This window comes from Zingiber officinale, chromosome 1A, assembly GCF_018446385.1.
Source record: "Zingiber officinale cultivar Zhangliang chromosome 1A, Zo_v1.1, whole genome shotgun sequence".
Classification (NCBI taxonomy): Eukaryota; Viridiplantae; Streptophyta; class Magnoliopsida; order Zingiberales; family Zingiberaceae; genus Zingiber; species Zingiber officinale.
The window spans coordinates 10,598,074-10,659,021 of record NC_055987.1 but is presented as its reverse complement, the minus strand read 5'-3'; the positions used below and the strand labels follow the sequence as shown (position 1 = coordinate 10,659,021).

The following is a 60,948-nucleotide window of genomic DNA, read 5'->3' as shown; positions in this document are numbered from 1 at the left end:
TTTTATTCAATAAATATCAATATTTTTTTACTAATAGAAGTGGGGCCCTACCTGAGGTGGGGCCCTGTGCACCAGCCCCACCATGACCACCCTAAGGTCGGTCCTGACTCCTAGCATTGCAGAAACCTACATGAGTTAGAATGCGTCTGATCGGAGCTCTCTAGGTCAATCAATAAATTTTGACCCAAACCTATTAATAGACTTAGGGGACTCGGATTTCTAAAACTTTACAATAAGATGGAAATGTGGAGTACGTAGAAGACATATATAGTGAAAAATCCTAGTTCTCAATCTCCTACACGAAGTTATAGGTATGTGCTAATTGATACAAAGTATGTAACTTTTTATACCTTTTGACTAATTTTGAGAATCCTTTAAGATGATAATGGAAGACATATTTAGACTTCTAGTCACTAAAAAAACTTACATGAGTTGGAATGAGTCTGATCGAAGCTCTCTAAGTTCATCAATGGATTTTGACCGAAATCCATTAATCGACCTACGAGACTTGGATTTTTGAAAACTTACAATGAGATGGTAGTGTGGAGTATGTAAAAGGGATATATGGTGATAAATCCTAGTCCTGAGTCTCTTACACTAAGTTATAATAGGCCTATGCCAATTGACACAAAGTTTGAAACTTTTTAAACCTTTTGAGTAATATTAGAAATCTTTTACAAGGATAACGGAGGGCACATTTAAACTCCTGGGCATTGCAAAAACCTACATGATTTGGAATGAGCTTGATCGGAGCTCTTTAAGTCCATCAATGATTTTTTGATCGAAATTTATTAATAAACTTAGGGGACTTAGATTTCCGAAAACTTGTAATGAGATAGGAGAGATTAGTGTGTAGAATGTATATATGGTGCTCAATACTAGTTCTAAGACAATTAGGCAAAATTATGATTGTGTGCAACTAGAACAGATGTTGGTGTTGGTTTTCGAAGATCAACACCATAGTGGTGTTAGTCTTTAGAAACTTGCACTATAGTGTTGTTTATGGATGAATCAAGTAAGAAGTGTAGAAACCAACACCATAGTGTTTGTTTGACTTAGCCAGTGCCGTTCTTCTTGCTCGCTTGTTGGTGAGACAGAGTGTTGGTTGAACATAGAAGTGGAAATTACCTGGAAGCTGAACACCTTGTTGAAATTTCTTCAAATCTACTACGCAAGCTATCTCCTCCCTCCCAAAAGTAGATGCCCCATGCGTTGCCTTTTCACTCCCATCAATCATGATATCTAAATGCGATGAGGGTAGCGAAGCACCAAGGAATAAAAAAATAATAGATCAATCGTAAAGAGCCGAGACCACTAGTGAGCATCAACAAGAGGGGGAAGAGAGGATTGTTGTTGTCAACGTGAGCAATTAAGGGAGCTGGCTAAGTTAATCAAAGTCACAGAAACACTATGGTCTTGGTTTTTGCCCTTCTCACATGGTGCTGGTTTTTAGAAACCAACACCACTATTGTGCTGATCTTCGGAAACCATCATCATCGTCTGTTCTAGTTAGCACACGACCATAATTTTGCCTACGTCTCTTAGATCCAGTATTGGACATCATATATACCTTCTACACACTAACCTCTCTCATCTTATTATAAGTTTTTCAGAAATCCAAGTCACCTAGGTATATCAAAGAATTTCGATCAAAATCTATTGATATATTTGGAAAGCTTCGATCGGGCTCATTCTAACTCAAGTAGGTTTCTACAGCGCCCAGAAGTCCAAATGTGTCCTCCGTTATTATTGTAAATGATTCCCAACATTTGTCAAAAGGTTTAGAAAGTTTCAAACTTTATGTCAATTGACACGGGGGCTATAACTTCATGTAAGAGACTCGAGACTAGTATTTCTCACCATATATTTATTCTACATACTCTAAACTTCCATCTCATTGTAAGTTTTCAGAAATCCAACTCTCATAAGTCCATCAATGAGTTTCGATCAAAACCTATTGATGCACTTAGAGAGCTTTGATTGGGCTTATTTCAATTCGTGTAGGGTTTTATATTACCTAGGAGTCTAAATATGCCCTACGTTATCATCTTAAAGGGTTCCCAACATTACTCAAAAGGTTTAGAAAGTTTGAAAGTTTGTGTTAATTGGTACAGGTCTATAACTTCGCGTAGGAGACTGAGGACTCAGATTTCTTACCATATGCCCCTTCTACATACTCTATATTTCTATCTCATTGTAAAATTTTAAAAATCTGAGTCCCCTAAGTCTATCAATGAGTTTCGGTCAAAACTCATTCATAGACTTAGAGAGCTTCGATTGGATTCACTTTAACTAATATAGATTTCTATAGTGTCTTGGAATCTAAATATGTCCTCCATTATCATCGTAAAGGATTCCCAACATTGCTCAAAAGGTCTAAAAAGTTTTGAACTTTATGCCAATTGACACAGGCCAATATAATAACTTTGTGTAGGAGACTCGAGACTAGAATTTCTTACCATATACTCTTCTATATACTCCACACTTCTATCTCATTATAAAATTTTAGAAATCTGAGTCTTCTAGGTCCATTAATGGATCAGTCAAAATCCATTGATGGACCTAGAGAGCTCTAATCACAAGTTTTCGAAAATACAAGTCCCCTAAGTCCATCAATGGATTTTGATCAAAACCATTGATGGACTTAAAGAGCTCCAATTGGGCTCATTCTAACTCATGTAGGTTTTTGCAGTGCCCAAGAGTTAAAATGTGCCCTCTGTTATCATCATAAAGGATTCCCAACATTGCTCAAAAGGTTTAGAAAATTTTAGACTTTATGACACTTGTCACAGACCTATAACTCTGTGTAGTAGACTCGAGACTAGGATTTCTCACCATATATCTCTTCTACATACTTCACATTTCTATCTCATTGCAAGTTTTTGAAAATCCAAGTCCCCTAGATCCATTAATACATTTCGATCAAAACTCATTAATGGATATAGAGAGCTCCGATTGGGCTCATGCCAACTCATGTATATTTCTATAGTGCCCAAGAGCCTAAATATGGTCTCTATTCTCATCGCAAAGGATTCCCAACATTGCTCAAAACGTTTAGAAAGTTCAGACTTTGTGCCAATTGACACGAGCATATAATTTTGTGTAGGTGAATGAGGACTAGAATTTCTCACCATATATCGCTTAACTCCTATGGGTTTATTAGGTGAATCTGAGTCCAAATAAACCCTCAGTTACTTTTTAAAATCTCTTCTAGCAGTGATCAAAATGATTTGAAACCTTCAGAATACTATGATGCTAGTCTAAAGGTCGCCACCATTGTGGTGCCAATTTTCATAAACAAGCACCACAGTGTGTGATCAGAACCTACATGTGGTGTTGAACTTCGAAAATCAGCACCACAACGAGTGATATTGTATTTAAGCTATAGAAACTAACATTAAAGTAATTTTTTTTTATTTTATACTTATTTTTATTAATAAAATTTGTTCACATTATTCATTTTAATTTTAATTCTAATTTTAATTTTTATTCTTTTATAATTAGATATTAAAAATAGAAAAATAATTTTAATATTTTATTACCCTTCTCTTGGATATAAATTAATTTAAAGGATAATATAATTTATAAGAAAAAGATAAGAGAGAAAATTATGTAAAAGGTGAAATCTGCCATCCTAGTATCCTCATGGGAGGGGAGAAAATCAGAAATCGAAGTTAATTATCACATGGGAGAGTAATTTCTTAGTCTTTGTCAGGATTAGACCTTTACTCAATTATATAAATCTATCATGTGATAATCAATTAGGTTATGCCTAGGGCTGTAAACGAGCCGAGCCGAGCCAAGCTTTGGGGTGTTCAAGCTTGTTTGATAAGGTAACCGAGCCTAGCCGAGCCGAGCTTAAAATGAACCAAGCTTTTGAAATGAGTGTTCAAGCTTGGCTTGGTTTATTTTTTATGAGCTTGAGCTTGTTTGAAGCTTGGCTTGAGCTTGGTTCGTTTAGATGTTATCAAGCTCTCAATTCAAGCTTGGCTTGAGCTTGGTTCGAGCTTGGCTTGAGCTTGGTTCATTTAGATGTTATCGAGCTTTCAATTCAAGGTTGTTTGATTGTTTGAAACTTTTAGTTATTTGATTGGTTATTAAGCTTGGAAATTTAAATTTATTTATTTATTTTATTTTATTTTATTATTTATTTAGCATATTGAAAAGAGTTTTATTAATGAATATGGTTCGTGAACATTGTTCACGAACATTGTTCACGAACGTTGTTCACGAACGTTAATTTAGCTTAACGAGCTGTTCAAGCTTGTTTGTTTAATCAATCTTGTGTATATTGAACGAACATAAATAAGCTCTTACCAAGCCGAAGACCGAATTTGTTCACGAACGCTTGGTTCATTTACAACCCTAGTTATGCTATGGGGCAAATAGAGAAAAGATAATCTATGTAAAAATGAGATCAAAGGGAATAAATGTGGCATACAAATGAGAAAAGATAGTGAGGAAAGAGATTGTTGCATGCAACGGGGAGAGCTAGGAAAGGGCAGAGAAAAAAAATTAATAATTGTCACGGGGTAAAATTGAAATCAGGAGCACCTGTTGGGAATTCTAAAACATGAGTAGCCCTTTTGAGTAAAACCAAACATGAAGTGCGTTGCCATTTGAGAAATTGTCCAATCCAGTTTTTAAGTACTGATATTTTTTCTATATTATTCATAAAAAGAGATTTAATTTAATTAGAGATGTAAATATATAAATAAGTTTGAAGTGCATTGCCCTTTGAGAAATTGTTAAATCCAGTTTTCAGGTACTGATCTTTTATCTATATTATTCATAAAAAGAGATTTAATTTAATTAGAGATGTAAATATATAAATATCAATTTTACATAACACTTTTTTATGGTTATATAAAAAAAATAGTAAAAGATTCACTTATTCTTCCCTGGGCGTATTTTCTCAGCATCAAACCTACATCTGTGACTTATCTACAGGAAAATATTTCATTTAGTTTAAATAGATGCTTTCATTTAATTTATAATTTTTAAAGGGTTTAAACAAAGTGCTTTGCCACTTTTAATATATAACTTCTAAATCATACGTACTCTATGCAGTTGTCTGTTTGAGGTCTCAGGTTGCAGTCTCAATATTATGACGGTAGGACTAGGAAGCTCTGTCATCGGTTCATACGGCTCGATCAAGCGGTTGCTTGTTCATTGAACAATCATAAAACAAACAAAAAGTAGATGTTAAAATCTCAAACACAATATTGTGGATCCGGCTATTCATCACCTACTAGATCTTATTATTCGTGTCGGCGTTGGCATCGTAACCACACGTAGCCAATTGCAAGCAATGGTTAACAGAGAGCATCACCAGTTTCTAATTGCAGGAGGGAGAATGCATGGGACGGCGGTAGCTCAGGACTGTTGCTAGGTCACATCACTGCCAAACTTGACTTCTAAGATAACAAATTATTTTAAATTAGACACCAAAATATTTCTAAATTGACACGATCCGATTGGTTGCCCATTGAACCAGAGGCGATCTGTCTCTTTATATGCATTTTATATGTATCTGTAGAAAATAAATGAAGATTATTCATCTATTAATACATGTAAAAGGATCGTAAAAATAGTTCACAGGATTCGACCTATCATTGAATAATTAAGAAGGGTTTCCTCATAATAGTACGATATTAAAATATTGAATATTATTATATGAAAATTTGATGTTAAAATTCAATGTATCTGAGCATATTTTCTTATATATCTTGTCATCTGCACTAATAGTTAGTAATCATCCATAATTTACTTTCTCCGTATTAATGTAAAGATTGATTGACGGAGTATTGAAATGAGCGAATTATCTTTTGTCATATTGAACAGTTAAGAGAGTCTTTAGTTAGTGGATTTAGGAATAAAGAAATGAAATAATAATAAAAGATAGTATTTGAATTGTTATTTGACAACGATAAATTAAAAATAATTTTTAAATTTATAGAAATTAATCAAATCTATATATAATTTCCATTTTAGTTTTTATTTTTATCTCACCTTACTATAATCTATATCCATAGTCTTCTAATCATTTAAACAATCAGCTTTCAATCACACTAAGTAGGTACATTGATTGTTATTTCTATCGGCCAAAAATAAATAAACTATATTATAACTACTGTCAACTGTAATGTTTACCATATAGACATTTTAATTCGGATCAAAACTAATAAAATATGTTATAGTAGTTATTATTTATATTGATTAATGATTATAGTTCATAATTTTTATAATATAATATGAATGCGATATTCAATTAATACTAATCAATATTAATTAATACTCTACTCGTTGCTTCGACCCTGTCGACAATTTCACGTTTGCTGTCAATAAATAAAACATTTTTTTTGCCCATTTCAATTACATAAAATGGAATGTTACATTTGCAATCCTTCAGGGCAAATTATGCGATGGATAAAACTTTAGAGGTCCAATTTAAAATTTCCTTCTCACGCTTCCCCAAAAAATGAGGAAATATAAAAATGGCATGAAATTTACCGTTTCTTTACTTAAAAAAAAAGCTTTTGCAAAGGTGTAAATATTAGAAAGAGAAAGAAGACCATGGAAGAGGTTAGAGGGAGTCGAGAAACCTCTGCGTCTAGTGCTGAATTGTTGTCGTTCGTCGATCTCAAGTCGCGGAAGACCGCCGTTGTTATCCCGCCACCGGCGCCTTCGCTGTCTTATCTGACGGCCTGCTCCCCTTTTCTCTAACCTCGGTCGGTACTGGATATCCAGCACGCAGTTGAAGGAGACCGCGGGGCGGAACAAACCCTAGCGGGAAGCGAGGAGGATGAGGGGGTACGTGACGCTGCCGATCGTGCTCGTGCTTGCGGCAGTGGTGTACATCTACTTTACCACCGTGTTCGTGGTGATCGACGGGTGGCTGGGACTGTCCACGGCGTCTGGGCTCGCCAACGCCGCTGCGCTCACGGTGCTCGCCATCATGGCCCTGATAACCTACGGGATGGCCGTCCTGAAGGACCCCGGACGCGTTCCGTCAGCCTTCGCCCCGGATATTGAGGATGACGAGAATGCCATCCACGAGATCAAGAGGAAGGTACGTATCTCCTGTTCCTGAATCTTAAAGCATTGGAAAAGGGCGTCCTTTCCTCCCTGATTTTCCATTAATTTGATCGTAGCTGGAAGGGACCTCAGATCCCTTTTTTCGGTGAAAAAATGTTCTTAAGCCAAATATTCGTCCTCAAGTTGCAACTGAACCTTAATCGTTATTTATTAATCGGAAGAAATTCAATTAAACAGTAGGACATCATTAGATATTTGTACTTCCCACTGCTTTCTGTAAATTATCCTTCAGGTTTTCTTCAACTAGTCGTGTCTGTATTCTGTGTAAAATTGTTCAAAATGGTTCTAGAGTTAGTTTTGCTCAAATGGAGCAGTAGATTCAATTTGTAAACATTTGATTCACTCACATACATCAAACTTCTGAGCTAACATCTTATACAAATGCTGCATATATCTCAGCATCAAAGCTTGATATCATTGGATATTATTTCTGCAATGTAAAGCTTGGAAGTAGGCAATGATAAAAACTCTTTTTACATTATAATTTCAATGATACAGAGAGATATATACTTCATATTGAAAAGTTGATCCTGACATTTTTCTTTTGTTAATCAGTAACCAACATATGACATTTTGACTGCACAAAGATTATCATAAATTGAACTTATTCTCTGTGCATTTTGCATGTTTATCAAAACGAGAATCTGATGTTTTCATAAAGGATTGGCGCCTTATCTAACATAGACAGGATTAAGTTAAGGCTAACTTTAAACTGAGTCTTCAATTTTTAGCTGTTTAATGCCAGTATTGTCAGTTTTATGAAAATTTCTTTAGAGGTAAGTTAAGCATTTTTTTAGGTGGTTGTATCCCTCCCCCTTCCCTATGAGGGTCGGGTGGTGTAATGTGTTTAAGGTAGCCTAGTGCTTCATCATTATCACTCAGGCCTTTATTTGTATAACACTTCCTATGTGCTTGTTGGTATAAAGTTCCAACTCCCTGTTGGTATATTTCAGTCAATTATGTCTTGCATATGATATTATGTTTAGGTTAACTGGAAGTAGCTGACATTTTTACCCATGAGTTTCTATTATAAATGAAGAACATGATGCGTGACAGGGATTAATAGGGAGAGAAAAGAGAACCTAATGGACCTTTTCATATGAGCTCTAAATCTGAAATTGTAATATTTTAGGGTGGGGATCTGAGATACTGCCAAAAGTGTTCACACTATAAGCCTCCACGTGCCCATCATTGTCGTATTTGTAAAAGATGTGTTCTAAGAATGGTATGTGTACAAATTTCTCCATCTTGATTTCAGAACTTACTCTTTGCTTTTGATCTTACTCTCTGATGCCTTAGGATCACCATTGTGTATGGATAAATAACTGCGTCGGGCATGAAAACTACAAAATTTTCTTTGTTTTTGTGCTCTATGGTGTGTCTGCATGCATCCACTCTCTGGTATACTGTCGTTTAGTTTATTTAACTTTCTGAACATAAACCCCATTATTTCTCCAGAAAAGTTTACAATGTTAATATAGGTTCTTCTTATCGCAAGTGCTTGCTATGAGCTTCAAAAGGATCAACAACAGAATGGTGAATCCTTTAATAAGTCTTATGTAAGTTGCTTATAATCTCTGATGTTAATCCCTAAAGAAAGACGGTGCTTGATTTGTTGATCAACTTGCCAGATCCTATGCGCAGCTCTACTGTGCCCTTTAACTGTCGCGTTAAGCATCCTTTTGTTTTGGCACATCTACCTTATCCTACATAATAAGACTACAATCGAGGTATGAGCTATTTGATTCTTCAAAATGATAAATGGTTCCACTAAGAACCTGTTTCTTTTGCAGTACCACGAAGGAGTAAGGGCTATGTTGCTTGCAGAAAAAGTAGGCAACAGCTATCGACATCCTTATGATATTGGTTTATTTGAGAACCTTGTTTCTGTAAGAAGTATCATAAGATATGTATTATTATTGTAGGATAGCTGCATAAATTCTGCAATGTGATGATCACTTTGCCATTGATTAATTGTGCTCACCAATTCCAGGTTCTGGGACCAAACGTCGTCTGTTGGATCTGTCCAGTATCAAAACACATAGGTTCAGGTCTTCGATTTCGAACTTCATTCGACATTCCAGTACCTAGGCCATCAGCTTGAGATATGATGACGAAGATACAAAAGATATGATGACGAAGATACAAAAGGAACTAAGCTCTCTCTATTGTGAAATTTATACTTCCAGCCAATGGAGCTCGCTGATATTGCTTCTAAAAGCTCAAAAATCCTCGAGTCACTGGCAGTGGTTCTAATTTTCAACTTGCCTGTTGGAGAAAGAATGTGAATAGGTAAATGCAGTAGGCGTTTGCACGCGTGCTTTAAAGAAAGGAAGAAAAATCTTATGGATTTTGTAATCATGTGGTACGATAAAATAAGAGGTATGATTTGATGTAGAAATATTTTTGAGCTCTGCTTCAAATAGCTCAATAGGCATTCGGAGACTCTGAGAAGGCATGAGCACTCCAGCAAAAACCTGCAGTAGCTATCGCTTCACTGGACCTTAGAAAATCTGTAGATAATATTGGATATATTTTTTATTTACTCAGAACTTGATGTACTCATATTTTCTAAAAATCTCAAATTTAAATCGTTACGTGGTAATTTTTTTTAAATATGTCCAGTTATTCGATTAATTTTGGAGGAGATTGACATTGGTCATCGAGATAAATCGATTAAGTGCAAATGTGAACTAAGTGATCGGCCCAATAAGTGCAAATGGGCCAAGATTGATGTGATCGTAGGATTTTGGCAGTTGGTTGGGCCTCCAATAAAGTGTCGTCCCGTGCTCTTCCAACCATTCACAATCCAGTAAGGATTCGCTTCCATCCCTTCCGTCACAGTTTCAGTGGCTCACTTCACCATGAAACCCTAGCTATTTGCTGCGTACGCGCGATGAGAACGCCCATGGCCACAAGGGCGATGAGCGGTCGCGGCTTGCTGCGTGTCGCCACGTATTCTCCGATTTCTTCTTTCATCTCCCTGCGTTTCTTCCACCCAAGCAGCCGCCATTCCCCGCTCCGCGTCGGAATCCACGAGGTCGGACATGGTTGTTCCTTGAACCCTCCTGGGTTCGGATTGACTCGCCAATTACCACTGCAGTCCTTGGGCGAGCGCGGCTACGTGCACAGCCTCGTCGATTCCGTCATGGAGGAGTTGGCTGTTATTCGTACCAACCGCCGAATCCGCTCTACCATCAAGTAATTCGACTATTTTTTATTAATAAATGGATGTAAAATCATTTGTTCATCTGGAGTTCTCGTCTTTTCGGTACTCAGTTTTGGCTGAACTGCAAACTCCAAATTGATCATCAATTGCTTGTGTTCGCATAATCTTATCTGTCAAATCACCAAGTACATGCCTATGTTTGTTTTGATTACATGATTGAAACTTTTGGGCTTTGTGGGCTATAAGATTTCGTCGCAGAACAAACTATTTTAGTGGATAAAATTAACATTTTTTGGATTGTGGATTTGAAAAAGTCATTGTATGCAATGTATTAGTATAATGTGTTAAAAGTACTTGGATTTTTTTGCTACGGCTGTGGTTTCACAGTGCCAATGCAATATGAAGTTCAAGGCCCATTGGTAACTTATGTTCTTGTAGGAACTATTTTGAGACTTCGTTTATGATATTTAATTCGGTCCACATAATATTCACAAGCCTCATTTAAATTTATTTATTTGTCAAGTGACATAAACTAGAAGTCTTCTAAACACAGTTTGTTTCATTTTATTATACAGTGATGTTGTAAAAAGATATAATAATTTGGATGGTGGTGTTGAAAACTCAAAACAGAGTTATCGTTTAACTCAACAACAGTCAGTATCACAATAGACTGTTTGACCTTATATATAGCAATTGAAAAGCAAGTATGAAATTTGTAATCTTGATATGTTACTCTCTTTTAGCATTTGAAAGGAGATTTGACAAGTGACAAATTAGGCACAAGGATACTGCCTTATCATCAAGCGATTTTAGGATAATCAATAATACTTTAGACAGTTGTAAATTTCTCTTTGTTCTTTCTTCAGGTATTTCATATACTGTTTACTTTGACTTCAATCCCATAGGCTATCCATATAAATACTGTAATACAAGTTAATTTTTGTGCACTTAGACCATTACTTCTTCAATTATGACTGTCTATATTTTGACAGGCATAGATAATTGTATTTTAAATCAAGGTTCTAACCTTTTCCATTACTGTAAGATATGAGTGTTTGAATCCAATGATTTGTGGTGCATATCACACAATATAATGGTTTAGATTTAAAATGATATGTATTATATGTATGAATTAGAAAGCGACGATTCAATTTGATTCAATACAAATGCTATTTTATATGTTTATAAGAAAAAAAAAAAGAAAGAAAACCCAGCAGAAATTTGATCCCATCGTTTAAATGTGAAACTAATATATTGAGACATTAAGTTAAACTTGGTAGATAGAATTAGGAAAATAAACCAAAGCCATTTAGACAGAAAGAAACAATGAATCTTCTATGTTAAGATAAGAAGTATAGAAGTAATGAAATGAATAATATATGATGCAATTGCTATTACATCTTTTGGAATGTAAATACTGTTTCATGTGAGGTAGAAATATGTTTAACCTATATAATTTTTGTCCAAACTTTGCAAATCATGATTTGATACAATTCCGTATTCATGATTCAAAAAATTGACCAAATAATTAGGATATGTACCTTCCTTTGATTGCCTTGCTCTAAACTCTTACATGTGGCTTGAATGATTTTAGCAAAATCTAAATGATGGTTCTGATCTGTCCTTTGTAGAGCTACTATCAATCATTGATAAATTCCATGATCTTAATGACCATGATTGGCTTAATGTAGTGTTACTCTTTTATTTATATTTTATATTTCCCTACATGAACTGGTATTATGTGTTGCAAGATACACCAAAGCTCCACGACCTTACCTAAGCCACTCAGTTCGCTAAAAGTGCAAAAGCATCCAAACTAATTGTGCCTATAATGAGATTGCTAACATAATAACAGCTATTGATACTTCCTAAAAAATTTGTTCTGCAGCTTAAAACTGATTTTTTGTGAGAGCTATGAACAATTCTCATGTGTTAATTGTGTTTTGGTTTCATTAATTGTTCGTTATAATTTTCATTTTATTCCAGAGTGGGATTTCCGCACAATAAGGAGTTATCTGATGATGTATCAGAAAAGAGGATGTTGCAGAAGGGCTTGCTACTGGAATTTAGAAAGGATTCTCAGAAGACATTGTTAGCTGTGGTCCAAAAACCTGATGGGAAGAAGAATTGGATGGTCCATGATCAGGTTTTTGTTTAGGGAAAATTTAATTTCACCCTTGAAAGTTAAACCTACTTTTCCAAACAAGGGGAAAAAAGTTTTGAGTCATCAAAATGCACCCCCAAAGTTTGAAAACTCTTTACCATTTTACCTACAGTTAGTAACACTGTTAGCTCACTAAGTTAACAGAATGTTGACTTAGCAATTTTTCAACTCCCATGAGATGATGTTATGTCATCTTTCTTTAAAAAAAACTTATTCCAATGATTCTAAAACTTGGGTGGTTGGCATAACGGAGGGGTGGTTGCGGGCATTTTAAAAAATGTAAACCTTGGAAGGTGTAATGATTTATGGACATCATTGCTATCTTAATACATGTTAGTCTTTGTTAGTTTTGTTGTTGTCTTTCTAAATAGTTTGTGGTGTATCATGTGAGAGGTAGAATGGCGTGATTTGCTCGATAAAGCCCCAGCAAGTTACATACATAGTACCCGGAGCTGAAGATTTTGATCATGCAACTATTTCTGATTTTATTCAGAAAGCTCAAGATCTCTCGGTGAGTGTTAGAAGATTTTACAGTTATATATAATCTTTGTATTTTTCTTTGCAACTACTAGGTTGTTTTGTACAGGATCCATCGATTCTAGAGTGCGCATGGGCGGAACTTTTAGAAAATAAAAAGTCAGTTACAGCTGAGGAGTTAGCAGAGGTACTTATTTGCTGAACAGGTTAATATACTTGAACTCTGACCATTTGGTTAATGGTGCTTTTCACATTTGTCAGATGATATATGGAAGCAGGGAATCTCTTGAAAGCTACTGTGCTCATCTCTTGTTGTCAAGAGATGATGTATATTTTAGTGTGGTTGGCAACAGAGACTATTGTTCTGTATATGAACCTCGAGCCAGTGTTCAGGTGTTTCCTTTATCCATTTTTATATACCCTTTGTAGTTTAATTTTAATGGTACTTTGCCTTTTGATTTTTTGATGTTTGTTTCTACTAAATATACTCCCATTTATGAAAAGGTTCACTTCGACGAACACCATAAAATAAATTAGAATCAGTAGCATGGATAAATTAGCAGGTACTGTATGACAGTCTGTATTAAATGTTTATTATGATATTAGTATCTCACAGTAGGAGAATGGAAGACCCTTATTGAACATTCCTAATAGTTGCCACTTCTCTTTCTCTTTGCCTTTTGATAATCTGTGGTATTAAATTTTTTATTGGTTTGTCAAAGACAAACAACTCAGTTAATGGTAAAAGCACAATCCTTCTATACATTTGCATGCTAGCCTATGAGGTTTTTCGATCAAGCTTCAGACAACACAAATTTTATGTTTAGATATTCCATCTTTTGCTATGAGCATTATCGAATCTTCGATCTCAGCATCATTAGATCTATAGGATGAATCCTCTTTATGACTAGCTTCTTAGTGACTGATACTCTTTTCTGTGTGAGTCCTCGTTATAAAATTTCTCATATATAAAATAGTTATTTTTTTCTTGTACTTATTATATTTAGCTCAATTATTTTATTTTTTAATAAGTGGTCCAAGTAGCACTAATGCATGGACAGGTGATTTTTTGCCTCGTGTCTTCTGGCACAAAGGAATAACAAACAGGCAGTATGTGAAACTGTGACCTATTGTCTTTCTTCAATGATAGAAAAACCATTTTGCTTCATCGGGCATAATGCTTCTATGCACATCTTAGAAGATGCATTCTAAAAGGAGGATGGATGAACTATGGTGCATGTGTTGTTGACATGTCTCCATTATAGGCTCATGGTTGTTTTACTGGGATATTTAGTGATGAACACTATGGAGCACTACAAGTTTACTTATTTTCTGGTCCTCTGTTTTTCATGTGTTTTTTTTTGTGCTGTCATGCTAATTTTTTATTTTTTTTTATGGTGTGTTAGGTGGTGGAGCTCTCACAAAGGAAGCTTGCCAAGCAATCTTCTGAGAAGGAACTTGAAGGGTTTGTGCATTTACTGATGTCTGCAAAAGCTACGCTTCCATGTTCAAAACCATCCAGAAGTTCATGGATGGTTGAGGATAAAGTTAAAAGGAAAATTCAATGTCTTGAGGCTTATGCTTTAGATATGCTTGAAAGTGATGAACAGAGGAAAACTGCTGGAAATGTAATATTTGCTTGCTTTGTTGTGTTGACCTTCTTTTATCCTCTCCTCTTCTTTCTCAGTCATCGATCACAATTGTTTCCTCTCAACTTTTTATGATATGATAGTTAATATTCACAACCTGCCACAAAGAGTGTGGATACCTCCAACCATTGTGATAGTGGTCTATCGAATGTTTGTTATTATTTGCTTGACTCGTCTTTTTTAAGATAAAGGCATGTGGCATCTAGCTAATCTGAAAATAATTCCACTGTGGCCTTATAATTAACTTAACAAATTTATGTATTAAAAAAAAGAATGTTGGAGCTATTACTCTTGTTGGTTTATTTGTTTAGCATATGCTAAATATTAAATCCATCATTTAGGCTAATCTCATTGCTTCATTCATTTATAATGTTTAAATTTGTTCAATGGTGCAAAAAATTCAACATATTCTTGTATTTACACACTGTTTCAACAGATACTCAAGGCTATGGGATTAACGAAGACATCATCTGCTGCAATTAACCTCCTCATAGATATTGGTTACTTCCCTGTACATGTCAATCTTGATCTCCTTAAGCTCAGAATTAAGACTGACTACAATCATGAAGTCTTGTTGGCATCTGAAAACCTTTTAATGGGTTCTGATGATCCTGATGGGGTGGGTGTTTATGCTGGATATATTTCTATATTTATTTTGTTATGTATCACTATTGTGAATTTAATATATTGTTATTTGTCTATAGAGTAACAGGAAGGATCTTACATCTCTGAAAGTGTACGCAATTGACGTGGATGATGCTGATGAGGTAAGATTCATGTACAAGAAGTGCCATCAATATGTTTGACTCTTGCTGAATATCATTGGTATGTTGAATACTTTGTTGATTGTGCAGCTTGATGATGCGTTAAGTGCTACAAGGCTACCAGATGGAAAGATAAAAGTGTGGATCCATGTTGCTGATCCCACATGTTTGGTCGCACCTCATAGTATAATTGACCGGTTTTCATCTGTACTATTTTTGTCTGTGCTCTAATTTGGTGTGGTGTTTCTAAATTGATAATTTGCTTTGCAATGGCAGGGAGGCTATAAGAAGAGGAACTTCCATATTTTTACCTACTGCTACCTATCCAATGTTCCCAGAAAAGCTTGCAATGGAGGGTATGAGTTTGCAACAAGGCAAAATATGCAAAACTGTCAGCGTATCAGTAACATTAAGGGAAGATGGAAGGTAATTTATAATCATGTGTACAAACTTCTATAATTGCACGTTTTAACTTTTTCAAGTCCAGCATTGCAGATTTTGCTATAGAGAACTCAATTATCAGACCCACCTATATGCTGACTTATGAGAGTGCTACTGAATTACTTCATCTGAATTTGGAAGAGGAGGCTGAACTTCGGATTCTATCAGAAGCTGCCCTGCACCGTTTCCAATGGCGTCTAAGCCAGGTGTCTGTTTAACCTAATGATTGTGGAATCTAACCTACAATTAATCCTCGTGCTTTCTCACTGCTTTTAGTTTGGATTTCATTCACAACAATTTTAACTTATTGAAACATTTTTTGAGTATAGGAGCAAAACTTAATGGAACCTCGACCCTTTTCATAAAATTTTCAATTATATGAGAACCTTTTTTGAATATAAGAATTTTTCTTCTTGTCATTGTCAGTCATATATTGAAGTTAGTATTGTTATATAAAATGCAATACCTTAAGGGTGTGTTTGGTTCAAGTTATCATATATAACCTTGGTTATATGATTATCTAATAATCACATAACCCAAGTTTATGTGGAATAAAATATAACCTAATATTTTTTTGATTCAACCTAGGTAATACAAAAAAAACTTGTTTGTTTAGAGGTTTTAGTGTATAACATAGTGTAACATTTTACTGTATTATCCTCATTAGGAAAATGCAATAAAACCTTATTATTTTAATTTCTAAAAATTAAAATCTCAAAATATATATAATAATAATAATGATAATGATAATATTATTATTAATAGTGATATATATAAATAAATAAAATTGGATAATATTTTTTATTTTAGAATTTGTTTAGATAATTTTATTGGGCTTTAGATTAAATCTATTTAATTTATCCCAACTATAGCTAGGAGTTGATTGATTTAATTAACTAAAATTTTAATTAAAATACTAAAGTTAAAAAAAAAAAATCGTTCTTCCTCCCAATCCCCTGCTCCGTTGACAGCCGACTGCCTTCCACCGACCGCTACCTGTCGCCCACCACTCACCGTTGCTCGTTGCCGCCATCCAGTGATCTGCTGCCACCTTCGGCGAACCCTGCTGCAGCCCGCCAACCACCACCCGTCGACTGCCGTTCGCAAGAAAACTCGAACCAAACACAGTTATCGTGGATAACTGTAGATGGATAACTAAGGTTATCCGCGATAACCCTGAACCAAACGTGCCCTAACAGTTACATTGCATTGTTTATGTATACTATATTAACGTTCGATATGTTTATGATATTAACATGAAATGCTTGTTATAATAATTATTTATGAAATTATATTTTTTTTTTAATTCTTAAATTGTAAGATCAAAAAATTGTGTGGTAATCTCACAATCTGATATGTTCCCTTCACAGTCCTTGATTATGATTGTTGTGATCATGACAACCTTCATTTCAATTTAGTGAAAGTAACCATGATGCTGGGGAAGTTGGGAAAAAACGAACCACTTGGTGAAAGTGCTCAAAGTGGCAGAAGCTGGACTTATACAAGGCCATATGTGCTTTGCTGTTTTAGGCATTCACACAAATGAAGCATGAGCATGGACGTGCATTAATGCAATTTGGAAAAGTGGACCACTTAACTAAAGCATATCAACATATTTATTTTCCTAAAAATTCATGTGAGAACATCACAACTTAAAATATATGTGAAATACAGTCTCAATCTTCAAAGCAAAATCTTGCAAAATTAGAAATCCTGATACGATTAATTCTCCTTGTTTTTGTCGATTAGGCACAATAACAATCTTGGAAAACTTAGGTGCATCATGTTCTGATACAATATCTCCCAGGGAACCCAATCTAAATTGTCTTACTAAATAATGGCTCATCAATTTAATCTTCCATGTAATCTTGGTTAGATTTGTTTCTCTTGATCTTAATTATCTTACTGAATGGTGGCTCCTCAACTTAGTCTTCCCTCTAAATTTGCTTATATTTGTTTTTTCCTTTTTCTGTGTTTGTTTCTAATCTTCACTTAGAAATTGAATGCATGTCCTTGTTGTCTCCCAGTTATGCAATCCATTTAGTAAAGATTTTCATCTCAAATAGACTTGGCGTTGTCTTCCCTGCTTTCTGAAAAAAAAGTAATTAAATTGACAGGGTGCAATAGACACAGCAACAATAGATACACGCATCAAGGTGGCAAACCCTGATGATCCTGAACCTGTTATAACTCTCTATGTTGAAGATCAGTCAAGCCCTGCAATGCGACTAGTTTCAGAGATGATGATACTTTGTGGGGAGGTTATTGCTACATTTGGTTCTATCAACAACATTTCACTGCCATACAGAGGGCAACCACAATCGAACATTTCTGCAACAGCATTTTCTCATCTTCCTGAAGGGCCTGCCAGAACTGCTTCTTACCTAAAAATTATGCGCGCTGCTGAAATGGATTATCGGAAACCTATATGGCATGGATTATTAGGTATTCCTGGTTATGTACAGTTCACATCTCCAATCCGTCGATACATTGATCTTCTAGCTCACTATCAGGTATTCGTTGCAACATTCTCGAGCTAGTGAAATATTCATTTGCTAAGAATCTGAAGGTGGTTTTATTCAGCTTTAAATGTCTTTACCTATTGATGTAAAGGTTACTCTTTTTTAAGTTTCCTCACTTCTCAAGAAAGTGAATGCGAGATTGGTAATTAGAAGGAAGATCCAATGTTGATAGTGGCAATTGGACCATTTATTTTACTTTATCTTACTACTTTTGTTTGTTGCACAGGTTAAGGCTTTTCTTAGAGGAGAAGCTTTACCCTTTTCAGCTGGTGAATTGGAAGGAATGACATGCATTGTGAACATGCATGTAAGAGTTGCTAAGAAACTTCAAAATAACAGTTTAAGGTATTGGATATTGGAGTATCTGAGAAGACAGCAAAGGGATAGGAGGTTTTGTGCTTTGATCCTCAGGTTTATCAAGCATCGAACAGCAGCCTTGCTTTTGATGGAGGTAATATTGTGCTTATTTATAGTTAATTTCATGTTGTGCACTTGCTTTTTGTATAGGTTCCCTTGTATAATTTGTCAAGTGTGATAGAGAACTTAAGTCTTCTTCTGTGACATCTTAATGAATGTGGATTTTTTTAGGAGTATGGTTGAGGCTAAAATATTATTTCAAGACAGTCGGACAATAAAGTATTAGATAAGGAACAAAATGATTTGATAGAACCCCCCTGTCAAATGGTTATCATCCGTTGCTATCGACAAAAAAGGAGGTACAGAACTTGAAGTTACTAGTGAAACATTCCCCATTAGAAAAAAAAAACATTATGTTCCTAATCCTCCGGTGCTTTAAGAGCATTCATGAATATAGTTGAGCAAATTGAACATCATCTTAATTCCAGCACCAACTTTGCAAGCGAAGTAGATGATACACAGCACCATCAAAGTCCTTGCTGATTTGCCGACTTGCCAACTGACCTACCTGGACTTACTACCTGGCCTTACCTACCTAGTCTAATTCAGGATTTTCAGAGAAATCCAATGACAGTTTTGAATTTATAATGGATTCTTACTTAAATTGCATAACTCTGTTTACCTATCTCTGTTTAACGCCGCTGTAAATTTGCAAGGGTCTTAGGTAGACACACCTCATGCTTACCATCCCATGGCAAATTATTTACTTTTTCAGGTGGGAATTCAAGCTACCGCAGATGTTTCTATTGGAAAACAGATTGGAGATGAGCTGCGAGTCATCATAGTCGAATCTCATCCTCGTGATGATATCCTTTCAGTAAAGGAAGTTATTGACGACTCACATTGACGCCTGGTTAGTGAAACTTCAAAAACTTGATTCTTTATCTGCATTCATATTTCATCTTAACTATGAACTGGTTCATCTTACGACAGCATCTCCCAAATGTTGTAGACAATGCTTGTCAAACCAGTATTGGCCGAGCAACCAAGCAATTATCATCAAAGTGGCTCATTGCTCTCGTAAACGAAGGTAAATCAAGCCAGATTGATAGGTTCATGTCTCCACTTCAAGCTTGGCATAATCTTTGGCTGCTCACATTTTCATAGAGTATACAAAATATCTTTTTAATTGCCATAATGTCCATGCTTCAAAGCATATGGGCAGAAAGCTCCTAGGATGTAACAATTGATATTGTTTAATTTACATAATATAATGAAGATAATCTCCTATATTCGATCACTGCAGCTTACATGATTGACAATTACTATGCTAAACACCATTAATTAATATTGTATGAGGTATGACCAGAGAAAACATAACTTAGTAGCTTTTTTTTATTGGGGTAGACTAAAAATGGAATAATCAAAAGAGTGGAATGTGGAGGATGGTTCTAGGGCTAATGAACTCATCCCACTTTGACCTTACAACTTGCATGATCTTTTTTTATATGATTAAGTTTTCCTTTTTCTCCTCTTCCTTTGACAATACCTTTTCATTAATTTTATGGGGCAGTTGGTTGCTGTGTCATATCTCCACCCACCCCCAGTTGCAAATGAGTTAACAAGCGGAAAAAAAAAATTGAATTATGTTAAAGAGGAAAAGAGATTTAAATCATGTCTAGGAGCTTTTAGGTTTAAAGAGGAAAAGTAAGACTTATAAATGAAAAAAAAGGAGGGGAAAAAAAACCCGTATCAAATTTGAATGTTCAAAGATTAGATCATTGGACCATGCGACAAGGCAAGAGTTCTCACTTCTCCTAACGCTCGTTTTATTTGACCTGAATAAAATTCTTACTCGTCCCTCGTTAGACACATAATGTAGCATTTAATTTCCATAACTTAAAGGAGGGGTTGAAACCTCATGCAATTGATTATTGAAGTCAAGTTTCTTATGCCTAAACATTTAACGTTCTTATTTGTATTCCATTTAAAAAAAAGTCACGTTTGTCAAATTTCTCAGGTTAATTATTAGCTGTTGGTGAATTAAAAAACAAACTTTACGTGCAAGTCTTCACCCCCCTCCAAATCAATTAAGCGATCTGAACCGACAAAAAAATCTTTTAAGTTTCTAGATAAAGGCCAATTTGATTTCACGTTATTAAATAAATGGCTTTAATAAATTTGAGGTAGACAGGTTAAAATTTTCGATTAAAAATAGTTTTGACTTATGTGCACAACGGGTTAAAGAAAGTCATATATTTGACTTTTTGATATTAATATTATGCCATGCATGTTAAAATGAAAAAAAATGGGATAAACAAGGTAATACTGAACGCTTTCGTAGAAATTTCTCAATGATGATAAATCAGAAAATATTTATTTAAAAAAAATTATAAATATATAAACGATAAATCTACCTACCCAAAATTTAGTTGGCAATATATATATATATATATATATATATATATATATATATATATATATATATATATATATGGATAATGCTAAATGACCAGAATCTGGCCAGCTAAAATCAATACATGTAAGTGTACACATGGGTATTTTAGTAATATCATATGTGTACATTAATTACATGCATACATTCTAATTGAAGGATAAAAAATTATAACTGATCAGATTCTGGCCAACAAGAATTACCATATATATATATATATATATGTGGTTATAATCTGGTTGGCCAGAATTTAATTTTAATATATGCATGTAATTAATATATAAAGATGATGTTAATAAAATATCTTTAATAATGACTTATAAAGTGTATTCTAGTTGATCATATTCTAATTATTTAATATTTTTCATATATAAAAAAATATATTGTAGTTTAGGATTGAACTATAAATATTTGAATGATAATTTAATATAATTTCACTTAGGAGTATAGTTCCATTTTCCTCTGAAATTTAGGAAAAAAAATGAATATAGTGATTTTTTTTTTAAAAAATAATTATAAATCCTAATTTCAAATTTTTTCACAAAATGTTCAATTAAAATAAGAATCGAACTTTTTTTCCCTCTCTCCACTAATTCTTTTTTTCTTTCTTGATATTTTTTCTCTTTCTCTTTCATTGCTCGTACTTTTTTTTCTCTCTCCCCTTTATTTTCTTCTTCCTCCTATCCTCTTTCTTTTTATCTCTCTTATGGTCTTCTTCCTTTCATAATCTCTTTATTATTCTTTTCCTAATCCTAATTTTACCCTTAAATCTCTCACCGCACATTGATATCACTGCCGTCCACGTTGCTATTGCCACACGCCGCCATCACCCGCACCACTGTCATTTGCTGTCAATGCTATCGTTATTGCTTCGTTGATGCTCCACAATAAATTCTTTTTGATTGAGGTAAATTTTCTTACTCTATCTCTTTCGATTACGAATTCAAGTATTAGAAAAAGACACCCCCAGGGGCTGGATCAGTTGGTAAGTTGGTGGTATGTTTGCAGCATGGAGCGACGGTTCGAGTGTCGCCAGTTGCAATGTGGGATAATATCCCCGTCTGCTGGCTTAAAGCCTCGAACAACCATCAACTTGCCAACCCAGCATTCACCCTGATTTACCTTCCTCCTACAATACCATGGGGCAGGCGTAGGGGGCCGTTAGGCGGCGGAACCCGCCTTTGCAGCAAGTATTAGAAAAAGACCCCATGGGTCATCCGAGATGGCATGGGGCGGATGTTGCTGCAAGGAGGCCGCTAGGTCGAAACTCAGTGGCAACGGGGGAATAAATCCCCTATCCCTGTATCCCACCCGGTTCGTCCCATGTTAGCTCGGGTGCTACGATTTACTTCCCTCACAATGACCGTGGGTCCGGTCGGTGGAGGCCCTGGGGGCGAGGGTTTCGCCTTTTGCTGTATTGAAAGAGCTCTGGGGGCGAGCGGTGGGATGCTTGCTACATGAGGTTGCGAGGTCGAAACTCAGGGTAGTCGGGGTGTAAATCCCCGGTCCCTGTGCAACTCATCCCACCTACCACATGCTCACTCAGAATGCTGTGATTTACCTCCCTTGTGATGGCCTTGGGTCGGGTGCGGCGGGGGCGCTGGGGCGAGCGATTTCGCCTTTTTTGCTACAAGTATTAGAAAAAAACATATAGTATTAGACCCCACAGGTCATCCGAGTTGGTATGTGGTGAGATGTTTCCACACAAGTATTAGAAAAAACATATAGTATTAATTTTACATATATTTATATTTTTATTTGCTAGTTAAGTATGTCAAATATTTACAGATATTGAGATCTTCCGTACATTTGATGCTTAATTTGTTATATGAAAATGATCAATTTCATCTACGATCGTTCAGAAATTTGATTAATTAAATCATATCATTTATTACAATTCATCATATAATTCACTACAAGAAAACTTATGATGAAATTTAATTTCTATCACTAATTAGCAACTGAAATAAATTATGATATCTAATTTAGTGATAAAAATTAAATTTTATTGCCAATTCCATCTTTATACTTATTTAACTTATTTAATTAGCTAAAAAATTAAATTCTGTCACTATTTTAACAACGGAATAAGTTTTTGTCACTATTTTAACGATTGAATTAAGTTTCCGTCACTAATTAATTTTTTAATTAAGATTTTCATTCTCTATTTTTTTTTCTTTCCAACGGCTTAAAATCTTCCTCTATGATCAATCTTCTATCTGATCTCTAGCACACTTCTCTCCTCTTCTCTCCAATTTTTTATACAGGCATGCATCCTGTTTGTATACTGAATCTTCTCTCCTTCCCTCTCCTCTCTTAGCGGCGAGGTCTTACTTTGGCTCCGACCTTGCAACGAGGTCTTCCCTCGGCCACAACCTTTATGTGCTAGTCTCATGAAATCACATTGGAAATTTTGCGTGATGACTTGTTTGATGAGGACAATTATGGAATTATGGGAAGTATCAAAACTTTTTCTTTATCAACAATAAATTGGTATTGAAAATAGTAGAAAGAATTGAAGTTAATTTACACAATCAATTTGAAACCAACCTTATTAACCAAGTCACCATTCAATGTGATTCAATCCATCATTTATTGACTCTACTACCAGAAAACCAACCTTTTATTATCCACCAATAAATATTGCGCCCACAAACCCTATTATTATTTATTTATTATTATTATTATTAATAATATTGTAGTTAAAGTCAATTCAAAGCTGATCTGTGCAAATAAATAACCGAACCCCGATTCAATGCCTTCCCACTCCATGCAGGGATCGTGTGTCCGTATCAAGGCACGAAGCAGCAACAAAGCGAACGATTTATTCAAACGCGTGCCGTGTTTTAACGGCATTGGCTCGGTCTATGTTGCGTGTCGGGACTCTCGCGGTTCGCACGAACGCGGCCGGTGTTCCGTCGTCTCACGCGGTAAACGGAATGGTTGGACGAACCCGCACGGCGCCTGACGAGATCGGCACGTGCCGATCACCCGGCGGCGCGAATCTCCATCGGAGGCTACGAGTAAGATGAACGGGCTCGATTGAACCTTCGTGTGGGGCGCTGCATCCGGCGGACGGCGTCAATTCGATAGATCCTCGTCCATTATTGTAGAGGATTTATGACCTGGCTCAATCTTAAAAATTCAAATAAAATATGAGAAAAGGACGAGACACTGGTTTCTGGGAATTCGTGGCCACAAGTCAACGCCATCACGAGACCTGCTTCCATGATTTCAAAGAGCGAACTCCATTAAGTCAACGACCTCCTCTTTGCTCCCATCAATTCTACTTTTCCTCAAGGACAAAGCAATTCCTCTTCTCCCCCCTCCTCCTCTTTCTTGCTCTGATTCTTGGAGGTAGGTTCGATGGGGAACGGGGTCGCTAGGCTCGCAATCTGCTGGTCTGGCGGCGGCGGCGGCGGGATGCCGGTCGGTCGCCGCCACAGGGGTGCCTCCGTCACTTGGGATCCTTGCGACGAGGGGCTCGGGCACTCGTTCTGTTACGTGCGACCGGCCGACGCCGTTCCAGGTGCCTCTGGCCACTGCTCTGCCGCGGTGGCCGCTGCCGCGGTTGCCTCCTCCAAGGTTTACGTATCCGAGGAGACGGCCATGTTCAGATCCATCTCCGGAGCGGCGGTGAGCGCCAACGCCTCGACCCCGCTGTCTACTGCGCTTCTGGACGCTGCGCCCACCGCGGCGTCCGCCTTCGAGAGCTCCATCTCCTTTTCCTCCGTCGCGCTCCAGCCGGTCCCGCGCTTGTCCGGCCAGCTCTCCGGCTCTCTTTCCGCCGCCGACCGCGGGTTCATGTCCGGCCCCATCGAGAGGGGATTCATGTCCGGTCCACTCGATCCCCGCGCTTCCCTCTTCTCCGGTCCCTTAGAGAAACCTTTCCCGGTCTCAGGAAACCTCCGGCGTAGCGTCTCCCATGGTCTTCCGAGGCGCTTTCGCCGTGCTGCCGCGGCGCGCTCACTCTTGCGTGAGATCACCAAGCGGATCTCCAAAACCATCTCCAGCGCGGCGCATGGCCAGGGTTTCCTCGTCGCGCCCATCAAGGGGCTCAAAGATTCCACTTTGCCGGACGGCGGGTCGAAGGGCACAACCCTGGAGACGGCAGCGCAGTGGTCCGATATGCCTGATTCCGTCGAGGGTAACATCCAATGGGCGCAGGGTAAGGCAGGGGAGGATCGCGTGCACGTGGTCGTCTCGGAGGAGCACGGGTGGGTCTTCGTCGGCATCTACGACGGCTTCAACGGCCCCGACGCCACCGACTACCTGCTTTCCAACCTCTACGCTTCCATCCATCGCGAGCTCAAGGGATTACTCTGGGACGACAAAGACGACACCTTTCCCAGCGAGGAGCTTCTCATCAACCAAAATCGATTTCTTCTCGCCGCCGATTCACCGAATTCCGCATTCACAGAACAGATCGCCGCCGCCGAGCAGAGGTGCGAGCAGAGTCGCCGCCAGTGGAAGCGCGACTGCGAGAGGGAGAGGCCCGATCTCGAGCGGACGCTGAAAGAACAGCCGAGCTCGGTGAATCACTCTCTGGTGCTGGAGGCGCTCCGCCGGGCGCTGAAGAAGACAGAGGATTCCTTCTTGGACATCGCCGACAAGATGCTGGCCGACAACCCCGAGCTGGCGCTCATGGGCTCCTGCGCCCTGGTCATGCTCATGAAGGGCGAAGACGTCTACCTCATGAACGTCGGAGATAGCCGCGCTGTCTTGGCGCAGATGCCATGGCACGACCACCAGAGGATCGACGAAGGCCACGGAAATTCAACTGCCGTGCAGCTTACTTCCGATCACAGCACCTCCATCGAAGAGGTACTTATCTAAAAAGCAAATCTTTCTCTGTAAATTGTTCTCCTTTAATTAATTTAATATGTTGTTCAGGAGGTTCAAAGAATTAGGAAAGAGCACCCCGATGATGCCTCTGCGATCTCGAACGATCGCGTGAAGCGATCGTTGAAGGTGACGAGAGCTTTTGGGGCAGGCTTTCTGAAGCAGGCAAGGCTTGTTTTCCACTCATTTTTAGTGTGCCGAATTCATTAATGGCTTTAAGGATTATCTTGTTATCGACATCTTCTTCTGAATTAATTAATCCAACCTGAATTTGGGGTGACTTTTATCTCAAATTGCAGTTGTCTTATAGACCCTATCAGTTGAATCAAAAAGACAGATCTTTCATGCTTCAATTTGGTCTCTCTTGCAGCCTAAATGGAACAATGCCCTTCTGGAGATGTTCAGAATTGACTATGTGGGTAACTCGCCTTACATCACTTGCAACCCCTTCCTCCACCACCACAAGCTCAGCCCCAACGATAGGTTTTTGATACTCTCATCGGACGGGCTTTACCAGTACTTCACCAACGAAGAAGCAGTGGCTCAAGTCGAAGGGTTCATCGCGATGACCCCTGAAGGTGATCCTGCTCAACACCTTGTTGAAGAAGCTCTCTTTCGAGCTGCTAAGAAAGCTGGTAGGTTCTGAAGATATCACTAGTCATTACCTCATTTGATATTATATGTGATCATGTTGATTCATTGTAGGCATGGAGTTCCATGAATTGCTTGAGATCCCACAAGGCGATAGACGACGGTACCACGACGATATCTCCATCATTATCATCTCCTTGGAAGGGCAAATATGGCGATCTTGCATGTAAATAGAAGAAAGAGTAGGAAGAATTTACACACAAAAAAGAAGGAAATAAGTAGAATTTAGCTTTGAGGAGGCTCATGGATTCACTGAGCATGTATAGGCTTTGACGTCTACAAGTAGAAACTTTGTCATCTCTAAATGCTTGTTAATTGACAATAGATTTAACAGATTTTTTTTTTTTTTGAAATTAGTTTGAGTAGCCCGTCGTTGAATCCTTCATGTCGACCTTAAAAAAACATGTTTCATGAACACACTCTGTATTTCCAATCCAGCAATGGAGTCACCTCCTTCCTCTGTGCATAGTCTTTTGTAGTTGGAATCAGTTGTAGGATTAAGTGCACGTGGGTGGACTAGATCTAATTGAGTTCACATGGATGGATTTAATCTCCATAAATTTGGGCTCACACTTAATTAACACACACATAATTAATTACCATTAAAATGACTAAACCCGATTAAGTGATCTAATGCTTCATTGTATATAAGGAAGGTTTGGATTAAATGGATGTGGATTCAATGTGTAGATCCAAAACCTGATTCATTAACATTGATGAGCTATTAATGATGGGTGGACTTTAAGGAGGATAGTCCCTATGGGATGAGCTTGGTATGCAAAGGATGAGACTCATGAATTAGGACAGGTTCTAGAGTCTCTTCAACCTCTTCTCTTCCTTATCAAGAGAAAACTAAGGAATGTCGCCATCCACTCCTGTAGAAGATTTTTCGCAATAGCATGAACTCCAGCGACAAGTAAGAAGCATTAGCCTTTGCGATAGATTCAGTTCAGTCATTCATGTGCTATTGTTTCGATTTGTATTGAGCTTTAGAGATTGATAGAAGCTAAATCCTGTAATAAATACATCCTTTAGTTCATATATGATGTATTGCAATTTTAACAATTGTTATTAGAGTTATTAGTTTTTAAAGCGAAAGGATAATTTTTCAACGTTTTAGTACACATACATCAAATTTTGCATTTGATTCCATATAGATGAGCGAAATTGATGTATATCCGTTGAATATAGTATGAATAGATTAGGATTTAACCTTTGAATCGAGTTTTTCGCATTATCTGCGAAGAACGAGATTGGCGGCGCGATTTTAGAGCAGAAAATCACGTTTCAGAAATGGGTGTTTTTTTTATATCAATCGATTGGGAAGATTCCAAATCGATTGAGAGTCGCGGATTCACGAACAGAATCATCTTGAATCGTCAGTTGATCGATTGGTGCTTACCAATCGATTGACGTAAGGTTTGATCGATTGGGGTGCTCAAGTTTGTGAATAGAAGAGGTTGGAATCGATCAGCTGATCGATTGATGTTTACCAATCGATCGGCATGAGGAATCAATTGATTCAGACTGCTGATCGCGACAAGAATTCAAAGGAAAACTTCTGGATCGATCGGCTGATCGATTGGGGTCACCAATAGATCAGTCAATCGATTGAAGGTTGCAAGAATCAAACAGAAAGCTCCTGAATCAATCAACCGATCGATTGTAGTTACCAATCGATTGGTCAATCGATTGATGTTTGTAAGAATCCAATAGAAAGCTGCTGGATCGATCGACTAATCGATTGGGATTCACTAATCGATCATCCAGTCGATCAGATTTCACTGGGTTGTCTACATAAGTATTCCTGATTGATCGACTAATCGATTGACATTAGTCAATCGATTAGACAATCGATTGGGTGGATGAACCAACGAATAGAAGCTTTCTGGATCGATCAGTGGATCAATTCATGTGTGTTCAATCGATCGATCAATCGATTGGCACGCATGTGAATCGATTCACATTCTTTTTGATTGATTAAAAGGGGTGTCAATTGATTGATATCACATACCAATCAATTGATAACTGAATTTAGCTCAGTTCTCAGCAATTTCTTCCTGGATTCTTCTTTGCTCTTGCTACCTAGTCAAAACTATATTATTGCCAAAGCGAGAACTATTGGGGAAGCTAGGAGTACTAGTGTAGAGGGATGTATATCCATACTAAGGATGATTAGCCCAAAGGAAAATCATTTTTTATGTCGGATATATGTTTAAGGAAGCTCACAAATTGAGCTACACTTCTTGATCATGCACATAGTGTGTCGGCCCAAAGGAAGGAGCACTATATGGCCGGTTAGAGGCATTGTGAGTGATGCTAGAAAACATAAGCTAACTAAAGAAGCTCATAAATAAAGTATCATGTGCATAATACGTCGGCCCAAAGGAAGACGAGTTATGTGGCAGATGAAGGTGATCATGAGTTACTTGGAGAGTACAAATAACAAGTTACAATTTAGTCCAAAGATTTAATCTAATGTTGCACTGGATATCTCTATATATGCTCATAAAGTTGCATGTTTTATTTGTTGCATTTTGTTATTGCACAAGATACATGTCTTATTTGCTAAATTGAGCTATGTTTTTTTTTTGTTTATGTAGTACTCTCAATGTTTGCTAATTTGAATAACATCCCCGTACTTACTGGTATAAATTTTGGACAATGGAAAGAACATATTACAGTACTATTGGGCTGCATGAATCTGGACTATGCCTTTAGGCATGATCACCCTGCACCTTTAAATGATGATTCGACTACGATCAAAAGGTGAACTTTGACAAGTGGTAGCGATCTAATCGCATGAGTCTGATGATCATGAGAATGTCAATACCAGAATCATTAAGGGGTTCGATAATTGAGAAGGAGGATGCTAAAATCTTCTTTAAGGAATTAGCGGACCGATTTGCCTCAAATGAAAAGGCCGAGACTACTACGCTTCTCACGAAGTTAGTGCCCATGCGGTACATATGGAAGCGTAACATTAGAAGTACATCATGGAGATGTCTAACCTGGTTATAAGGCTTAAGATACTAAAGTTAGACATGTTTGAAAGTGCCCTTGTGAACCTCATCTTGATCTCTCTACCTACACAGTTAATTCCTTTTAAGATTAGTTATAATACTCAAAAGGAGAAATAGACACTAAATGAGCTCATAGCTCAGTGTGTACAGAAAGAAGAGAGATTAAGAGGTGACACATCTTAAAGTGCTCACTATGCATCCTTATCTCAATATCCGAACAAGAAAAAAAAGAAGGGTAATGATAAAAGTAAGGGTAAACAACTGCAGTGATTGGGGCTTCAGGGCATGCATAAAGTGCAAAAGCAATAAGATTCAGACCCAACTTATTTCTTTTGTAAAAAGAAAGGTCATCTGAAGAAGGATTACCCTAGATAGGCCAATCGACGTGCTAAGAAAGGTATACTTCTCAACTTGGTTAGTTCAGAGGTCAACTAGCTAGCTACTGTACCTAATAACATTTGGTGGATATATATTGGTGCAACTACTCACATAAGTGTAACTATGCAGGGTTGCCTCACGAGCCAAATGTCAATTGATGCTGAAAGATTCATCTATACCGGAATGGGCAAGAAGACAAAAGTAAAGGCAATAGGTGTCTTTAGAGTTTGTTTGAGGAATAATGTACTTTTGAGTTTGGAAAAAACTTTTATAGTTCCGTCTTTTAAATGAAACTTAATTTCTATTTCATGTTTGGACAAATCCGGATATACTTGTTCATTTGGAAATGGAAAATTTAGTATTTTTTGAAATTCTATCTTGTGCAATACTGGTTCCTTGATTGACAAGTTAGATTGGATACTGAAACTCATACAGATAATTTTGTGATGCATAGTATAGGTGTGAAGTGTGGTATGACAAATGAGAATTCATCCATGTTGTGACATGAGCGTTTATGACATATCTCTAAACAACGCCTAGAAAGGTTAATGTCACTAGGAATTCTCAAGTCTCTTGATATGTCAAACTTTAGAACCTGTATTGAGTGTATCAAGGGGAAAACAACTAACAGAAGTAATAAGCATTCAAGGCGGAGTAATAGAGTCTTAGAGCTTATACATACAAATATATGTGGACCATTCCCTAAGGCTTCTTGGAATGGTCAATCATACTTTATAAACTTTATAGATGATTATTCCTGATATGAATACTTGTACCTTATTCATGAGAAGTCGCAGTCCCTAGACATGTTTAAACCTTCAAAGCCGAAGTTGAAAATCAACTTGGTAAGAAGATTAAGGCTGTAAGATTAGACCGTAGTGGTAAATACTATGGTAGATTTGATGGATAAGGAGAACAACGCCCGGGACCATTTGCGGATTACCTTACTGAGTGCGGTATCATGACGTAATACACCATGCCTGGGATACCTCAGCAAAATGGTGTAGCAGAGCAATGAAACCGAACCTTCAAATATAGGTGAGAAGTATGATTGCATTTTCTTCTCTACCAGAGTCTTTGTGGGGTGAAGCACTCAAGACTACAGTTTACTTACTCAACAGAGTTTCTAGTAAGGCAGTAACAAAAACTCCATATGAGTTGTGGATAGATAGAGCGCCTAGTCTTAGACATCTACATGTCTGGGGTTGTTCAACTGAAGCTAGGCCCTATAAACCTAATGAAAGAAAATTTGAGTCAAGAACCGTTAGTTGCCATTTTGTAGAATACTCTGAAAACTCAAGAGGTTTTAAGTTCTAATACCCCTTGAGTAGATCATTTTTCGAGATGGGTAATGCCGAATTTATTGAGGATGGTGGGAGTGATAAAGCTAGGGAAATATCATTTGAGGAAAATATTAATGATCCTAATATGGTAACTATTGATGCAGCTAATAGTGAAATGGTTACCGTTCCACATATAGTTGAAGCAACACGGTCAGAAGGGGTAGTTGACTGTAACGCCTGAAAATTCTCAAACTTGCATTAGAATTATTCTATGATTTTTTTGGAATTTTTAGATATTTTTCCGGAATTTTCCGAGTAGCGGAAGTAGCAAAAGTAATTAGATAAGCAAAATGGTTTAAGCGGGAATCGAACCCGGGACCTCTCGGGTCCGCTAAACCTTTAGTTAGCCTTAGTAACCGGTGAACCCAGCAGGGCCGTGCTGAAATAAAGAGGAACCAATTATATTTATATTAGAGTTGGGTTCAATAACCCACTTAATATAAATTAAGAACTTAAGTTGGGTTTGGTTTAATTTGGTTCGGCAGCCCTCTCCTCACAAAACCTCACGCCACTTTCTTTCTCCAAACCCTCACGCCGAACACCTCTCCCTCTCCTCCTTCTCTCGGTGCCACAACAAGGGAAGACCTAGGGTTTTTTTTCCCTAGGGCCCAAGGACACTTTCCGGCGACGATTTCAGCACAAGGACGTTCCCCTCCGCGAGTAGAGCACGTGGACGCGAGCGAATCGTCGGGAAGTCGTCTCCACCGGAATTTCTAGCGATTAGGTTTGTAAGAAATCTAGCACACAAGTAAGAAACCCTCACCTGCAGTATAATTCCGTTTGAGTTTTTATGCTTTAGTTAGGATGTATGCGATTTTTATCGATATCTAGGGTGTATTTAACTCTCTTCAGATTAGGGTTTAGTTGAGCACCTCTAGATGGGTCGGGCACGTCTTCCCTCTTCAGATAGGAGGTTAGACGTTGTCGGGTGCCTAGAGGTGGTATCCCTAATGGGGAGAAGAGTTAGAGCATCCTAGGGGCTCGATTAAATGTCTAGCTCAATAATAGACAGTTTAAATAACTTATTAAATGCACTAGAAGCATTTAAAATAGAAAATTAGTTTATTTCAACTTATGGACTACTGGTCCAATGGGTGGGCTCCGCCTCTAGGTTCGGACAACCTAGTTCTAGGTTCGGATAACCTAGATTCAACAAAATAAGTATATAGCATTGTATTTTACTTTCGGATGGTATGTAGCATGGATTAGATATCCGGCCGGACTCCATAGTCGTCCCTAGGTTTAGCTAACCTAGTAAACCCTACTAGATTGAACTTGCAATCCCTTGGATAGGGATGCGCACATGCAAGTCTATGTCGGGGCCCATCGGTGATGTTTAGTATTTTCACTTATTATATGTATAGCTTTTCAAATTCACAATCATTATGTGAGTTCACTTAGTTTCGATCAGATTCGCTTAGTTTATATGGATCATGATCTGCTTTTAGTTCGGCCATGATTTGTTTCATCTCATTTACACTAGTATGATAGCTTATGTTCTCTTGATTGCTATGCTTGTATGATCACATGCCATGCCATGTTTAGCCTAGTCAGATATTTCAAATAGCATGCTTTAAAAATCATATCTGCATCGTATGCATGTTTTGTGAGGTAGATGGTTTCTTACTAAGCTTTTTAGCTTATAGATGCTACTTTTCTTATACTGCAGATACATGTAAAAGAAAAGTGGACTAGTGGAGGCTGGAGGGCAATGCAGATCAAGATGTGTGTGGGAGGAACTGGAATAAAGATCTGAGGGATCTAGCAAGTTTATCTTATGTTTTAGAATATTTAGCAAGTTAACCGCCTTACCGCTTTAGAGATTATCTATCATTAGTTGTACTTAGCGTGGTTACTTGTCATGAAGTAATGAATCATATCTCACATCATGTTTAGTATGTTAGCCATTACCTAGTAGAATGTCCATTTAGCTTTTATAGTGTTGTATAATGATTTTGCACGCATCGCTGCCGATATCGAGTGTTCTAATCGAATCGAAACCCCCGATCGGTCGCCAGATCGATCGGGTCTCTCGGCCATGGACCGATCGTGAGCCGGTTTTAACCGAATAACTCTCTGCGGCTAGATCGTTTGGCGGATCGATTCAGCCGATGTAAAGAACTCGATAGTTGGATCGCGACACACCACTTATCGGCCACCGACGATCGATCGGTGAACCGATCGGTCGATCGCCGTGAGAGGTCTCTGGATCGGCGCATCGATCCAGCGCATCTGAAACTCTAGTGAAGTCGGATGGATCGGATCGCCATCCAAGTTCTTCCCGTGCTGCGGTCGTGGACCGTCCTCCGATCGAGTCAATCGTCCATCGATGGTAAATACCTCCCTAGCGGTGTACAATTATTAGGTACATGTAGAACATCCTAACTCGACGGCAATTACATTAGCAAAATTTTAATAAACCCGGTTTTCTCCGGCGATATAGATATTGTGGCGGAGCATGGCCTGTACCGCGCGTAAGGTGGGTCGTTATAGAGTGGTATCAGAGCGGTGTTCCATACTTCCTACACACACATCAGCATTGTACTGCCGCCTTCCAAGTAAGAATACCTCTAATCTCTTTATTGTTCTTGCTTTCTAATTTCATGTTTATATGCCTCCTGCTTGTTAGTATGTGATAGTTTTAAACATGATATCGGTAGTGATATAACTGTAATTATCTTAGTTATGTTATGTTCTCTATGTCTTTAGAAATGGCACGAGGACGCCCAGCTAGAAGGGCACTAGCTACTGAGCCCAAGGAGAGGCTACAGAAAGCAATGACTCTTCTGACACGTGTTAGTAGCTTCATGGGAAACCGACGGTTGGAAAGACCACGAAGCAAAAGGAAATGTACTCACACCCACAACACCCTGTGGGGATGACAATGGTCTTAGGGTCGAATTCCACACCAGATTTGACACAACACAAGAATTCAAGCTGAGCCAAGAAAAAGCCTATTTGATCCAATGGCGGTCGAGTCAACCTCTTCTCGGCACTAGTGAACCATGGGATGCACAAGCCTGGTTCAAAACACCGGAGAGCACGATGGAGCTCGGTGGCGAACACGAGAAGGTGAAGTGTGCCTCCTTCGCTGACAGGAGACACACGCATGTGGTGGGAAAGAATCGAAACAAGCGCCCGATGAACCAGATGTCATGGGCAGAAAGAATTCTTCGAGGAGTTCTTTCACATACGGGTTACAAACCGCCACTACGACGAGTTCACCGAGTTTCGCTGGGCAACCTATCCGCTGAGGAAGCCGTGAAGAAATTCAACAGGTTGGCTCGTCCATGCCCGAGCTAGTCACAAAAGGAACGAATCCGATTGATGCTCAAGATCGATGCGAGATAGCGGTGAACGTGATGGTGGCATACATAGGCCACAAACCACGGAGGAGTTAGTGGCAAGCCTTGCCTTGACCACGAGCATTACCGTAGCGAGCGGCATCAACAGGCAAGTCTCCTCGAGTCCAAAGGCCAAGGAAACTCTCACACTCAAAACAGCAAGGCCACAGCTCTAACAGGAACTCCAACAGCAACACAAATCGAAGTGACCCAAAAGGAGGACCATCTAGCAAGCGACCCAGTTATCCAAAGTGTGCTACTTGTGGGAAATTCCACCCAGGGGTTTGTCGCAAGGGCACACGAGAATGCTTTGAATGTGGACAAGAAGGCACATGGCCAGAAACAAGACCGGTCTTCCTCGACACACAAGATGTACGTCTGTGCCAAAGCGTATATCAGAGGTCGCTCTAGAAGGTCCACTTATCGGCCGGGGCAGATTAGAAGCCCCCTCACTCACCAGCGAGGATCTACTCACTCACTAGGAGGACGCCATGCCTCGGCAGTTGTCACAGTCGGATTAGCATTTTACGATATAGTGCTACTATTCTATTTGATCTTGGGCAACCCATTCATATATAGCCGGGATGTTCACAAAAATTAGAAATACCCTGAGGTACTGATTTGATGTGACCTAGACTACCTTCAAGAGATCATGGCATCCACGCGCTGGCTCAGAGCAGTGTCATAGCCGACAGAGAGCTCTTTTGTAATCGATAGTGCTAGAAATGACCGACTATGACGTTATCTTTGGAATGGACTTTCGATCGGATCACGGTGCTACCATAGAGTCGTAAATGAAAGTCATCTTCCAACTGAAAGGCAATTTGAATCTGTTGGAGAACCAAAGAAAGGCCAAGTTTCTCTCAGCTATGAAAGCACGAGCTACTGGATTCGGGATGTCTGAGTTCCTAGCACACGTAGTCAACGCCACGTGACAAGAACCAACAGCTAGCGGAGGTTCGAGTCGTATGTGACTACCCAGAAGAGTTACTAGGCTTAGCACTAGACAGGGAGATTGACTTTGAGATAGAGCTCATTCCCGGTACAAATCCTATCTCCAAAGCGCCTTATCGCATGGCTCCAGCAGAACTGAAGGTGAGCAACTCAGGAGCTGCTCGACAAGAGTTTCATACGCCTTAGTCACTCACCATGGGGAGCGCTGTTCGTGAAAAAGAAGGATGGAAGCATGCGATTGTGCATAGACTAGATCACACTGAACCAAGTCACGATCAAGAACATGTATCCCCTTCCTAGAATTGATGATCCGTTCGATCACCTAAAGGGAGCAGATGTTCTCTAAGATAGATCTCGGATCAGGTTATCATCAGGTAAAGGTTAAAGAAGGGGATATACCCAAGACAACATTCAGAACCGGATACGGACACTACGAGTTCGTAGTCATGCCCTTTGGCGTGACCAAATGCTCCAGCTACATTCATGGATCTCATGAACAGAGTATCTGGGAGTATTTAGATAAGTTTGTTATTGTGTTTATCGATGACATTCTTATCTACTCAGGAACTCGGGAAGAACACTCAGAGCACCTGAAACTAGTATTGCAGACCCAGAATCCGCTATACGCCAAGTTCACGAAATGTGAATTTTGGTTAGATCAGTGTCCTTCCTAGGTCACATCATCTCAAAGGATGGTATTATGGTAGATCCCAGCAAGATAGAAGCTGAATAAGTTGGAAGAGACCTAAGAATGCCTGAAATCGGGAGCTTCGGGATTAGCAGGATATTACGTAAAGTTTGTAGAGGACTTCTCGAGGATAGCCTCCCATGCCGACTCTTACCGGAAAGAGAAGTATCGATGAGACAGGAGCAGCATGAAAATGAAGGAGATTGACCGTGCACCTATTCGACTCTACCGGAGAACGCAGACCTTTGACATCTATAGTGATGCCTCTAAGTTGGGACTAGGAGCAATATTGATGCAAACGGCAAGGTGATCGCCTATGCCTCCGACAACAACTCAAGGATTATGAGAAGAATTACCTACTCATGACCTTGAGCTTGCAGCAGTGGTGTTCGCTCTAAAATTTGGAGACATTATTTGTATGGAGCTCGGTGAGTGTATGATCATCAGTAGCAAGTACTTCTTCACTCGGAGGATCTGAATATGTGATGTGAGATGGTTAGAGCTGGTCAAAGACTACGATATAGACATCCTCTACCATCCAGGGAAAGTAAATAAGGTAGCGGATGCACTTAGCGAAAAGTCCGATGCTACCTTATTATCTCTAGCAGCCATGTCACCACCCCTACAGAAGGAGATCATAGATTTCGGTCTTGAACTCATCGTTGGACAGCCCTCTACTATGACCTTAGAGTCTACCTTGCTTGGTGATGGGAGTGAATAGACCTCAAATTGAAAATCAAGCAAGGGCTAGCGTAATCAAGTAGAGAATTGAGTGTCCATAGGGGGTGTTGTATTTTGCAGACTCATGTTCCATCGGGAGGAGCTACGATGTTTAGATGAGGCTCACAGGACTCTCTGCGATGCATCCGTTCCACCAAAATGTATCAAGACCAAAAGCGTTTTGGTGGCCGGGATGAGCGAGACATCGCCGGATATGTTAGCATCGCCTCACCTGTCAGGATCAGCGACCAGGAGGAGTTCTGCAGCCTATACAGATTCCAGAATGGAAGTGGGAGGATATCTCTATGGACTTCATAGTGGGACTACCCAGAACCACGAATGGTTTGGATGCCATCTGGGTAATAGTCGACAGGTTGACTAAATCAGCCCACTTTTTAGCTATCAAGATATCCTACTCCATGGAGAAGCTAGCTCAATTGTATCTCCAGGAGATCGTCAGACTTCATGGAGTCCCACGTACCTGTTGGTTAATCCTAGGAAAACGTACCGGTTCCACTGTATAAAAATTTTTGTACAAGTGTCGAACCTTTCCTTAAATAACCTATTGTGTTCTTTAGAAGTTAAATTAGGAATCGCAGACGGAACTTAACATCATTGATTCCAAATTTAACTTATCTGTTCTTAATGGTTTAGATTTGAATCGCAAGCGGAACTTAACATTATTGATTCAAACCTACCTAGATTATTAATTCCATAAATATTAATTTCCAAAATTGGCTTCCAGGACTGCATGGCGAGGCACATGGCCTTCTTGGATATGGGAGCAACCACCACCGCCTAGGCAAAGCCTTTTAAGGAAAGCTAATATTTATTTCCTTAAATAACTCTAGGTTAACCAAAAAGAATAATCGAATCACAAATTCGAAAAAGAAGAAAACACAAACTCGAAAACTATATTTGAAAAACTAGATCTAATTGCCTCTTGTATTTAGAATTCTTACAAAAAGAAAACTAGCATGATGCGGAAAACAATTGCTAATTATACCTTCTTTTTGTATGCTAATGACCTCAAGATCTTCTGCCGTATTCCTCGCCTCGCCTTGGACGTCGTGTGGGCGACGAACCTCCAAGATGAACACCACCCAAAAGAGTCCTTCTCCTCCTTACAATATTCGGCCACCACCACCTCTAATAGAAAAGAGAGCAAAGGGAGAAGAGAAGGGAAAGGGCCGGCCACCAAGAGATCACCCAAGCAATGGAATAAGAGTTGTGTCTCCTGAAGCCCCCCTTACCCCTTCTTTTATATTACTTGCCCAAGGCAAATAAGGAAATATTTTAATAATTTTCCTTTTCCCTTTTTATTTTCCTTTTTCCTTCCTCTTGATTGAATTAATCATCAATCAATGGTTGAGATCAATCCTATTTGTTTTAGGATTGGGATTGAATCCTATTGGCCAGCCCTTGCTTGGGCACCAAGCAAGGTGGCCGGCCACATTAAAAGGCAAGGAAAAAATTTTTTTATATAAAATTTTACAAGATAAACTCTTATAAAATTTTACAAGCTCTCTTTCCTAAAGTAGGAGTTAAAAAAAGGAAAGTTTCTAAAATTAAAACCATGTTTTAAAATTTAAAAACTTTCTTATAAAATTTCCTTTTTTAACATGATGATAGAAAATTTTAATTTTAAAACTTATCTTCTTTTTTTCTTAAACCACGAGGATGGTTAAAAAAGGAAAGTTTTAAAACTTTTAAAACTCTCTATTAAAACATGTGGCCAAATTCAAATTAGGAAAGTTTTAAAAATTAAAATCTCTCTTTTAAAACTTATAGTTTTCTACAAAGAGAAGATTTTAAAAATTCAAAACAACCCTCCCTTTTTGAATTATTGTGGCCGGCCCCTCTGCTTGGTCAAGAAGCTATAGGCCCTTCAAAGGATGTGGGCCATTGCTTGGTCACCAAGCAATGGTCCGAACCCTCTTGGACACCAAGAAGAGCCTTACATTTGGATGGACTTGAGGCTATAATGAGGCTACGGCAGGGGCAGAGGAGAAGGTTTTGGCCTTCCGATGAGCTTGAGTATCCCGTGTTCGCCAACACACAACTCAAATTCATCGATAACAACTCATTCCACTAAAGAGTTATTACCGCACTACCGCACCAATCCCAAATTATATTATGGGCTCCTTCTTATCATGAGTGTGTTAGTCTCCCTGTGTTTAAGATTATGAATGCCCACTAATTAAGTAAATTACTGACAACTCACTTAATTAATATCTAGCTCCAAGAGTAGTACCACTCAACTTTATTGTCATGTCGGACTAAGTCCACCTGCAGGATTTAACATGGCAATCCTTATGAGCTCCTCTTGGGGACATTCTCAACCTAGATAACTAGGACACAGATTCCTTCTATAATCAACAACACACACTATAAGTAATATCATTTCTCAACTTATCGGGCATATTGATTTATCGAGCTAAACCTCACCCTTTGATAAATCAAAGAAATAAATATTAAATATATGTGCTTGTTATTATATTAGGATTAAGAGTACACACTTCCATAATAACTAAGGTTTAGTTCTTTTACTAAGTCAGTACAAAAAGAATTTACCTAAATGATTCTACTCAATACACTTAAAGTATATCAGTGTAATTTATTAGTTAAGATAAACTAATACTTAATTACACTACGACTATACTGATAGTTTGTTCCTTTCTATCTTAGTCGCGAGCTACTGTTTATAATTTATAAGGTACTGATAACATGATCCTCTGTGTGTGACACCACACACCATGTTATCTACAATATAAATTAATTGAACATCTACATTTGGTATATACAAATGTAGACACTTGACCAATGTGATTCTTATAAATGTATATACAAAAGCTAGGCTTTTAGTATACACTCCAACAGTACCATTATCTCAGACAGAGACAGCAGATTTACATCACACTTCTGGGAGTGTGTACAGTCAGCATTGGGCACGAAGTTAAAGTTCAGCACAGCATTCCATCCGCAGACAGATGGTCAGACAGAGCGAGTAAATCAGGTACTCGAAGATATGCTCCGAGCGTGTGCCCTAGACTTCAAGGGAAGTTTGTGCAAATATCCAGATTAGCTTAGCGCAATACAACAGCTATCAGGCCACTATTGGCATGACACCTTATGAGGCTCTCTACGGCGGAGGTGTAGATCTCAATCTGCTGATATGAGAGTGGTGAGCAGAAAGAACTAGAGCTTGCAGATCTAGTAGCAGATACCAAGCTACTGATCTGACGATCACTGAGGATAGAGACAGTGCAATCACTCAGGAAGAGCTATCTTGACAGCGCACCAGACCCTTAGAGTTTTCAATTGGGGATTCGGTGTTCTCGAGTAGCTCCCATGAAGGAGTAATGCATTTTGGGAAGAAGGGCAAGCTAAGTATGCGGGACCATACCTTATCACTAGAAGAGTGGGCAAGGTAGCATATGAGCTAGAGCTACCTCAGGAAATGTCACTTGTCCATAATGTATTTCACGTCTCTATGCTGAAGAAGCATATCCCGGATGCCACCCAGGTGATTGAGCCCCGGTCATTGTACAAGTCATGAAAGATCTCAACTTATGATGATCGGCCTATTCAGATAATAGACCGAGCGGTTAAGACATTGCGGAACAAGGAAGTACCATTAGTTAAAGTCATTTGGCAAAGTCACACAGCAGAAGAGGCAACTTGGGAGACAGAAGCCAGCATGAGACAGAAGTACCCAGAATTGTTCTAAGTTCGAGGACGAACTTTTTATAAGGTATGGGGGATTGTAACGCCCGAAAATTCTCAAACTTGCATTAGAATTATTCTATGATTTTTCTGGAATTTTTAGATATTTTTCCGGAATTTTCCGAGTAGCGGAAGTAGCAAAAGTAATTAGATAAGCAAAATGATTTAAGCGGGAATCGAACCCGGGACCTCTCGGGTCCGCTAAACCTTTAGTGAACCCAGCAGGGCCGTGCTGAAAGAATGCGGAACCAATTATATTTATATTAGAGTTGGGTTCAATAACCCACTTAATATAAATTAAGAACTTAAGTTGGGTTTGGTTTAATTTGGTTCGGCAGCCCTCTCCTCACAAAACCTCACGCCACTTTCTTTCTCCAAACCCTCACGCCGAACACCTCTCCCTCTCCTCCTTCTCTCGGCGCCACAACAAGGGAAGACCTAGGGTTTTTTTTCCCTAGGGCCCAAGGACACTTTCCGGCGACGATTTCAGCACAAGGACGTTCCCCTCCGCGAGTAGAGCACGTGGACGCGAGCGAATCGTCGGGAAGTCGTCTCCACCGGAATTTCTAGCGATTAGATTTGTAAGAAATCTAGCACACAAAGTAAGAAACCCCTCACCTGCAGTATAATAGCTTCCGTTTGAGTTTTTATGCTTTAGTTAGGATGTATGCGGATTTTTATCGATATCTAGGGTGTATTTAACTCTCTTCGCAGATTAGGGATTTAGTTGAGCACCTCTAGATGGGCCGGGCACGTCTTCCCTCTTCAGATAGGAGGTTAGACGTTGTCGGGTGCCTAGAGGTGGTCTCCCTAATGGGGGAGAAGAGTTAGAGCATCCTAGGGGCTCGATTAAATGTCTAGCTCAGTAATAGACAGTTTAAATAACTTATTAAATGCACTAGAAGCATTTAAAACAGCAAATTAGTTTATTTCAACTTATGTAGGACTACAGTCCAATGGGTGGGCTCCCACAGTCGCCTCTAGGTTCAAACAACCTAGTTCTAGGTTCAGATAACCTAGATTCAGCAAAATAAGTATATAGCATTCAGTATTTTACTTTCAGCAGTGGCACTGTACTGGATTAGATATCCACTGGGCTGGACTCCCATAGTCGTCCCTAGGTTTAGCTAACCTAGTAAACCCTACTAGATTCGGAACTTGCAATCCCGGGTTTGGATAGGGATGCGCGCATAGCAAGTACAGTTGTCAGGGCCCATCAGCAGCATGTTTAGTATTTTCACTTATTATATGTATAGCTTTTCAAATTCATAATCAGTTATGTGAGTTCAACTTAGTTTCAGTACTAAGTCAGTTAGTTGAACTTGCATCAGTTTAGTTTCAGATTCAGATTCAGTTTAGCTCTTCCTGCTCATACAGTATGATAGCTTATGTTCAGTTCTTGATTGCTATGCTTGTATGATCACATGCCATGCCATGTTTAGCCTAGTCAGTATATTTCAAATAGCATGCTTTGAAAATCATATCTGCATCGTATGCATGTTTTTGTGAGGTAGATGGTTTCTTACTAAGCTTTTTAGCTTACAGATGCTACTTTTCTTATACTGCAGATACAGGTAAAAGAAAAGTGGACTAGTGGAGGCTGGAGGGCAATGCAGATCAAGATGTGTGTGGGAGGAACCTGGAATAAAGATCTGAGGGATCTAGCAAGTTTATCTTATGTTTTAGAATATTTAGCAAGTTAACTGCCTTACAACTTTAGAGAGTTATCTATCAGAACATTGTTAGTTGTTTTTCTGCACTTAGCGTGGTTACTTGTCATGAAGTAATGAATCATATCTCACATCATGTTTAGTATGTTAGCCATTACCTAGTAGAATGTTCATTTAGCTTTTATAGTGTTGTATAATGATTTTGGCACGCATCAGTGCTGATATCAGAGTTTCTGATACGAAATTAGAAACCCCTGATCGGTCAACAGATCGATCAGGGGGTCTGGTCGCCCATGAGACCGATCGAGGCGGTTTCGATAGTATAACTCTCGTCGCATCTGGATCGTTCGCGATCGATTCGACATGAAAGAATCCCGATAGTTGGATCGCGAGCCACGATCACCGACCGGTCGATGACCGATCGGTGAGCCACCGATCGGTCAGTCCGACCGATCGGTGAGGTCTGGATCGGTCGGCCGATCCAGTGCGAGTGAAACTCTAGTGAATCATGGATCGGTCATCGACCGATCCAAAGGTTCTTCCGTGCCATGTCGCGGTGGACGTCAGGTGGACCGATCGAAGTCCGTTATCGATGGTAAATACCTCCCTAGCAGTGTACAATTATTAGGTACATGTAGAACATCCATTTCGTTTCCCCAATTAGATTAGAAATTTTAATAAACCCGCCGCATGATATAGACAAATAGAATTGTAGTGACACCGACCATACAGGTGAATGGGTACATTGACCATGATATTTCCATGTCACCTGCAATTCATTTGGAAGGTACATGATAACCATGATTTTGCTATAGTATTTTGATTCATACATGCATGATTTGATGTCTTATTCATAGATAAAACTCATATTTACATCATTTTCATGTATTACATTTATTCTTGAACTTAATTACAAATTATTTTATAATCATGGTATTTGATGTTAATATTTCGATATATTCTTTGTAGGCATCAAAAGAGTCATAAACTCGATCAGATCATATCAAATTTGAGCTCAAATCCGGGGCTAATCAAGGAGAGTCAATCCAGAATTAATTTGGATCGTTCATCAAGAATAAGAGAGATCTGAATCATCCATTGAAGATATGATCCATCCGAGCCAAGTGGAAGTAGACCACAACCATGATCAAGATCCGAAGCTTTTGATCCAGATCTGAATTTATCCAGCTGTTAGATGAGATCTGAAGTGTTCTCAGCCATTGATTGAGATTTGAGTTGATTTAAAAACCAGTGAGAAGCTACAGTGATCTTTGAGCTCCGTTGTTTTCTCTTCTCGCGATTTTGGCACTATTCATCTTTGTCCTTGACGCTCCCATCCACATTTAAGATCTGAGAGCAAGTCTTCTTCACTGGCGGCGATCTCTGAGTTGTCGGCGTTCATCTTCCGAGATCAAAGAGTGGCATAGGAAGGTACCCCAGTCTGCGATTTGGATTCTATTTCACCGCCGCGCTCTTGATTGAGGGAGGTTCCCGATCGGCAATCTTCGCATTCATCGGAGCTTGAAGGGAGGTTTCCAGGAGTTCTTGATGCCATTTCGATCTTCATTCCGTAGTGATTCCTTGATCGATCTGATCAATCGATCAGGTTGAGCAATTCCTAGAGTTCATCCTCTGTTCTTCAGGCGATGTGATTACTAGCCGATTGGAGCTTGAAGGGAGGTTCCAAGGAGTCGTGAACATCGCCTGATAATAGCTAGGAGCTTGGACAATCTTCATTGGATGCTTGAAGGGAGTTACTAGGAGCATATCTGTTTAACGACAGAGTGAGTGGAGTTTGATCTCAGGTTTGGGTTGTGGAACGTGTTTGTTTTTGTTTACCTTTGATTTTTGATACTCTTGCTCAGATCTGATGATCTGATTAGTTTTATTTGCAATTTACTTTTTGTTTTGAAACTTTCCATTTTGTTTACTGAAAATGTGTTTAGTTAATTATTGAATTTGGCAAACCCTTATTCTGTTCAACTAATTTGTTATGCTAGATATTGAATTTAAATATTGAATGATTACTTGAGCTTTTAATTGTTTACCTCTGTTATGCATTGTTGATTGTGGTTGTGAATTGAAGATTTGATAATTGATTTACTTGATTCAATGATGCATTTAGAATCTATACTTAATTGTTGTTAATTTGATGAGATGGAAGTGAATCATGATTAGATGAGATTAACCTTTCTTTGATTCTATTCTTGATTTTACTAGTGCACTATTGAGAATTAGATAAATTCAATTTGTAATGTGAATCAAATGGAAGTACCGAATTTACCTTGTTGATGTAAGAATTAAATTTGAATCGAATCTAGAGTACTCACACATTTATTTAGTTATCCTTGGAAAAAAAATACAACTTGGGACTCCTTACTGCAACTCTTATCTTTAGTTTTAATGGATTCCAATCTTTATTAATTTTGAAGTGTCTAGTGGCATGCAAAAAGGGCAACATCAGTACATCATCTCAAATAGAAGTATTCACTCCTATGATTGAGAATGACTCCCAACCGTCTGAAGATCAAGTGCCACTAAGAAGATCCATTAGAGAGAGGAGATCCATGATGTCTCGTGATTATGTTTATCTCCAAGAGCATGAGTTTGACATTGGGTTGGAAGATGATCCCACATCTTTCCAAGAAATCAAACCATGCCCTCATCCGGAAAAATGGATCAATGCCATGAAGGAAGAGATGACGTCTATGGCGGACAATGACATTTAGGAACTTGTAGAATTGCTTGAAGGTGTGAAACTCGTTGGTTGTAAATGGATATTTAAAACCAAACGGGATTCACATGGCAATGTCGAAAAATATAAGGCACGCCTAGTCGGCAAGGGATTCACTCAAAAGGGGGGCATTGATTACAAGGATACTTTTTCCCCAATTTTAACGACAACCTCCCTTAGGGTAATCATGACACTTGTAGCTCATTATAACCTAGAGTTACACCAAATGGATGTTAAAACTACGTTTCTCAATGGAAACATTGAAGAAACTATATACATGATGCAACCGGAGAACTTTGAGTCAGATGACTCAAAGCACCTAGTATGTAAACTAAAAAAGTCCATTTATGGTTTAAAACAGGCATCTCGTCAATGATATCGGAAGTTTGATCAAGTGGTTTCTTCATATGATTTCAAGGAGATCCAGTGGATCAATGTTTGTACATTAAGTTCAGTGGAAGCAAGTCCATTACACTTGTTCTTTATGTGGATAATATATTGCTTACAAGTAATGATATGAGTCTGCTGCTAGAAACCAAGTCATTTCTATCCGGTGAATTTGAAATGAAGGATCTTGGTGAAACATCTTTTGTCTTAGGCATACAGATTATTCGTGATCATTCGAGGTACACTTTTGGACTATCACAAAAGGCCTATATAAAAAAGATGCTCATTCGGTATAACATGCAGAATTATGCTCCCGGCAACACTCCTGTGGCAAAGGATGATAAACTTAGCTTGCAACAATGTGTATGTCATGAGCTTGAGATCAAGGAAATGTAATAATTCCAATATACATCAGTAGTAGGGAGTTTGATGTATGCTCAAGTATGTACGCGTCCTGATCTTGCGTATATTGTGGGGATGTTGAGCAGATATTTGAGTAACCTTGGACAAGCGCATTGGAAAGTCATAAAGAGGGTTATGCGGTATTTGTAAAGAATGAAGGATTACATGCTTACTTATCAGAGATCGAGTCATCTGGAGATCATTGGATATTCAAACTCTGATTTTGCTAGATGCTTGGATAGAAGGAGGTCCATCTCAAGTTATATCTTCATGTTGGCGGAAGGGGTATATCATGAAAAAACGTCAAACAGACTCTAATAGCCACTTCCACTATGGAGGCAGAGTTCATAGCCTACTATGAAGCTTCCAACCATGAAATATGGATGTAGAATCTTATCATAGGGTTACAGATCATTGGGGGCATTGACACACCATTGAGGATCAACTATGATAACAAAGCTGCAGAATTGTATTCTAAGAACTGTTGGTGCGGTTAGCATTAACGATTTAACCTAAGTTTTGATGAATGACAAATCAGGTTAAGTTAGTTTGTTGTTGTCTGACACTTTGATCAAGTGTGTAAGAGAAGTCCAAACAGGTCGACGGGCTGACCGGATGTCTGGCACGAAGCCCAGCTAGGTCGACGGGCTGACCGGATAGCTGGCGAGAAGACCAAGCGGGTCGACGGGCTGACTGGACGCTTGGCGAAAAGTCCAGCTAGGTCGACGGGCTGACCAAACGTCTGGCAGGTAAGTGAGGTAAGTCACTGGAGGGGAGTGACTGCGAGGACGCGTTCCCAGGAAGGGAACATTAGGCGTCGATCCGGCTTAGATCCATTTCGGATATCTAAGTCGAGATCGTGACTAGATTCCGGTCTCGGAAAGACGGAATCTAAGTCATACTCTTTTTCTATTACTTTGTTGAACTTTAACTGTGCTAACAATATGTTTTACAGGATATATATTTGCCTCGGACTAACTCTATTTTGCAGGAGAAGGAGTTCCTGGAAATAGGAGGTCCGGGCGCCCGGAGGTAAGTTTTATCCAAACTCGCGTGTTGCCACGTGGAGCTTGCTGGTTGGACTTGCCACGTCTCACTAGGGCGCCCGGAAGGGATCCAGGGCGCCCCGAGCTTCATATAAAAGATGGGGCGGAGGCAGAGCTGAAAATCAACAACAAGAAAGTCTCCTACTGTTTGCTCTACTGCTCTGCGCTCCAGCGACGCTAACAAAGATCCGACAATACGCTCTTTCCTTTTCTTTAATTCTTGTCGGTATTTTCTTTATTTTGCTAGCATTCCTGTACTGTAAATTGTAATCATTTTCAAACTGCTAGTGATTGCCCAACGAAAGTACTCACGGAGTACGGGCCTTCGAGTAGGAGTGGTCATAGTTTTTTTATTATTCCGCTGCGCTTAACTCTTATTAACGCTGTTTTTCGAATCGATATTCACCCCCCCTCTATCGACATTTCACGATCCAACAAGTGGTATCAGAACAGGTACCGCTCTGATTTGGTGCAACCACCAATCAAGCAAAGGGGGGGTCGTTTTAAAGAAAAAAATTAGATATTGTTTGTCCTTTAAATAAAACGCCTTTCGTTTTTTCCCTCTAAAACGGTTTTTGAAAAATACATCGTCATCTCTTCACCATTGTTTAGTATTTAAAAAATATTACATTTTCAAAATTTTGAAATAATATTTTTTCAAATATTTTATTAATATTTTAATAATATTTTATTATTTTTTTCGAAAATAGTGAAATATTATTTTTTTCAGCACTACTAATCCAAGACCAAGTCTTGGGATTTTTTTTGTTTCTCTATGTGCAAGAATAATGACTCTTCAAGAAGGACGGAACCCCCATGAACCACCACCATACAATCAAGATTTCAACTATTGGAAGCGATTAATGGAATGCTTCTTAGGAAGCGTAAACTTTGATTATTGGCTGATATTGAGAAAACCTTCTCAGAACTCAGAACTAAACACAAATGTAAGTAAAATCATTTGTAATGTTTTACCTAGCAATGTTTTATGCAGAGTAAAAAAGTACAAAGATGCACATGAGCTTTGGACCCAATTGATCAAACTTCACGAGGAGCCGATGGAGCTCGAGGATCAAGTAAAAATCGAATCTGAACTCGGGTTAGATGCAATCAAAAAGCCTACTGAATTAGGGGTTGCGCTCAAGGTTAGTGATATTTACCAAAATACCCCTGCTAATAGTAGTTTAGAAAATATGAGCATTGATCTGGTTATTTCTGAAAATATATGTGAAAATAATGTAGTTGACAATAATTACAAAAATACCCCTAGGATATTATCTGATAAAACAAATCCAATTAATTTAAAAAATTCAAACTTGAACCTAAACAAATCTGAAAACTCAAATGATAGAGATGACAAGGTCAATATTGATCTAGATAAAATTAATAAATTATTTAATAATCTAGACAATATTAATCTAGAAAATCCTATCCAAACCCAAGATAATTTAATTAATAAAAAATTAAATTTTAACGATAAGAATAATCTAATAAATTCCACTAATTATATCAACTTAAAAAATAAAGAAAATATAAGAATAAAATCAAAACTAAATTTAACAAAATTAAAATTAAATGTTCAAAATAACATATTAAATAAAGATAATCTGAAAAATTCAAAATTAACAATTAATAAAAGGTTAAAAGATAAACCTTTAAGGAAATATAATTCAAACAATTTAATTAATTCAAATTTAAAAATGAATAAAACTTAAACTTTAAAAATAAGCTATTAAAGAAAGATAATTCAATTAACCTAATAAAAGTGAAATTGAGAGAAAATTTAAATATTAAATACATTCTCTTAAAGAAAGATAATTTGACTAATTTAATTAATTCAAAATTAAAAACTTGAATCTAAATTAAACATTAAATTTTAACCAAAACTTAATTATAATAAACCCAGAACTAAAAACTAAATTAATGGCTAATAATTCAGGGGGGGCTCCAGAATAGCTGGCACCTCCAAAACTAACCTACCCGACAGGGTAACCCTAACCAACCTATCCGAAAAGGGTAACCTCAACCAACCTATCCGACAGGGTAATTAGGACTAGTTAAAGAGGGTTCAAGTTTAACTTGAATCATGGTACTAGTGAAGTTTTTTGATGATAGTACGTTGGGGAAGCTTGGGCATCGCATGTCTAGAAAGATAATGCTTCAATCTGGTGCATTTGGCCAAGGGGAACCGACCGAAGCTACCTTTAAATGGATCCTAACTAGTTAGACCAAGGTTTAGTACTAAGCTCCGCGGATAGGACTATTCGGAAAATCTCGAAAGGTTGGTTACTTCTAATGACGTCCAAGTGACTCACCAAGCTTAGAAGTTTATCCGAAAAATGACTATTTGTTGAGACCAAAGCTAAACCTGAATCCAACACAAGTTAAACCAAACTCTGTAATTAAATCTAATTCATCTCACAAAATTATAGGATTCCCTGATTGATAATCTAGATCGGGTGAGATGAATAAGCATTAAATTAATTAATTTTCAAACTAAAATTAATCAAAATTAAATTTTCAATTTCAAATTTCAAATTAAATTAAAATTAATTAAAATTAAAATTTGAAATTCAAATTAAAATTAAATTTCGAATTTCAAATTAAATTAAAATTAATTAAAATTAAATTAAATTAAATTAAATTTTTTAAAAAAATCTATTTTAAAAATTAAACTTAATTTTTTTTAACTTAAAAATTTATTTTAAAACTTATTTTTTTTTAACTTAAAAAATTATTTTAAAAATTAAACTTATTTTTTTTTAACTTAAAAATTTATTTTAAAACTTAATTTTTTTTACTTAAAAATTTATTTTAAAAATTAAACTTAATTTTTTTTAACTTAAAAATTTATTTTAACCTAAAAATAATTTTAAATGAAAAATTTATTTTAACCCAAAAATTATTTTAACTTAAAAATTTATTTTAACCTAGAAATTATTTTAACTAAAAACTTTATTTATTTAACTTAAATATTTATTTTTACCTAAAAAATATTTTAAATTAAACATTTATTTTAACCTAAAAATTATTTTAACTAAATTTTTTTAAAAGAAAAACCTTTTTTTTAAAAAAAATATCTTTTAAAAATTATTTTAAAAATTCTTTAAAAACAATTTTAAATATTCTTTAAAAACTCTTTTAAAAATCCTTTAAAAACTATTTTAAAAATTCTTTAAAAACTATTTTAAAAATTCTTTAAAAACAATTTTAAATATCCTTTAAAAACTATTTTAAAAATCCTTTAAAAACAATTTTAAAGATTCTTTAAAAACTATTTTAAAGATTCTTTAAAAACTCTTTTAAAAATTCTTTAAAAACTATTTTAAAAAATTCTTTAAAAATTATTTTAAAAATTCTTTAAAAACTATTTTAAAAATTCCATAAAAGCTATTTTAAATATTCTTTAAAAACTCTTTTAAAAATTCTTTAAAAATTCTTTAAAAACTATTTTAAAAATTCTTTAAAAAGAATTTTAAATATTCTTTAAAAACTCTTTTAAAAATTCTTTAAAAATTATTTTAAAAATTCTTTAAAAACTATTTTAAAAATTCCATAAAAACTATTTTAAATATTCTTTAAAAACTATTTTTAAAATCCTTTAAAAACAATTTTAAAAATTCTTTAAAAACTATTTTAAAAATTCTTTAAAAACTCTTTTAAAAATTCTTTAAAATATATTTTAAAAATTCTTTAAAAACTATTTTAAAAAATTCTTTAAAAATTTTTTTAAAAATTCTTTAAAAACTATTTTAAAAATTCCATAATAACTATTTTAAATATTCTTTAAAAACTCTTTTAAAAATTCTTTAAAAACTATTTTAAAAATTCTTTAAAAACTCTTTTAAAATTCTTTAAAAACAATTTTAAAAATTTCATTAAAAACTCTTTTAAAAATTCTTTAAAAACTATTTTAAAAATCATTTTAAAACTATTTTTAAAATTATGTATCATTTTCAAAAATTCTTCTTATTTTTTTCACTATAATAAAATTATGTTATTTTAAAAAAAAATAGTAATAATAATAAATTATTTCTATAGATTATTTTCACTTTAAAAATTATTATTTTGACTTTAAACTCATTTTTAATCTTAAACATCATTTTAACCTTAAAATTATTTTTTAATTTAACTTAACTGAAAATTAAATCTTAAATTAAAACTTAATATTGAAATTACAATTAAAATTTTAACTTAAAATTAAACTTAAACTTAAACTTAAAATTAAACTTAAACTTAAATTAACCACTAATATTAATTTAAATCTAAAATCAAAACTGAATCAAACGTATGTTAATTGACATAAAACATATTATAAAAATCATTTTAAATTCCTTTTAAATGATGTTTTAGAAATCCCTTTAAAAAAATTAAATAAATAAATAAAAATAATAATAATTATTATAACTAACACTTTTATTGACCAACTCAATCAGGTAATATGAAATTTAAATTATTTCACTAAGTATTAAATTATTAAATCAAGTAAAAACTAATCAATAAATTATTGATAATGCTTAACTGTTATTGAATTAATAAAATCTTATCTTATTTAAACTTAAACTAAAGTTAAGCGCTTGAATCTAAAATTAATTAATAATTGATTAATCAAATTCAAATAAACAATTATATCCAGGATACAGAGATAAATATGTAAATAATATAAGTGTTACCAAATCCCCTAGAATACTTAGTTAGACAAATGTGTTAGGGCTTGAAATTTAACACACTAAAACCTTAGCATTATATTAAGGGGGAGTAATAAATAAGGAGGATTAATAAATTAAAGGAGTATCAAATTAAGGGGGAGGTTTATTTTTTAATTATCTCCTTAAGTGTTATTTTTTAATCTTCTCTTTAAAATCTCTCTAGAAAATTCTACCTCAATTTATGTCAGGTTTAGGGGGAGAAATAAAACTAATTCAGTTTTTCAAATTGAATTTTAAAACTCAATTTTGAAAATCAAAGTTTAAAAACAACTTGTTTAAAATTGTGAAATTTTTTTTCACAAACTTTTTATCCTTTTTACTTAGTCTTTGAAAACTGAACTTTTCAAGTATTTTAAACCATGGTTTTGAAACTAGTACTCTTGAACTTTGAAAATTTGATTTTGGAAAATGAATTTTACAAAAACATTTTAAAAAATATGATCTTACTTTTACCAAACTCCTTTGAAAACTAAAAGTAAAGTTTAAATTTAATTTACCTTTACTTTGAAAATTGTCCTGAATCTAGTTCTTAAAATTTGATTTTACTTAATTTTGACAATTTGATTTGAAAGTTAAAATTTTACAAAAATTAGTTTTAAAAATTGCTTTGTTATTGAAAATTGTGGAAATTAGATTTTTCAAAACTTAAGTTTACAAACTAAGCTTCTCAAAATCATTTTCCTTAATTTTGAAAATTGAATCTTTTACAAACTTAGTGTTGAAAATAAATTTCAATCAGTTTTGAAAAATAGTTTTTTTCAAACTTAGCTTTGGAATTTTGATTTTGAAAACTTATGTTTGAAACCTTGAATTTTTAACTTTGACCTTAAAAAAAACTATACTTAAAAAAAAAAAATAGCTATCTTTCAAGACTTGGTTTTTTTTCAAAGATTTAAGAAATAAAAGCAAAATAATCTATGTTTTAAACTCCCCCAGATTAACTTGACATTATTTCTTACTTTGTCTGAAGTCTATGTTTATGCTTACTTAATCCATGCTTATTTTTGATGAATGTCAAAGGGGGAGGGTTAGGTGGTTAAGTTAGCTAAACCAATTTGAAAATACAAACTAACCTTTAAAACCACATAAATGGATGTTGTTTCTTGCATATGTTTTCACTAACTTAACCAGGTTGTCATTCCATCAAAAAGGGGGAGATTGTTGGTGCGGTTAGCATTAACGATTTAACCTAGGTTTTGATGAATGACAAATCAGGTTAAGTTAGTTTGTTGTTGTCTGACGCTTTGATCAAGTGTGTAGGAGAAGTCCAGCTAGGTCGACGGGCTGACTAGATAGCTGGCGAAAAGACCAAGCGGGTCGACGGGCTGACCGGACGCTTGGCGAAAAGTCCAGCTAGGTCGACGGGCTGACCGGATAGCTGGCACGAAGTCCAGATGGGTCGACGGACTGACCAAACGTCTGGCAGGTAAGTGAGGTAAGTCACTGGAGGGGAGTGACTGCGAGGACGCGTTCCCGGGAAGGGAACATTAGGCGTCGATCCGGCTTAGATCCATTTCGGATATCTAAGTCGAGATCGTGACTAGATTCTGGTCTCGGAAAGACGGAATCTAAGTCATACTCTTTTTCTATTACTTTGTTGAACTTTAACTGTGCTAACAATCTGTTTTACAGGATATATATTTGCCTCGGACTAACTCTATTTTGCAGGAGAAGGAGTTCCTGGAAATAGGAGGTCTGGGCGCCCGGAAGGGGTCTGGGCGCCCGGAAGGGATCCGGGCGCCCGGAGGTAAGTTTTAACCAAACTCATGCGTTGGCACGTGGAGCTTGCTGGTTGGACTTGCCACGTCTCACTAGGGCGCCCGGAAGGGATCCAGGGCGCCCCGAGCTTCATATAAAAGATGGGGCGGAGGCAGAGCTGAAAATCAACAACAAGAAAGTCTTCTACTGTTTGCTCTACTGCTCTGCGCTCCAGCGACGCTAACAAAGATCCGACAGTACGCTCTTTCCTTTTCTTTAATTCTTGTCGGTATTTTCTTTATTTTGCTAGCATTCCTGTACTGTAAATTGTAATCATTTTTGAACTGCTAGTGATTGCCCAACGAAAGTACTAACGGAGTACGGGCCTTCGAGTAGGAGTCGTCATAGGCTCCGAACGAAGTAAAAAACATCGTGTTCAGTTTGTCTAAATTTTTTTTATTATTCCGCTGCGCTTAACTCTTATTAACGCTGTTTTTCGAATCGATATTCACCCCCCCTCTATCGACGTTTCACGATCCAACAAGAACAACTACAGTTCATCAAAATCTAAACATGTCGACATAAAGTTTTTGGCGGTGAAAAAAAGAATTCAGAATGGTCAAATAATGATAGAGCTGTTGGTTGCTACTTGGAAAAACTAGAGGTTCCACTGTACAAAAATTTTGTACAAAGGTCTGAACCTTTTCCTAGCTACCATGTGTTCTTTTAAATTAAATTTTGGATCGCCTGCGGAACTTAACACGTTTGATCCAAAACTTAATCTATTTGTTCTTTTAGGTTTTGACTTGGGTCTCCTGCGGAACTTAACACGTTCGACCCAAATCACCTTAAGTTATTAATTCCATTAAATATTAATTTCCATAATTGGTTCCCAGTACTGACGTGGCGAGGCACACGGCCTTCTTGGATATGGGAGCAACCACCACCGACTAGACAAAATCTTTTATAGAAAGCTAATATTTAATTTCCTAAAATAACTTTAGGTCAACCGAAAAGAACAATCAAATCACAAGGAAAAAAAACAAAGAAACACTATATCGAAAACAAATTCGAAACATTAGAGTCGTATGCCTCTTGTATTTAGTATTATTTCCAAAAATAACTAGTATGATGCGGAAAGAAAAATTACTAGTTATACCTTTTAGAAAGACCTCTTGATCTTCTACCGTATTCCTCTTCTAACCTCGGACGTTGTGTGGGCAACGATCTTCCGAGATGAGAACCATTAAGCACCTTCTTCTTCTTTACAAGTTTCAGCCATCAAAACTTCTCCTAGGATGAAGAGGTTCGGCCACCACCACCATGCTCCAAGGGATGCTAGAAAAGAGGCTTCTTTTCTCTCCTTCTTCTCCTTCTTAGATCCGGCCACCAAAGCTATCTCCACCATGAGAAGGTTTCGGCCACACAAAGGAGAGGAGAGGAAAGAAAGGGCCAACCACAAGGAGAAAAGAGAGGAAAAATAGAATAGAGTCGTTCACCTTGAAGCCTCCTCTACCCCCTCTTTTATAATCCTTGGTCTTGGCAAATAAGGAAAATTTAATAAAAACTTCCTTAATTCTTTTGCCATTGAAAAGGAAAATTTATTTAATTAAAATAATTTTCTCTTTTCAAATTATAATGGTCGGCCACTCTTCTCCCCAAAACAAGGAGAGTTTTAATTAAAACAAAAATTAAAACTTCCTAATTTGTTTCTAGAAATTTATAAAAATTTCTCCAATAATTTTAATCCCTTCATGATTGGTTAATAAAAGAAATTTTATAAATTAAAATCTTTCTTTTAAACATGTCGATAATTTCCAAAAGAAAAGTTATCTCTAAAAATTAAAATCTCCTTTCAATCTACAAATAAGGAAAGATATTAAATCTTTTCTTAATCTTTTGTAGAAACTAATAAAAGAGAATTTTTAATTTTTAAACTTTCTTTTAAATCATGAATATAATTAAAAGGAAAGTTTTTACCAAAATTAAAATCAACCTTTTAATCTACAAATAAGGAAAGAGATTTTAACTCTTCTCTTAATCTTTTGTAGAATCTTATAAAAGGAAGGATTTAAATTTTTAAACTCTCTTTTAAATTATATTATCCACATAAGAAAAATTTTAAAATTAAAATTCCTTTTTATTTTAATAGGGGCGGCCACATGAATTCACCCATGAACATACCCATGGCCGGCCCTAGCTTGGTCTCCAAGCTAGCTTGGCCGGCCCCTATAGGATGGGTAAGAAGGTGGGTATAGGTGGATATAGTACTCTATAATTAAGAGGCTACGATAGGGACCGAGAGGAGGAATTGGTTTTGGTCTCCCGATAAAATTAAGCATCCCGTGCTCGCCCCGAACACACAACTTAATTTTATCAATAATAATTCATTCCACTAGAGAACTATTATTAAACTACCGCACCAATCCCAAATTACATTTTGGGCTCCTTCTTATCATGAGTGTGTTAGTCTTCCTGTGTTTAAGATAACAAATGTCCACTAATTAAGTAAGTTACTGACAACTCGCTTAATTAATATCTAGCTCCAAGAGTAGTACCACTCAACTTCATCGTCATGTCGGACTAAGTCCACCTGTAGGGTTTAACATGACAATCCTTATGAGCTCCTCTTGGGGACATTCTCAACCTAGATCACTAGGACACAGTTTCCTTCTATAATCAACAACACACACTATAAGTGATATCATTTCCCAACTTATTGGGCTTATTGATTTATTGAACTAAATCTCACCCATTGATAAATTAAAGAAATAAATATCAAATATATGTGCTTGTTATTATATTAGGATTAAGAGCACACGCTTCCATAATAACTGAGGTCTTTGTTCCTTTATTAAGTCAGTATAAAAGGAACGACCTCAAATGGTTCTACTCAATACACTTTAAGTGTACTAGTGTAATTATATAGTTAAGATAAATTAATACCTAATTACACTACGACCTTCCAATGGTTTGTTCCTTTCCATCTTGGTCGTGAGCTACCACACACCATGTTATCTACAATATAAATTAATTGAACAACTACATTTATCATAAATGTAGTCATTTGACCAATGTGATTCTTATTTCTAGATAAATGTTTATACCAAAAGCTAGGCTTTTAGTATACACTAACAATCTCCCACTTATACTAAAAGACTAAGCTGCTATATCTGCTGCCATACATCTGATTCCCATCCCTTCAACATGCCCATCAAAACCTCTTGCCTTAAGGACCTTAGTGAAAGGATCTATAGGTCATCACCTGATGCAATCTAGGCGGCAACAACTTCTCCTCGTTTATACGATTCCTCGTATTGGGTGGTACTTGAGCTTTATTGTGTTTACTTGTCTTATAGACTTATGGTTTCTTCGAGTTTGCTACTGCACCAACATTATTACAATAAATTGTAATAATTTTTGGACAAACCAGAAATCATATCTAAGTCTATCTTGAGGTTATTGAGTCATTCAGCTTTTATGGCTACCTCAGAGGCTTGCCATATACTAAGCTTCTATGGTGGAGTCCAGAAAAACACCTATGCTTATCACTCTTCCATAGTTATGACTTTACCTCTCTAAAGTAAATACAAAACCCCGAGGTTGACTTATTATTGTCCCTATCTGATTGGAAGTCTAAATCCATGCAACCCACAAGGACTAAATTAACTACCTTGTACGCTAGCATATAATCTCTAGTGCCTCTAAGGTACTACAATATATGCTTTACTGCAATCCACTGTCCTTGTCCAGGGTTACTTTGATATTTGCTAACTATGCCCTTGGCAAAAAAGATTTCTGATCTCGTGCATAGCATACATTAGGCTTCCAACAGCCGTAGCATAAAGAACTGCCTTTATTTCCTTTATCTCCTTTGATGTCTACAGAGACATATCTTTAGATAAAGTTACTCCATCCTGAAAAGGTAAAAAACCTTTCTTGGAGTTTTGTATGCTTAAAACGAGCAAGGATTTTTCCGATGTATGAAGCTTGGGATAAGTAAAATATTCTTTTCTTGCGATCCCTTATTACTTTGATCTCAAGAATATATACATTCTCCCAAGTCCTTTATATCGAATTGTTTGGACAACCATACCCTTACTTCTGACAATATTTTGATATTGTTTCCAACTACCAAAAATGTTATCTAAGTATAGTACAAGAAATACCACCACGTTTCCATCACATCTTTTGTATACACAAGACTTATCCGGTTACTAAATCCATAGATCTGGATTACTTTGATAAACCGGATGTTCCAAGACCTTGAAGCTTTGCCTCAGTCCATAGACTGATTGAGCTTGCACACAAGATGCTCTTAGCCCTTTGCAATGAACCCTTCTGGTTGCTTTATATGGATGTTTTCTTCAAGACTTCCATTAAGGAATCTTGTCTTGACATCCACTTGCCAAATAGATAAAAGAATCCGGATATACTTAAGCATGACTACCAGTGAAAAGTTTTCTTTTCATCTAGCCTTGCTTTGAAAGTTTCTACCTTCTGTCTATCCCTCTTTTCCTAATATAGACCTTTTTACACCCAAAGGCTTTTATACCATTTGGTGGTTCTATAAGCTTCAAATTTTATTAGAATACATATATTCTAATTCATTATTCATTACTCTTTGCCAAGATATTGCATCTTTATCTTGGAGTGTTTCATATGTCCGGAGATCGGGTTCATGTCCTCCGGGGATCGAGTCCAAAACTCTCCCAAAACATGAATCTTTTAGGTTGCCTAACAACCTCCCACTACAAAAAGGCACTTTCCGCAATTGTGTATCATTTGTGATATGTGTTGCGTTTTCTTATCTCATCTTATACAGTTGGTACTAGATTAGACATGCCTTTTATTATTTCCTTAAGAACAAATTTTCTTATGGGCACATGGTTTATTACATAGTCTTTTCTAAAAATCGGTCATTGATGCTAACAATGACCTTCTAATTTTAAGACTATAAACCTATTTTCATTTCACTAGGATAACCCACAAACAAGTGAATTCTGTCCAACTTATCATTGTCTCTCTTTCATATATGTGCCGGACTATGCTTCAAATAGGCTTACGCCTATTCAGCAATTCTATATGAGTAGAGAGTTCGACTTTAGAAGGTACTATATTCACTCCCGTTTCCAGAGTATATCCTTAAAATGATTTTGATAATATTCTTAATAACTCATCAATCTACTTATTTCCATAAGAGTCATATACCTTCCTTTCCTACACCATTCCATTGGGGTGTACCAGGTGCAGTTAGTTGGGATTGAATCCCTACTTCTGATAAATGACTCCTAAATTCTCCCAAGAGGTACTTGCCACTACGATCTTACCGTAGTGTCTTGATACTTTTACTTTGTCGTTTCTCCACATCAGCCTCGTATTCTTTGAACTAATCAAAGCACTTAGACTTGCGGCACATCAAGTAAATATATCCGTATCTCAAATAGTTGTCTATAAAATAGATGAAATATTTGAAACAACCTCTTGCATGGATGCTCATAGGATCACACAAATCAGAATGAACCAATTCCAATATATCTTTGACTCCATACCCTTAGACTTAAAAGCTTCTTGGTTATTTTTCCTTCCAAGTAAGACTCGTAGGTTGGAAAGATTTCCACTACTAATGAACCCAAAAGTTCATCAGCTACCAATGAATCCTACTCAAGTTAATATAACCTAGCCTTAGAAGCCAAAGATATAATTGGTTCATTTTCGAAGGTTACTTTCTCTTAAAGTTAGAAGATGTGTTACTAATTTCCATTTGTTGCATCGTGAGAGTTATTGGATTTATAAATTGCCAACCAACGTGCCAGAACAGATAACTTCCCTCTTTTTAACAACTTTGTTATTTAAAAGAGGCAGAATATCAAGTTCTTTGAATAGTTTAGAAACCGAAAACTAGTTCTTTCTAAACTTGGTGCGTAAAGACAATTACTCAAAATCCATGTTTTATTCTTATCAAAAGATAAACATCTCCCACTACAACAGCTACCAGTGCCCATGTGGACGGTGTTTTAATTTTCATTTAGTTGTCGGGTTTCCTGGAACCCTGCAATGAATTACGGACATGATTAATGGCATCTGTATCTACACTCCAGGTTCTGGTAGATAACACCACTAAACATGTTTCAACTAATGAATTAAATACACCTATATTGTTCTTAGTTCTAAGAAGACAGTTTACCTTAATGTCCAAGTCCTATTTCTAATCATTACAATTGGGATTACTAAGTCTTTCTTATAGTATGACTACTAGGGGATTGTCAAACATTTTAAATCCTAAGAATCACAAAAATATTTGGTCAAGATCAACTTCTTAAAAATCTCATGAATTTTGTATGCCACGATAGTGTGGACGTATACAAAATCGAAGAGGAGATTTTATTCATTAATTTTATTATCTTGTCAACTTTACTTTATGACGAATAAAATTAATAGTTGATCTGTCTTTGATCAAATATTTGGTCAAAACTTTTTGAATTTAAAATAACATTGATTCCTCAAACAATATTATTTAAATTCACCAACACCTCAAACACCGTGAATTTTGCATGCCACGTTAGTGTGGACGTATACAAATTCAACATTTGTAAAAGGAGGGTATTAACCCATTAATTTTATTATCTTGTCAACCTAACTTTTTGACAAATAAAATTAATAGTTGGTATCATTTGGTCACACAAATAATAGCAGTAACTCCGATGGGGAGGATACTATTAGATGTGTCTAAGTGTATACCATTACTTGACACTAAGTCCATTAATAAGATTATGCCCCTTCCGTTGGGGAAAATCACACGCTCTTAATTAACTTCCTATAGTCATCCAAAAATGGAAGTCTGTTCTAGTGATCCACAAACAAGCTCATCCGTTATGGAGGAAGGCACTCAGAGCCAACGCGCAAGCTTGTTTGCATCACTTACAAACCAGTAATGGAGACCATGGGATTTACTAAAAATCCCTCTCCCACTTAGTTATTTATAAATGAGGAATTTTAACTATGCTAGCCTACTAAATATGTAAACTAACATGCACACACAACACAATATAAAAGCAATAAATAGAAAATCTAATTTTCAACTATTATGACTTTTATCTCTTGTTGTCCTCCGTGTGTTGTCATCCCAAGATGCTGCCATATTTGGCCACTGCCACCGGGTCCATCTTGCTCCTAGTTCCGCTGCGCCTCTGGTCCTTAGAAGGTTCCACGCTTTGCAAGATTTGATCCGCGACATAAATAGAATTTTATATTTTTGATCCTATATTCCATAAAAGGAATGTACATGTATCTAGATCAAAAATAAAATCCTAATAAAACTAAATACAACTCCTGCTGTATTTTTAATACAATCATGCACACACATATAAATGCCCTTGACATGTCCAAGGGTCCAATCACACATAATAACTAAAAGCCATAAGAGTTGGATCCTACATCCACAAAGTTAGTACATCCTACTATTATCCTGCCTAAATTATGTATGACATGTGCATAATTAAACTAATACCAAATACACAGAGGCAAAACCCTAGCT

General features: G+C 36.9%; 3 protein-coding genes across 5 annotated transcripts; all 3 read left to right on the top strand.

The window, feature by feature from the left end:
* The first annotated feature begins 6,542 nt into the window (after positions 1-6,542).
* LOC122018108 (probable protein S-acyltransferase 16) lies at positions 6,543-9,695 on the top strand. Of its 2 annotated transcripts, none has more exons than XM_042575760.1 (7): positions 6,543-7,072; positions 8,231-8,323; positions 8,398-8,499; positions 8,580-8,657; positions 8,730-8,828; positions 8,892-8,930; positions 9,092-9,695. In XM_042575760.1, the coding sequence occupies exons 1-7, from the start codon at positions 6,806-6,808 to the stop codon at positions 9,200-9,202; spliced, it is 789 nt and encodes a 262-aa protein (XP_042431694.1). In that variant the 5' UTR covers positions 6,543-6,805; the 3' UTR covers positions 9,203-9,695. The 2 variants fall into 2 exon arrangements, with proteins under 2 accessions (XP_042431694.1, XP_042431693.1); XM_042575759.1 differs by having other exon boundaries at positions 8,892-8,987.
* Positions 9,696-9,904: 209 nt separating this feature from the next.
* LOC122018082 (ribonuclease II, chloroplastic/mitochondrial-like) lies at positions 9,905-19,941 on the top strand. Of its 2 annotated transcripts, none has more exons than XM_042575758.1 (15): positions 9,905-10,299; positions 12,254-12,413; positions 12,829-12,942; positions 13,018-13,095; positions 13,170-13,301; positions 14,315-14,536; positions 14,994-15,176; positions 15,262-15,324; positions 15,412-15,518; positions 15,598-15,747; positions 15,809-15,968; positions 17,880-18,275; positions 18,511-18,735; positions 19,417-19,554; positions 19,654-19,941. In XM_042575758.1, the coding sequence occupies exons 1-14, from the start codon at positions 9,995-9,997 to the stop codon at positions 19,546-19,548; spliced, it is 2,427 nt and encodes an 808-aa protein (XP_042431692.1). In that variant the 5' UTR covers positions 9,905-9,994; the 3' UTR covers positions 19,549-19,554; positions 19,654-19,941. The 2 variants fall into 2 exon arrangements, with proteins under 2 accessions (XP_042431692.1, XP_042431691.1); XM_042575757.1 differs by having other exon boundaries at positions 19,635-19,941.
* A 4,361-nt stretch (positions 19,942-24,302) lies between these two features.
* On the top strand, positions 24,303-26,762 carry LOC122018066 (probable protein phosphatase 2C 4). The gene is made up of 4 exons (XM_042575756.1): positions 24,303-25,920; positions 25,990-26,103; positions 26,309-26,573; positions 26,644-26,762. Exons 1-4 carry the CDS (start codon positions 24,463-24,465, stop codon positions 26,757-26,759), a joined length of 1,953 nt encoding a protein of 650 aa, XP_042431690.1. The 5' UTR covers positions 24,303-24,462; the 3' UTR covers positions 26,760-26,762.
* The last annotated feature ends 34,186 nt before the right edge of the window (positions 26,763-60,948 follow it).

Excerpts from the sequence above, each read along its gene's own strand:
- LOC122018108 (XM_042575759.1), top strand. The coding sequence starts at position 6,806 with ATGAGGGGGTACGTGACGCTGCCGATCGTGCTCGTGCTTGCGGCAGTG. Across the intron at positions 8,829-8,891 it reads ATAATAAGACTACAATCGAG|TACCACGAAGGAGTAAGGGC; the intron begins GTATGAGCTATT and ends TTTCTTTTGCAG. Across the intron at positions 8,988-9,091 it reads TATTTGAGAACCTTGTTTCT|GTTCTGGGACCAAACGTCGT; the intron begins GTAAGAAGTATC and ends CACCAATTCCAG.
- LOC122018066 (XM_042575756.1), top strand. The coding sequence starts at position 24,463 with ATGGGGAACGGGGTCGCTAGGCTCGCAATCTGCTGGTCTGGCGGCGGC. Across the intron at positions 25,921-25,989 it reads ACAGCACCTCCATCGAAGAG|GAGGTTCAAAGAATTAGGAA; the intron begins GTACTTATCTAA and ends TATGTTGTTCAG. Across the intron at positions 26,574-26,643 it reads TCGAGCTGCTAAGAAAGCTG|GCATGGAGTTCCATGAATTG; the intron begins GTAGGTTCTGAA and ends GATTCATTGTAG.
- LOC122018082 (XM_042575758.1), top strand. The coding sequence starts at position 9,995 with ATGAGAACGCCCATGGCCACAAGGGCGATGAGCGGTCGCGGCTTGCTG. Across the intron at positions 14,537-14,993 it reads AGAGGAAAACTGCTGGAAAT|ATACTCAAGGCTATGGGATT; the intron begins GTAATATTTGCT and ends CTGTTTCAACAG. Across the intron at positions 18,736-19,416 it reads CAGCCTTGCTTTTGATGGAG|GTGGGAATTCAAGCTACCGC; the intron begins GTAATATTGTGC and ends TTACTTTTTCAG.